Source organism: Notamacropus eugenii, chromosome X, assembly GCF_028372415.1.
Source record: "Notamacropus eugenii isolate mMacEug1 chromosome X, mMacEug1.pri_v2, whole genome shotgun sequence".
Classification (NCBI taxonomy): Eukaryota; Metazoa; Chordata; class Mammalia; order Diprotodontia; family Macropodidae; genus Notamacropus; species Notamacropus eugenii.
The window spans coordinates 34952609-35024697 of NC_092879.1; the positions used below are offsets into that span (position 1 = coordinate 34952609).

Consider the following 72089-nt stretch of genomic DNA (forward strand, 5'->3'; position numbering starts at 1 on the left):
GCCAGTTTCCTGACTTCCTGACCTGAGTCCTGCAAGTTCCTGACCCAAGTTTTGGTCTGCTCACTTGTCCCTGGTTGGGAATTTCAGCAGACAGCTGCTGGACTCAGTCACTATCAGCGTGCTGTGATGCTCTACAGGTTCAGAATGACTGAACTGCTGACTTCCCTTTGCTCTGGCACTCCTGCTCTGATTATTCCACTGAAAGTCTACATGCTGGGCTGAAGGCTAGAATGGAGAGATATGGGATGATATCTCCTGGGGATGGATGGATCAATACAGTTTCTTGAAGACAAGAGAGACATGGCATGTGTGTAGTCAGTGAAAAATGAGGCAGAAGAGAGGGAGAAATTGAAAATAAGTGAGGAAGTAGGTATGATAGAGAGGACAATCTGTGGGAAAAGATGGGATGGAATGGGGATCACTTGTACATGTAGAGTATTTCCTTAGCAAGGAGAAGGGGAATCTCTTCATGTGAGACAGGGGCAAACAAAGGGATAAATGGAAAATGACATCTAAGTGATATGAGATGAGGAGGAGACTAGAGAGAGCTCTTGGCAAATAGACTTGATTTTTTTCGGTAAAATATGCGGTGAGGTTCACAGCTGAGGTGGCTATTTAATAAACATTTATATTAAGCACCTACTATGTGCTAGGCAGCCAGGTGGTGCAGAGCGTGGGTTACAAAAGATGCTCTTCCCTCCTCTCCCACCCCTTCCTTCCCCTCCCACCCTTCCCTCCCTCCCCCTCTCCCCTTTCTCCTTGCCTGGGGTGCTCTACCCAGGGAAAGGTATACTTTCATAGCCAAAAGCTGCCTGTTTTTCTTTGGGTTTACTGGCTAGATTTCTTGCTCAAAGACAAAGCCTTAAGCCCAATTCACTCTGGAGCTCATAGACCAGACAACAAGTCCTCATCCCCTTAGCACAGAGTTAATGTAAATACTAAATAGTAACAGTTCCTCTTTTACCCCGGAATTCTGAGGGTCTTCCTCTCCCAATTTGATTTTTTTTTTATTCATTGAATGGGTGTATCTCACTCAAAGTGAGAATATGATAAAACCTAAGCTGGAAAGGACGAGGGTCTCCCATTGCATCCTGGGCCATCTCCAGTCATCCTGATGAATATCTGGCCACTGGACCCAGATGGCTCAGGAGAAGAAAGTGAGGCTGGTGACCTTGCACAGCCCTCCCTCACTCAAATCAAAGTCAACTGCAAGTCATGTCATCATCTTGATGTTATGGTCCTCTTCAAGAACAAAGGACAAACACAACAACAACAATCTAGGACTAATCTATGTTGATAGTGTTCCTGTTTAATGTCTCATCCTTGACAGCCATAGGCACAGAAATTCTCTTTGGTATGTTGATTAGCCTGATGAGTGAAAATGTTTATATCAACATCCTCAACTGCTTTCTTCACAATCAATTTATTTTTCTGCATTTGCTGCAAGTCAAAAGACTTTCTGGTATGTATGGATCCCTGAATTTCATAAGTCATATATTACATAATTTCTGTAAAAACAAATATCTTAATCAATTTTCACAGTTTTGACCCACAGGCTCTTCTTGGCATTGGTAGAAGAAGGAGAAGACTATGGAAGTGTTGTTCAGAGAGTGGGCAAGGTAATCTACCATTGGCTGTTACTTTCTTCTGTTGAATTAAGACCATCAGTTTCTCAGAAGCAAAGGCTAACAGAGCCAGAATTTTAGCAACGAAAAAGAATCTTTTTAGACACAATCATGTTTAACCCTTAGTTTAAAAATAAGGAAACTGAGGCCCAAATTATTATTATTTTTGTCCAAGACCTTATGACTCTTACATTTTACAATGTTACTTTTTCATGTTCAGAAACTCAGTTCAACTCTTTTCTGTGTTAAACTATGTAACTTACTCTGAAAATTACAATGTACTTACTCCTTGTTCTGGGAATTTTGCTTTGACCTTAGGTCCAAAACAAGAAAGTCTTGATTGAAGAGCATAGATTGCAGTCTGTATCAAACAGTTAGCTTTTATTTGTTTGTATGTTTACATATATAGATCGTACACACATATCTTGTATATGTCTTTATATTTACATATTTAAAATGTTTTATTCTTATTTATATAAAATATATTTTATTTATATTTAGTGTGTTTATGTATACTTAATACATTAAAATATATTATTCTGAATGTCAACAGCAAAAATGAGCATTTCCATAAACATTGCACAAGAAAAAATACAACTTTCAATATATTTTTGCTAGATTTCTTGAACAAAGATTATACCCTTAAGTCCTCTTAAGGATTTAAAAAAATAACTGTCAGTGATGATTAACAGGTACTAAAAGACAGTGTGAACACATTAATACAAACCCATCAACACTATTGGAAAAAAACTGTTTCAAGTTTATCCCTTTACTGAAATTGAGTCATTAATGTCCTGTAGCATACTATTACACTCGGTACATATTATTACATAAAATTGAGTGTTTTGTAGAAGAAAGACCAATAGTCTTGGAGTCAGAATTAAGTCCTTGGCTCTGTCACTTAGTGTGACGTTGGGCAAATAACTTAACCCTCTGTCAGTTTTCTCTTCTTAAAATGAGGATATTATTGTGCGATGTTTCGAAAACCAAATGAGATAAACACATATGGCCCTGAAACTCATAGCCAGCAAAATGAATTCCCTCCTCTTTCAAGCAGGGTTTACTGTCTTTTTCTTACTCTCTAGTCTACTTAAATACTGCTTGATTGATGAGCCAGGGCTAACAGGAAATTGAAGAGCTGCTTTCTGGATTTTAATGGATAATGGTAAGCCTTTGTTGCAAAAGTGAGATTACCACTGAGGAAAAACTCTGGCCTGCCAATCCTGAGTTGAGCAAGGAAAGAGATGGATATATGTAATGGGACTTTCAAACTGCTGGACAAACTTCAAACAGGCAGAAGACCTCTACAGAGAAGGAAGTGCCAATGTTTGAGTGTTACATGTTTGAGGAGCATGAAATGATCCACTGGACAATCACTAAGTGCATGTATAACATAGCCATGAGCAAGGAGGTAAGGGGCTGGGGGAGGAGGAGTGTACAAATATAGATTTCATGCGTAGAGGGCAGTAAGAATGAAAAGGGCATGAGTGTATTCTCCTAATAAGAACAGAAATTTCTGTAGCTTAAGGTTTGCAAAATACTTCTTCCATACCTTTTCTCTTTGGTACTGAAAACACATCTCTGAGGTAGCCACTACAGACCTTCACACGTTTATTTTATAGATAAAAAAAAACAGGTGAAGTGACTGGCCTAAGATAATATATTGCAGCTGTCAGGCAAGTTGTGAATTATCTGATGTTTTCTGACTCCAACGGGAGGACTCTTTCCATTCTATCAAATATGTAAAATGCATATAAAAGACAACGATTCTTTCAGAAAGCAAGCTCTTTTCACTGTTCTAGGATATTCTCTGAAGAATGGGTTATTCTTCATTGACTTTTCTCAGGTTTTTAAATTAAATTATTTTATTTATTTTCAGTGGTCGACAATCACTTCCATATATCTTAGGTTTTTCCTCTCCCTCCCACTCTATCCTTCCTCCCTCCCCACTCCTTCCTTGAGACAGCATACAATCTTATATAGGTTCTATATGTGCATTACTATTAAATACAAGTTGCATAGAAGAATTAAAATGAATGGGAGAAACCATAAAACAAAACATAATAGAAAAGAAAATGGTCTGTTTCTATCTGTGATCCAATTCCATAGTTCTTTCTCTGGATGTGGAAGGCGTTTTGCCTCAAAAGTCCATTGGAAAGTTTTTTAAGTCCATGCATTGCAGTGAAGTACTAAGTCTACCAGAAAAAATCCTTGCAGACTGTGGTTGTTGCTGTGTACAAAGTTCTCCTGGTTCTGCTCCTTTCACTCAGCATCAGTTCATATAAGTCTTTCCAGGCCTCTCTCAAGTCTTTCTGTTCATCATTTCACATAGCTTAATAGTATTCCATTATATTCATATACCACAACTTGTTCACTGATTCCCCAATTGATAGGTATCCCCCTGATTTCCAGTTTTTGGCCACCACAAAGAGAGCTGCTATAATTATTTTTGCACATGTGGGTCCCTTTCCATTTCTACTATCTCTCTGGGATAGAGTCCCAGAAGCGATATTGCTGGGTCAAGGGGTATGCACATTATTGTAGCCATTTGGGCACAGTCCCAAATTGCTCTTCAGAATGGTTGGATCAGCTTACAGCTCCACCAACAATGAATCAGTCTTCCAACTCTCCCATATCTTCTCCAATATTTATCATATTCCTGTTTTGTCATGTTAGCCAATCTGAGAGGTGTGATGTGGTACCTCAGAGTTGGTTTGATTTGCATCTCTCTAAGCAATAGTGATTTAGTGCATTTTTTATAAGATTATATATAGCTTTAATTTCTTGCTCTGAAAATTCCCTATTCATATCCTTTGACCATTTATCAACTGGGCAATGACTTGTATTCTTGTAAATTTGACTCAGTTCTCTATATATTTTAGAAATGAGGCCTTTATCACAGACACTCGTTGCAAAAATTCTTCCCCAGTTTTCTGCTTCCCTCCTAATCTTGGTTGCACTGGGTTTGTGCAAAAACTTCCCAATTTAATGTAATCAAAATTATCCATTTTGTACTTCATAATGTTCTCTATCTCTTGTTTGCTCATTAATTTCTCCATTCTCCACAAACCTGACAAATACACTATTCCTTGCTCCCCTATTTTGTTTATAGAATCAATGTTTATACCTAGATCAAGTAGTCATTTGGACTTTATTCTTGTGTACGGTGTCAGGTATTGGTTTATAGCCAGTTTCTGCCACACTATTATACAGTTTTCCCAGCAATTTTTGTTGACCAATCAGTTCTCATCCCAGATGCTGGGGTCCTTGGGTTTATCAAACAGTAGATTGCTATATTCACTGACTACTGTGTCTTGAGTATCTAACCCATTCCACTGGTCTTCCCCTTGGTTTCTTACCCAGTACCAAGTGGTTTTGATGATCGCTACTTTAAAATACAATTTGAGATCTGGTAGGGTTAAGCCACCTTCCCTGGCATTTCTTTTCATTAGTTCCCTCGAAATTCTGGACCTTTTGTTCTTCCAAATGAATTTTGATATTATTTTTTTCTAGCTCTGGAAAATAATTATCTGATAGTTTGATTGGTATGACACTGAACAAGTAAATAAATTGAGGTAGAATTGTCATTTTTATTATATTAACTCAGCCCACCCACGAGCAACTGATGTTTTTCTGCTTACTTAGATCTGACGTTATTTGTGTGAAAAGTGTTTTGTAATTGTGTTCTTATACTCCCTGGGTTTATTTTGGCAGGTAGAATCCCAAATATTTTATAGTATCTACCCTAGCTTTAAATGGGATTTCCCTTTCTATCTCTTGCTTTTGGGCTTTGTTAGCAATATATAGAAATGCAGATGATTTATCTGCTTTTATTTTGTAACCTGCAATTTTGCCAAAGTTATTATTTCAAGTAGTTTTTTACTTGATTCTCTGGAAATCTCTAAGTATATCATCATATCATCTGCAAATAGTGATAACTATTCTGACCCCTTCAATTGCTTTTTCTTCTTTTACTGCTACAGCTAGCATTTCTGATACCATATTGAATAACATTGGTGAAAATGGACATCCTTGTTTCGCCCCTGATCTCATCGGAAATGCATCTAGCTTGTCCCCATTGAATATAATGTTGCTGAAAGTTTTAGGTAGATATTGCTCATTGTTTTATGGAAAGTTTTCTTTATTCCTATGCCTTCCAGTGTTTTCAATAGGAATGGGTGTTGAATTTTGGCAAAAATTTTCTTTACTTTTGTTGAGATAATCATGTGGTTTCTGTTAGTTTTGTTGTTGATATGATCAATGCTGCTAATAGTTTTCCTAATATTGAACCAGCCCTGCATTCCTGGTATAAATTCTACCTGATCATATTATATTATTCTCGTGACAAGTTCTTGTATTCTTTTTGCTAATATTGTATTTAAAATTTTGCATCTATACTCATTAGAGAAATTGGTCTACAGTTTTCTTTCTGTGTTTTGGCTCTTCCTAACTTAGGTATCAGAACCATATTTGTATTATAAAAAGAATTTGGTGTGACTCCTTCTCTGGCAATTTTCCCAGATAGTCTACATAGTATTGGAACTAACTGTTCTTTAAATGTTTCATAGAATTCACTTGTAAATCCATCTGGCCCTGGAGAAGTTTTCCTAGAGAGTTCATTGGTGGCTTGTTCAATTTCTTTTTTCTGAGATGGGGTTCTTGAAGTATTCAACTTCCTATTCTGTTAATCTGGGCAATTTATATTTTTTTTTTAAATAATCATCCATCTCATTTAGATTGCTGAATTTATGGGCGTACGGTTGGGCAAAGTAATTTCTAATTATTGTTTTAATTCCCTCCTCACTGGAGGTTAGTTCACCTTTCATTTTTTATACTGGTAATTTGATTTTCTTCTTTCGTTTTTAAAAAATCAAATTGACCAAAGGCTTATCAATTTCATTGTTTATTTCATAAAACCAACTCTTAGTTATATTTATTAGTTCAATAGTTTTCTTAATTTCAATTTTATTAATCTCTCCCTTGGTTTTCTGTATTTCTAATTTGTCATTTACTTGGGCATTTTCAATTCGTTCTTTTCCTAACTTTTTCAACTGCATGCCCAATTCATTGATCTCGTCTTTCTCTATTTTATTCATGTAGGCATTCAAAGATATAAAACTTCCCCTAAGAACTTCTTCTGCAGTATCTCGTAAGACATGGTAAGTTGTCTCATTATTGTCATTCTCTTGAATGAAATTACTGATTGTTTCTATAATTTGTTATTTAATCCACTCATTCTTTAGGTTTAGATTGTTTAGTTTCCAATTAATTTTTGGTTTATATACGTATGGCCTTTGATTACATATCGTTTTTAATGCATTATTATCTGAGAAGGACGCATTGACTATCTCTGCCTTTCTGCACTGGATTGTGAGGTTTATATGGCCTAGTACATGCTCAAATTTTGTACATGTGCCATGTAGCACTGAGAAAAAGGTATATTTCTTTCTACCCCGTTCAATTTTCTCCAGAGATCTATCTCATCTACCTTATACAGAGTTTTATTCACCTCCTTAACTTCTTTCTTGTTTATTTTGAGGTTAGATTTATCAAGTTCAGAGAGGGGGAGGTTGAGGTACCCACTAGGATAGTTTTGCTGTTTATTTCTTCCTGTAACTCCCTTAACTTATCCTCTAAAAATCTGGATGTTATACCACTTGGAGCATACATGTTTAGTAATGAAATTGTTTCATTGTCTATGGTGCCTTTTATCAGGACATAATTTCCTTCCTTATCTCTTTTAGTTAGATCCATTTCTGTTTCTGCTTTGCCTGAGATTAGGATTGCTACCCCTGCTTTATTTTTACATCAGCTGAAGCACGATATATTCTGCTCCCTGTGTGTATGCCCGTTTCAGATATGTTTCTTGTAAACAACATATTGTTGGATCACAGTTTTTAATCCATTCTGCTTTCCTTTTCTGTTTTATGGGAGAGTTCATCCCATTCACATTCACAGTTATGACTACTATCTGTGTCTTTCCCTCCATCCCCTTTCCCCCTTTTTATGCTTTTAGTTCTTCCTTCTCCCTTCTCCTCCACAAACAGAGTTCTAATTTTTGATCGCAGCCTTCCTCAGTCTTTCTTCTTTTCTTTCAGCCCTCTGTCCTTTAATCCCCTTTTCCCTTACTACTTCTTCCCTCCTTTTTAGCTTCCCCTCCTACTGCCTATAGAGTTAGTTGTATTTCTATACTTAACTCAGTTTTTCTTCCTTCCTTGAACTCAGTCAGATGAAAGTAACTCTCAAACAATGCTCATCTCCCTCCCCTTTCTCCTCTGCTGCAATATATTTTTTGTGCCTCTTCCTGTGATGTAATTTACCCTTTTCTGACTCCTCTTTTTTCACATCTCCCATTACAATCCCTTCACATTCTTGAATTACATTTTCATCATGACATCATTTTCTTTATACCACTCCCTCTATGTATATCCCTTTCATATATTTTAATACATGTACATTTCTAAACATTAACAAATAACAGTTTACTCACCTTGAACAACAAGTTTTTTCCCCGTTTACTTTTATATGCCTCTCTCAAGACCTATGTTTGAAGAGGTGGAGCCAAGATGGCAGAGTAGAAAGACACACACACAGAGGCTGCCCCCACACAACCCATAAAACACCTGTAGAGAAGGACTCTGAACAAATTTTGGAGCAGCAGAAGTGGGGAACAACAGAGTGGAGGAGATTTCCAGCCCAGGGTGACCTGAAAGACCCACAGGAAACGTCAGTTGCACCAGACATGGAGCAGAGCTCAGAGTGCGGAGACCAGCCCAGCCTTGGCCATGTGCATGGCTTGTGAACAGCCCTCCGGGGTGGAATCTTCAGTCCCAGAAGCACAGGGTCCACAGATCCCTCAACCCACAGGCGCCAAAGGTCAGTGACAGGATTTATTAAGCTGGTCAGGAAGGGAGAAGGGCCTTCACATCTGGCAGGTGGCAGGAGTTGTCAGGGCAGCCCCTACAGCAGCCTGAGACCATAGCCAGATCAAAAAAAACCCTGGGGGCACTGAAGAGCTGAGTCTTACCTCAGCCCGGTGTAGACACCCTGAGGCAGCTGGTCTTTGTCTCCGACTGAATGGAGGCCCCACCCCAGCAGCTTGACTGAATCCCACCCACCCCCCTCCCCAGTGCTAGCTTGGCTGAAATAGAGGTCAGGTGCCTGTGGAGAGGAAACTCTACGAAGATTCTGGGCACAAAAATCATTCCCTGAGCCCAGACAAGTACATGCTTGATTGTGCCACCTTGGAGGAACTGAGATCTTACAGGTCCCAGAGTATACCCTACAAAGGACCCAAAAGTCAAGTAACTTGTTGGGAAAATGCCCAAAAAAGGGAAAAAAATAAGACTATAAAAGGTTACTTTCCTGGTGAACAGATACCTTCTCTCATTCTTTCAGATGAGGAAATACAATGTTTACCATCAGGGAAAGACATAAAAGTCAAGGCCTCTGTATCCCAAACATCCAAAATAAGTATTCATTGGTCTCAGGCCATGGAAGAGCTCAAAAAGGATTTTGAAAATCAAGTTAGAGAGGTGGAGGAAAAATTGGGAAGAGAAATGAGAGCGATGCAAGAAAAGCATGAAAAGTGGGTAAACACCTTACTAAAGGATACCCCAAAAATGCTGAAGAAAATAAAATCTTTAAAAATAGGCTAACTCAATTGGCAAAAGAGGTTCAAAAAGCCAATGAGGAGAAGCATGCTTTCAAAAGCAGAATTAGCCAAATGGAAAAGGAGGTTCAAAAGCTCACTGAAGAAAATAGTTCTTTCAAAATTAGAATGGAACAGATGGAGGCTAATGACTTTATGAGAAACCAAGAAATCACAAAACAAAACCAAAAGAATGGAAAAAATGGAAGATAATGTGAAATATCTCATTGGAAAAACAACTGACATGGAAAATAGATCCAGGAGAGACAATTTAAAAATTATGGGACTGCTTGAAAGCCATGATCAAAAAAAGAGCCTAGACATCATCTTTCATGAAATTATCAAGGAAAACTGCCCTGATATTCTAGAACCAGAGGGTAAAATAAGTATTCAAGGAATCCACCAATCACCACCTGAAAAAGATCCAAAAAGAGAAACTCTTAGTAACTCTGTGGCCAAATTCCAGAGTTCCCAGGTCAAGGAGAAAATACTGCAAGCAACTAGAAAGAAACAATTCAAGTATTGTGGAAATACAATCAGGATAACACAAGATCTAGCAGCTTCTACATTAAGGGATAGAAGAGGGAGGAATATGACATTCCAGAAGTCAAAGGAACTAGAACTAAAACCAAGAATCACCTACCCAGCAAAACTGAGTATAGTACTTCAGGGGAAAAAATGGTCTTTCAATGAAATTGAGGACTTTCAAGCATTCCTGATGAAAAGACCAGAGCTGAAAAGAAAATTTGACCTTCAAACACGAGAATAAAGAGAAGCACTAAAGGGTAAACAGCAAAGAGAATCATAAGGGACTTAGTAAAGTTGAACTGTTTACATTCCTACATGGAAAGAAAATATTTGGAACTCTTGAAACTATTCAGTGTCTGGGTAGCTGGTGGGATTACACACACACACACACACACACACACACAGAGCACAGAGTGAATTGAATATGATAGGATCATATCTTTAAAAAAATGAAATTAAACGGTGAGAGAGAAATATATAGGGAAGAGAAAGGGAGAAATGGAATGGGGCAAATTATCTCTCATAAAAGAGGCAAGCAAAAGACTTTTTAGTGGAGGGAAAAAGAAGGGAGGTGAGAGAAAAACATGAAGTTTACTCTCATCACATTCGATTAAAGGAAGAAATAAAATGCACACTCATTTTGGTATGAAAACCTATCTTACAATACAGGAAAGTGGGGGAGAAGGGGATCAGCAGGGTTGGGAGGATGATGGAAGGGAGGGCAGTGGGAGGAGAGAGCAATTTGAAGTCAACACTCTTGGGGAGGGACAGGATCAAAAGAGAGAATAGAAGCAATGGTGGGCAGGACAGGATGGAGGGAATTATATTTACTCATACACAACACGACTATTATGGAAGTCATTTACAAAACTACCCAGATATGGCCTATATTGAATTGCCTGCCTTCCCAAAGGGAATGGGTGGGGAGGGAGGGATGGGGAGAAGTTGAAACTCAGAGTTTTAGGAACAACTGTTGAGTATTGTTCTTTCAACTAGGAAATAGAAACACAGATAATGGGGTATAGAAAGTTATCTTGCCCTACAGGACAAAAGAGAAGATGGGGAAAAGGGAAGGGAGGGATGTTAGAAGAGAGGGCAGATTGGTGATAGGGGCAATTAGAATGCTCGGCATTTTAGGGGGGAGGGGTGAAATGGGGAGAAAATTTGGAACCCAAAATTTTGTGGAAATGAATAAATAGGTAAATAAATTTAAAAAAATAAAAAATAAATAAAAAATAAAAGACCTATGTTTGAAGATCCAATTTTCTATTGAGCTCTGGCCTTTTCATCAGGAAGGTCTGGAAATCCCTTATTTCACTCAGTGTCCCTGCCTGAAATATTATTTTCATGTGGGTATAGTTAGGACATGATTTGTGCTATCCATCCCTGGAATAGGTATAGTTCTACTATGCTGTATGAGTGAGAAGAACCCACTTTTAGGGGGGCAATCCCACTTCTGTATTTGAAGAACCTTAGGTTCTTTCTCAGGTCTTTTTCCTACACAACACATTGGCTAAAGATCCTACAAGTCTTGCTGTTGAGTCCTAATCTGGACCTGCAGCATCATGGTGCTGTGGTGGTACTGAACATAGTGGAGGCTTCAAGGGAAATCATGGTGAAACTAATGTACAGTGAGATGTTGGAGATCCTCTGTCCTTGTCATGAGTGAATGAAGCTAGATCAGTCATAAGGGAAGCAACTGCTTGCCTTACAAAGGCAGTGGAATATGGGCTTATCAATCCCAGCAAGAAGAAGGAGAGAAGTTGGGTTCACTTCCAGTGCCAGGGCTGGGGCCAAGAGCCCCTTCAGCCCTTGTTTCTTAACTTTCTGCATTGTCCTTAACAGTGCTTAACAGGCACAGTGTCTGTTGCTACACAAGGAACAAATATGTAGAAGCAGCTGTGCCTGGCTGGAAAGGCAGTTGTGTTAGGTAGCAACTGGGAAAAGGGTAAAGAGGGACTAGCTTTCTCCCCATCACAAGACAGCTTTTTGGCTACTGCTGCATGTAGTATTTCCCCCGTCAGCGGTCAATCAAATGTGGGCACTTGGGGGGTGGGGCGGCAAGTGGGCCATCACCAGTCCAGTGGATTCTCTAGCCCCCTAAAAGGCATCTCAACTACTCCTCTGTGAGCATTACCTGCTTCCAACACTATAATAAAATGTGTAAAATACTCCAGTTGTGACTGGTTTATGAAAGTGTCCTGGTAGCTGGAGCTGGCCTGGAGGGATTCATGAGTAATTTGACATAAGAAGTTTTTACATAAGAAAGTTAATAGACAGAGGCTACATAAGACTGGCACAGTTTCTCCCTGCCCTCCTCACTTATTTTTGATATGTTCAATGCACGAGTTAATTATCAAGCAATAGGCCAGGTAGGAAGGGACCAACAAATTCAATTAGCTGGACTGAACTGTCCTGAGTTCATGCTTTCTGCCCAAGCTTCTAAGCTGCTCCATGATATGAATATGGCATGATCTAGCTACCACTGCCATCACATTTATCCTGACTAAGGTATGAAAAAATCCTTTTTCTTTTAATTCATGTAGGACAAGATTTGTACTTTTAAATTACTCCATTCATATTAGTTTTAAATTTCCTTTTCTGTGAACTTCTGAAAGGTAGGGACTTACATTTTGTATTTTCCCCCAATTTTAGCAGACAGCATGTGACTAATCAATTGTAAACACCAAATCTTTAACAGACCTACTGCTCTTTCCTCTCTTCTATGCACTGGCTTCTATATCTCTAGTAATCTTTCTTCTGACTCAATCACCTTAGTCAAAATGTTTTCCAAAAGGTCACCAAAGGTATTTCTTCTCTTGCAGATACTAGAAATTAATTGATCTCATTTTAATAAGTCAAAAGAAAACAGGGTAGAGAATGATACAATATTTTATATTTAATGTATACATTTATGCTTTCAATTATTTACTTAAAGATAAAGCATGTGAAATACATATGTATTATTGTTAAGTAACATAAATAAATATTACAGTTAAATTTCTAGGACCATGTAGGCCTACAAAGGGACCTTTAGATTCAGGAGAGTATTTTTCTTGTGTCCAGCATGAACAAAAAGAATATTTAAAAAAAGAAAAAAAAAACCAAACTAACCGCAACAATCAAACTTGTAGTGAAGTCTAGGAGGTATGAAGCAGTACAAACTGGGAGAGCACTGAAGATTTCAAAGGTGGAAGCCCTCGATGATTTTTACCGCTGGAAGAGAAATAAAAAGCAGATGAGGAAAGTGGGAGGCGGGAAGCACATTCCCAGAAAGAGCCCAAAAATCTGGTACGTCTGAGAAGTTTTCTTCCTTGACACACACCAAGCAGAGCAGCTGTACTGATAGTCCCAGGCATGGTTTAGAAGGGGCAAGCAGAGGGAATGATGCCATGAGGCACATCTAAGTTACCTATACTAGCAAGAGTCATGGAAAAACACAAGGTGAGTTGCTTGGTACAGTAACAAAAAGCTCAGGTGCACAAAGTTATGCCCTAAGACATGCTGAACCATGTCTAGAAGATACTTGGTGAAGAGGTAGTACCCAAGAGGGCAAAAAAGGCTGAAACGTTGACACTTCAACCTTCTCTTACAAGGACAAGACATGTTTATCATTATCTGTGGCTGAGAGTTCTGTTGGGAACTGCTGCCAAGCCAACCTTAGGCTGAAGTGTAATGGCATGAGAGAAGTTGGAAGCAAAATATAAAGACCATCAGAAGAATAAGCTAATGGACATTTAATGAAATCATAATAACTAGAAAGAAACATGGTTTCTCAGGCTGTGAGAACAGTAGCAGCTCCGCAACAGGAAATCCTGTTTCATGCAAGTGCCTGGCTTAAACCTGACCAAAGGAACAGGCATGATGAGAACCCTTTGCTTATCAGTCAATAATAAAAGGACTAATCATAGCAATGGAAAAACTGTTCATCCCTTTGCTAGATGGAATTTTAAGACAGAAGGAATTTATAGATAGAAGGAGCCCCATAGGTCATATAGTTAATGTTCCTTCATTTATTACGCTAGCTTGATGCCTATTCCAGCTTTGAATTTCAATTCTAATTTAGAGAGGCATAAAGCTGGACCTGGAGTCAGGAATATCTGAGTTCAAAACCTGTGTGACCTGGGCAAGTCACTTAAACTCAGTTTCCTCACTTGTAAAATGAGGAGAATAACAATCCTTCCCTCCCAGGTTTAAGGATCAAATGAGATAATATTTGAAAAGTGCCTAGCATAGCACCTATAGTAGGCTCTTGTTTCCTTCCTTCCAAGTTTATAATACAATTCTAGAAAATTCCTATCCTCTTGACTCCATACTCTAAAACCTTAATGCAGTTAAAATAAGATAGACGGCTGAGTGTTCACTAGTTATTGTGGTGGTTAGTGAGGTAGAGGATCTATGAGAAACTGTCCCTGTCCCACTCCCAAAAGAAGGTAAGCAATGATTAGGTAAATGGTGCTGGGCTGTGATACCATTGACTCAACCAACTTGGATTAAACTTTCCAAGCCAGCAGGTTGCCATTTTGGATATTAATCCTGCTATCTTTTTTCCAAATGATTCTTCTCTGACTAGGAGGAAGACTTTTTAGCAAGGCAAAGCTTGATTACCTTGTGGGCTTTGCCCGATGAACTAGGCCGTGGTTCTTGCTTCCTGCAGGGTATTCTGGATCTGCTGCTGCGTAACCCTACTGCTCCTGTATGCTGGCTCTTCTTTAGTTGCTATAGGAATAACAATCGTCAGTGGTAAGGACAACACCAAAGCAAAATGAGGGTAGGAAGGCAGAGCCCCAAAGCTAGTCTACAGCATGCATAAAATGGAAGGCAAGGACATGGACTATATGCTATTACAATCCATAAAACTTAGCAGAAATACAATGCTCAAAGAGCTCACAGCTTCTCTGTTTGCTTACTTACTCGTTCCTCCTTTTCCTTCTCTTTCTTCAAATGAAACGTCTCCCACTGTTTAGTCATATATTCTAGGAAGTTCTGGCCATTCACTACAAAAACCTTGGAATGTTGCTCTTGCCACATTTCAATCTGTGCTTTCAACTTTTCTTCTAGCTAAGGTCATTAAAAAAAGAAAAGCTTACTATCAATAACTTACTAATATCCTATTAAGCTTGCCGTTCTCAAAGGGTTACATCTTCCATTCAGAGGCTCATTGTGCTATTTCACTATGTTTGTGACTCTAAGTAAAACACGAGACAAAGACAGAGAATGTATGTAAAATTGATCATAGGAAACAAAATCCAGGCTTATTTAGAAAACACATGATGGAGGAAAGAGATATAAACCACAGTCATTCTTTTTCAAATTTGTTTGTCTTGACGGCATTTGATGCTATGGTATACAGCAAAGCCCACGTCTCAACGACTGGAGGTCTTCATGAGAATCCTTATTCATGAGGAAGTTCTACCCTGAGAACATCTTCTGTGACCCAATGGACAACTCTAGCAAGGATGGACTTCCTGAAAGAGCTATCATATAGCATTCTATCTGTTCGGAGAAATTAATATAGAGGGACTTGTTTCTTGGGCAGAAAACTTTTTTTAAATTTATTTATTTATATTTAGTTTTCAACATTCACTTCCATAAGATTTTAAGTTCTAAATTTTCTCCCCCTCCCCAAGATGGCTTGCAATCTGATATAGTCTCCACATATACATTAATATTCAATATATTTTCACATTAGCTATGTTGTAAAGAAGAACTAGAATTAATGGGAGGAACCAAGAGAAAGAAGAAACAAACAAAAAAGAAAGCAAGTAGTATGCTTTGATCTGCATTCAGATCCCATAGTTTTCTCTCTGGATGTGGATAGCATTTTCCATCATGAGATTTTGGAGTTGTCTATCAATGTGGGCCATCACACAATGTGGCTGTTACTGAATACAATACTCTCCTGGTTCTGCTCCCCTCACTCAGCATCAGTTCATGTATGTCTTTCTAGGTTGTTCTGAAGCCCACTTGATCATCATTTCTTATGGAATATTAGTATTCCATGATATTCACATACCATAACTTACTTAGTCATTCCCCAATGGATGGGCATTCCCTCGATTTCCAGTTCTTGGCCACCACAAAAAAGAGTTGGTATAAATGTTTTTTGTACGTGTGGGTCTTTTTCCCAGTTTTATGCTCTCTTTGAGATACAGTCCTTGAAGGGGTATTGCTGGGTCAAAGGGTATGCATATTTTTATAGCCCTTTGGGCATAGTTGCAAATTGCTCTCCAGAATGGTTGGATCAGCTGACAGCTCCACCAACAATGAATTAGTGTTCCAACTTTTCCACATCTTCTCTAAAATGTATCACTTTCCTATTTTGTCATGCTAGCCAATCTGATAGCTATAAGGTGGTACCTCAGAATTGTTTTGATTTGCATTTCTCTAATCAATAGTAACAGAGCATTTTTTCATATGACTAGAGAGAGCTTTCATTTCTTCCTCTGAAAATTGCCTGTTCATCTCCTTTGACCGTTTATCAATTGTGGAATGACTTTAATATTTAAAATATTAAATTTTCTAAATTTTAGAAATTAGGCCTTTATCAGAGACACTTGTAAAAATTGTTTCTCATCTTTCTGCTTCCCTTCTAATCTCAGCTGCATTGGCTTTGCTTGTGCAAAAACTGCAATTTAATGTAATCAAAATTATCCATTTTGTATTTCATAATGTTCTCTATCTTTTGTTCGGTCATAAATTCTTCTGTTCTCCATAAGTCTGACAGGTAAACTATTCCTTGCTCTCCTGGTTTGCTTATAGTATCAGCCTTTATATCTAAATCTTGTACCCATTTTGACTTTATCATGGTATATGGTGAAAGACGCTGATCTATGCCTAGTTTCTGCCATACTATTTTCCAATATTCCCAGCAGTTTTTGTTAAATAATGAGTTCTTATCCCAGAAGTTGGAATCTTTGAGTTTATCAAACAGTGGACTACTATAGTCATTGCTGGGCAGAAAACTTAAAGGATAGATTTTAAAAGATATTATTGGTATCTAATTTTTTGTCACCTTTATTCCTGAATTTATCTCTTTCATTCTTTCCTCCTCAGTGTGTCATCCTTTATAACAAAGAACAAAATTGGGTGGAGGTGGGGGCACAAAGCAGTTCAGCGAAACTAACTAAGACATCAATCCAAATTAAAAACTCCACATCTACAAAGAAGAAAGGGATATTAAGGGACATTTTCTTAATTCTTCCAGCTCAAGTTTGGTTATTATCATCAAGTAGCATTCAGTTTCAAAATTTTGTTCCTTCCATTGATGTTGTTATAATCAGTGTGTGTTGTTTTCCTCATTCTGCTTTTTAGATAGATTTGAAATAAGGGACCCTGCATGCAAAACACAAGGAGCACGCCAAAAAGCATTGTCTACCTTAGAGAGTGTTTTTTGGAGCGTGGCTCGTTGCTTTTCTTCTTTCAAGAGATTTCCACCACGGTTCATAAATCTACTTGGATCTGAAGTTTTTCTCTGTGGAGACAATATATTTTGTTTTATTTATTTTTCAAAATTTATTTTATTCTGAACTTAAGAAATAAAACAGACATTTCCATGACACATTAAAATAGGAAAAAAAGAGGACTGCACATGAAACTGCAAATCTATTATCTACAACTTGTTATTTATATAAAATATATATTAAACCTATTGCACAAGTTCTTTTTTTCTTTTTTTCTTCCCTCTCCACTCTGGCCATAGAGATGGCCACCATTAGACACAGATATGTATTTATATGTGAAATCATTCTATACATACTTCTATTTATCAGTTCTTTTTCTGGATTCAGGTTGCATCTCCCTCCATAGGTCATGTGTAGTTAATTGGGGTATTTATAATAGTCAAAATGACTTAGTTGCTTCAAGTTTTTCTTAAAACAACATTGCTTTTATCGTATAAAATATTCTCTTTGTTCTGTCCATTTTGCTCTTCATAATTTTGTGCAAATTTATCCATGTTTTTCCAAGGTCACTGAGCTCATCATTTCAGATAGCATAAAAGTATTCCATCATAATGATAAGACACAACTTGTTCAGCCAATTCCCAACTGACAGGCATCCCTGAAATTTCCAGTTTTGCCACCAGAAGGAGAGCTGCTATATTTTAAAACATATAGGCTCTTTTTGTTTTTCCGTAATCATCTCTGCACATACAACTAGTAGTGATATTGCTGGGTCAAAGGGTATAGACAGTTTAATAATTCGTCCAGATTGCTCTCCAGAATGGTTGGATCAGTTCACAGTTCCACCAACAATGAATTAGTGTCCCAATTGTTCCACCTCCCCTCCAAAATTTGCTACTTTCCTCTTCCTTTATTTGAGAAATAATGTATAAGATTGTTTCCCAATTTTCTGCTTTGCTTCTGAATTTGGCTATGTTTGCTTTGTTTGTACAAAACATTTTTAATTTAATGTAATTGAAATTATGCATTTTACACCTCATGCTGCTCTCTCTCTTGTTATTCAAAAATTGTTAACCTCTAAGTCTGATAAGTAATATGTCCCATGTTCTTCAAATTTTCTTGTAATATCTCTCTTTCTATCTCAGTCATGTCTCCATTTTGACCTTATCTTGGTAAATGGTATAAGATAATGGTCTATTCTCAATTTCTGCCAAACTGCTTTCCAGTTTTTTCAACATTTTTTTTTTACTAAAAAATGAATTCTTATCCCCAAAATGTAAGTCTTTACACACTTGTAAAACACAAGGTTACTATAGTCATCTGCTGCTGTAAATTGAGACAACATAATTTAATGAGAGCTACTATTTAACTAATAAATCCAAACATAGAACGAAGATTTAGTTCCTGAAAGTCCTTTAATTCCATAAAACCATACCTTCCAGGAGGCAAAAAGATATTCCTTCCCTGCACTAACAACTAAGCTGCTAGAAAAGGAATCCAAAATATTCCCAACTAGAACTGATCTTTAAGTAGGTTCATGAGAAGTCAACAAGACATGACCTGTGGTAAAGAGGAGACTTAGGAGGCAAAACCAGCTTTCAGATATCTCATTGCAGCAAGGGAATAGGGTTTAAGCAATTGTGTTCAGGGTAATTTATTTCTTCTGTTCTTACCTTTCCTTCCTTCCCTCCCTCTGAAAAAATACCTCAAGCTCCAAGAAAAGACTCCAGCTCTTTTCCCACTTCAGAACACCTTCAAAGAGTTCTTTGTGGGAGTCATAATATTGTTTCAACTTCACAAGTTCTTCATCATGTAGCTGTAGCAAGATTTCTGTGTAGTTCTCTGTGTAAGGGTAATGATGGAGTCAAATTTTGAAATTCCTCTAAACTTAAATAACCTAGTATCACTTGTATTTCCTGTTTCCAGTACAGTAAAATACCCCAATTTTCCAAGTATAACGAGACACTTACACTCTTTCTTATCCCAGCTTCTTGATCACTTGAGCCTCACTCGATCCATTTCATCCTATCCTTTTCCATCAAATTGCTCTTCTCTTCCCTACCTTCTCCAATATCTTTCATTTCTCCCTGTCTACTACAGGTTTCCCTGACATCTACAAACATGCCCCTATCTCGTCCACCCTTAAATTCTCACTTGATCCATCTCTCTGTCCTGGTTATTAACCTACAGAGCTCTCCTCTCTTTTGTAGCTGACCTCCTTAAGGAAGATATCTACAGTCTATGCCTTCACTTCTTTTCCTCTTAGCTTTGTCCAATCTGGCTTCTGACCTCATCATTCAATTGTCTCTAAAGCTATCTACAATCTCTTTATTGATTTGATTTTAATATTTTCCCCTATTACATGTAAAAACAATTTTTAACCTTTACTTTTTATAACTTTGAGTTCCAAAGACCCTCCTCCTTTCAACTCTAGGGATTTGTAAAGGCTCTCTATCCCTCTTTATCTCTGCCTCTTGGTTTCTCTGGTTGCCTTCAAGTCTCAACTAAAATCTCACCTTCTCAACTAAAATCTCACCCTTCTGCAAGAAGCCTTCTCCCTTAATGATACTGCATTCCCTCATTTTACTTCCAATTTGCATTGGATGTTGCTTGTACATAATTGTTTGCATGTTGTTTCTTCCATCAGTTGTGAACTTTTTGAGGGTAAAGACTTTTTTGTCATTCTTTGTATCCCCAATGCACAAAGCACATGACCAATCTCTCTCTAAACTAACCTTAATAAAATATAATAACCACCCTTTGGCTCAAAAGCTTTTGATGGCTCTCCACCCAAAGAATAAAGACCATATTCTTTTATTCATCCTTCTAGGGCCAGGAAAAAATACATATATACATACACATATATGAATACATGCATGCATATTCTCTCTCTGTGTCTCTGCTGTCTCTCTCTGGATACACACACACACACACACACACACACACAACTAAATATAATCGGTTTCTTTTGTAATTCTTTGTGTTTTATTTTAGGCAGTTAAAAACATTCTTTTGATTAAGGGTCCAGAGCCTTCAGACTGCCCAAGAGGTCTATGTCACAAAGGTTAAGAATGCATGTTCTAATACCCCTAATGGCACAACCTTACTTTTCACACTCCTCCCCCAAATAGATAATACTATGTTCATTCTAACCTCCATGCTTTCATTCATACTATATCTATTCTACACTTTTTATCAAAATACTATCTATCCTGATTTCAAGCCCAGGTCAAATTTTACCTCCTACTTCCAGTTTTTCCCTGCCATTTCATCTCAGTTACTGTTTGTCTAGTATTTAATTGTACTATTTCTTTTCATATAATCACATACTGCCTTCTATTGTCTATGGTTATTTCATGATATTTATCATGTTTGTGTTAGCCATCTCTCTCCAATGAAAATATAAGCTCCTTAAGGGTAGGACCCAAGTTTTCTAAACTTCTTTTGCATCCTCTGCATCAGGATTAAGCATGGTCAGAATTCACATACTTGATAAGCATAGATGTATCTCATCCAAGGTGGCCAGCTAAAATTAAAAGATTCAAGAAGGAAAAGTTTCGTATTCCTTTCTTACTCTGTCATATCATTTCTAGAAAAAATGCTTCAAATGAGAGAAGCTGCAGATTACTTCTAACAGCCTTACAAACAGTATCTGTACAAGAATTACATTGATAACCAGAAAAAATAATCTAGCTTGAATTCCTTTTCAAATGTATTTTCTTCTTGTCAGGAGACCTGGCTTATAGAAATACAGTAGTAAGCAGGCAAGTCTATCCATACTAACCATCACAGTAATGGGTGAAGGCTTCTTTCTGCTGTTGACTGTAAAAGCATCTTTCCCAATATAGCACCAGCTCCACCCTGATTGCTGTAATCATTTTCTTCAAGTTCTGAAGTCTCAGATCCTCCAACCGATCCGCTTCTAATTGTAGCTGCAAAGGGGAGAAAAGTGCCAAAAATGCCTCTCCTTTTTCTCTAGAACAGGTTTAATATTAGTTTTATGCCAAGCTTCTTCTGTTTAGTCAAGCAACAGTTTAGACTTTGATTTCACCTAATCATCTGCCAAGTTTTCAGAGTTCCAAATAACAGGCAAGAGTACCGGCCATAAAGGGTTAATTCATAATATAAGATATTCAGTGACTTAAAAGTATGTTCCAAGATGGTTTCCAAGAATGAATCTATAAAAGAGGGTCATTAGTTTCCTAAGTTTTCCACAAAGTTCTAAAATAGCTTTCAGAGGACAGTAACCAAAACCCAGAAGGCCTGGAGACATATTTAAGGTCTCCTTGCCAAAACTAGTGGAAAAACATAACTTTTGTTATAAGAGTTGGCAATCTATGGTATACACACCAAAGATAATGCACCCCATTTCCATGCTGCAAAAAATGTTTCACAGGTCAGAGGCTGGACAGCAGTCATCAATCCTTTCTTCCCACCATGTCTGGCACACTTAACAAAAAGAATCAGAACCTTGACATACCAGGTTAGAAAGGTTGCCCATCTCTAGCATATGATATTTTCTTACCATTTTTCTGATTTTGGACTTTGACCCAGTCAGGGATGCGGCCAGAGCTTCTCTCTCCTCCATAGGTATTTGTAACCAGAGCCAGAGTTCCATGATTCGAGAGCGTAGGCCTTTACATACAGCTTCATTCTCAATTTTCTCCATTTCTAGCTGCAACAAAGAAAATGAGTTCTTATTCAAAGCAAAGTACCTCCCTCTAAAGACAAATAGCTGCAGATGCTGACACAACAAGGTAGAGGAACAGACTGGATGTCTGAAATCTGATCAGCCTAAAAAAGAGTGAATTAATGAAAAAACATTAAGGGCTTACTCTAATTACTGCTCTCAAGGAGCTTTTGTTCTAACGTGGGAAGATAACACATGAAAGGGAGGTAGACATGACTGGCAACCTGGCTTGGAATTGGCTGGTAGTGCTGTGGCGCTCTGATAATTCCATGGCAAAAGTTCACTCATGGGAGGCCAGAATCCTAGGGACAGAAACCACATTCCAGTGGAAATGAGTTGAAGCAACATGGTTTAGAAATAGCCAGGAAGTGAAAACTGGCTAGGTGTTGGGTTTCTATTTAAAGCCTTTCAGATAATAGTTCAGTGCTGCTTCTGTTTGTATTAGGGCTTTGACAGAAATATTAACTAGGATTAAGGCAGCTGAACAAGCTGGTGAAAAGGACTAGGAAGTTTACTATAAATAAAGGTCTTTCAGAAACCCAGAGGTGGTGAATTGGTAGGAACAAGCAACTATTCACCAAGCCTACCACTTCCCACAAGTTGGAAGAACATGGGCAATTTTGTAACAATTTGGAGAAAATACATTATGTTTATCTATCAGTGAAGAATAATTCAAAACCAAAGAATGAAACAATTCTGATTCTCAAGTTTATACTGCAAGGTGTCACGGCAAATGAAATGAGCATGTAAAGAATGAAAAGAAGTATTTCAAAAGAATAAAAACAGGAAGAGGCATAAGGGAATCCAAACCTGTGTGGGGAGGCAGAAGGATGGAAAAAAATGTGATGGGGGTGGAGAAGGAAGATTTCATCATTTTGAGCTCTGCAACTGATACAAGGCTCTTTCCACAGAGCAAGGAAGTGGGCCCTCTCAGGAGGAAACAGCTCCTTGTGTTCTGCTCTGAAGGAAGGACAATGTGAAACTGGTATGTTGCCAAGAGCAGGGTTCTTTAGTACTAGTCAGATGAAGAAGAAATAGAGGTGACTTCCTGCTGAGGGGTACATCAACCATGTATAATTCAGAGGTAGACTGAATATATAAAACATTGTGATAATGGCTAAAGTCTTAGATTTAGATTCCAATTCTACCTCAGACACTTACTAGCAGTGTGATTCTGGGAAAGTCACTTAGTCTCTGCCTTGGTTTCCTCATGAGATTGTAAAATACTCTGTAAATTTTAAGGAACTGTATAAATGTAACCTATTAACATTACCACTGCCCTCTCCTAGCAGTTCGCAAAAGGATAAATCATATCGAGAAGAGTAGCAGTGATTATGAAACACTGTACAAGAAAACAAAGGCCTTAGGATATTTTCCCCATTGCTACTAATTGAAGAAAAGGCTATGAGGAGAGGTGGATGTTGGAAGTGAACTGATTAAGAAGGCTAAAAAGAGAATTTGGATTTCTGGACCAAAGCTTAAATGAAAGGACTGATGAGCACTTACCCAAAGCTTCAGTACACCTAACAAGAGCCAGCAAAAATATATTTGCCTGCAGTCTTTTCATCTGATATATAGTCTATACTGTCTATACTGAAAATGTGGGGGGGGGGGGGGCGGGGAAGGGAGAAAATTATTCACAGATATTTGCCAAGCCAGATACTACAGGGAGTAGCAGGTTCAACATAGAAAGAATAATACCCCCAAAGTCGACAAATCAATACACAGAAAACAGTCTCCAAGCTTGCAATATGACGTGCAGCCTCAAATGTCAATGCACAAATACATAAAATATGGATAATAAGATGAACTAGCTATCTCAGTGCAAGGGGATAAATATGATATCACAGCTATAACTGAGAATTGTAGGATGGGATACATAGTTGGAATATGGCTTTAAAGGGCAGACTCTACTTAAAGGGAAGAGAAAAGATTATAGGGATGGTAGAGTACTGTTGCATATGAAGAATGCCTCCTGAGGAAATTCACCTCTCTAGTTTGGGAATGATGTGTAAAACATTTGGGTAAGGATACATGAAGGGAGAAACAGATGCCAATATTACCACACTACAGCTGACCTAAGCAGAAAGAGAATATAGAATGCATAATATTTGAGAAACAGAGATAGACCTGACCTTCAAATATCTAGACATGCTAGGATTTTCTGTCAAATTATTGACTTCTCAATGATAATTTTACTCCCCAAAATTAAAAAAAGCTGCAGAAAGTACTCGTCTGGCTTTGGATTCTGACTAAAATAAGGAACTGGCTGCAAATTTAAAGGAATGGGTACCCTGTGAGGAAGTGACCATGCTATTTTAACATTTCTGATAGAAAAAAGGGAAATTGAGCATCCCAGAATACATTTTGGATTTTAGGAGGGCAATCCAATTTCAGAAGATTCAAAGAAAGAGCAGGTACTATCCCATGGCCTAAAATTCTACAGAGGGAGCTAGGCCAAGAAAGACAGGAAATTCTGAAGAACTCTGAAGGAACAAATAAAAGAATCTGATAAAACAGAAAAAGGAAGAAATGTTTGTAGAAATGGACCAATATGGAGAAAACAGTCACCAATTTAGATGCTTAAAATATGTGTGTGTGTGTGTGTGTGTGTGTGTGTGTGTGTGTGTATACACACACACACACACACACACATATATATATATATATATACACACACACATACACATACACACACATATACCTGTAGAAGTAAAGAAAGATTAACAGTCGATGGGTATAAAATAGCGTTATGGTTTAAATATAAGTAGAATCTGAAACTCAGAATGAGCTGAGGCTACTGATGAATCCTAAGGAAAACAAAGGGGTCTTTTTTAGGTATGGAGGGGCAAGACAAAGAACAAAGAGACAGGACTGCTGTTTGGGATGGCCTGGACAATAAGAAAGGATAAAAAGGAGAATGCAGAACTATGCAACTCTTGTTTTGCTTCTCTTTGCTTTACACCAAGAAGAATGATTTTCATCTCAGGAAGGACAAAAAAAACATGGTTGACAGGAAGTTGAAACTGAAGATAAGTGAGGTGATGGTAAGAGAATCTCTAGTTGCCTTCAATGAGTTAAAGTCACTAGACTCAAACACACAACTGTCTGAAATAACTGGTGAATATGACAGCTAATCCATCATTAGTGATCTCTGAAAATCCCTCCACTGGAGAGATGCTACAAACTTGGAAATCAGCACATTTCCACTCACCTTTGATACCTTTCAAATGTATCTGGGGAAAAAAAAGGTTTCTTTTTTATCATGACCTCGACAAACATGGATATTTCCATTACATGAGGAACAGAAAAAAAGGATTGTGTAGGAAATTGTCTATCTCTATTAGACACAGATTATTTTTTCAAGTATATATCGAATTTAAACTGATAGGACAGGATGGCCGATTGTCTGTATTCACTACTGAATTTCTCCAACATCTGTCACTTTCCATTTTTGTCAACTTTACCAATTGGATGGGTGTGAGGGAGAACCTAAGTTGCTTTAATTTGTATTTCCTTAATTATTAGTATAGGAAAGTTAAGTAATGCAAGGATAGATCACTGGGTTGGTGTGATGGTATTTTAATATGGGGAGATTTTTCTCATTCATTAATAGACCCATGTGACTGCATGGGTCAAATGAGTTTGAGTCACATGGAACCTGTAGTGAGAGGAGTTTGCTGAATGGGTGGAAAAGGAAGAGGTAGAGGTAGAGCAGAGCTGAGAATTTAGTTTGGAGAGCAGTGAGAACTAGGAAGGATGCAGGCAGCTGGCTAGGGTGAGTGAGAAAGCTTGTTTGTAATTTGTTTAATGGAGCTGGTTTGTGGGAAGCCTAGCAGCGAGAAGGCTTGGGGATGGTATTGTCCTCTGCATTGTTGTTGTGTATAGATTTTTGTTACTGTGATGGATTTGGCTTTCTGGTGTCTGAATAAATGTTTTGGTTCTGCCTTCTATGTGGACAGTCTGTGGTATTTCACAATTCAGAATTTCACTGGGATATTCATGGCCGCTGTAGGTGCTGTGAACAGCATATTGGTGTTACATTTGGGAATCAGGAAGATTCATCTTCAGGAGTTCAAATCTGGTCTCAGACACTTAGGAGCTGATGACCCTAAGCAGGTCACTTAACCCAGTTTGAAATGGTTCATCATCTATAAAAATGACCTGGAGAAGGAATGGCAAACCGCTCTAGTATCTTTGCTAAGAAAACTCCAAAATAGTCCTGAAGAGTTAAACATGATGGAAATGATTGAACAACACCACAATAATTAGTGATTTGGAGCATTTTTTCATGTGGTTATATAGAAATAGCTTCAGTTTCTTCCTTTAAGAATTGTGTATTCATATATAACCATTTGGCATCCTGTCTCATTTTAACTGTATTTTGTTAAAATTTTATGGAATCAAAACTGTCCATTTCTGTGGACCTTCTAAGATTCTCTCTATCCCTTTTCTGGTCTTGAACTTTCTACCCAGTGTTGCAAAAGATCTTTTCTTCATTTCTCCTCTAACTGGTTTTTGATGGAATCTTGTACATCTAGGTCTACCCATTTGAAGCTTGTTGAAGTACATGGTGTGAGATCTTGGTCTAAACCTGCTTTCTGCTAGACTGTTTTCTATTCTTCCCAGTAGTTTTTATCAAATAATGAGACCTTATCCCAAAAATTGATGTCTTTGACTGAATACCCCTCTTTTATCCTCTACCCAGAGAGCCATTTTCTGTAAAATGCTGAATCTGAAGGGAGAGGACTGAAATCCCAACTCTGCTACTTACTGCCTGTGTGACTCTGGGTATGGGCCCAGCCCAGTATCTTATCTATAAAATGAAGGGCTTGAACTAAATGACCTTTCACTTCTAGATCTATGCTGCTATGATCCCATCAACAGTCTGGCCGTATATGTAATATTCCATATCCATAGTTCCTTACCTCTGCAAAGGTAAGGAAGTCCATTTTCTCCTTTCTCTGAGAACAAACTTCATACAATACTTACATAGCATTCATTCAGTATTTTATTTTTGTTTCTCTCACTTACATGATTGTAGTCACTGTGGATGGTTTTCCTGGTTCTGCTTATTTCACTCTGCATCAACTTTCATGTAAGTCTTCCCATGATTCTTTAAATTCTTCTTATTAAATTCTTCATATACATCATGTCTTACAAGGTAGTAACATTCATTATGGTTTTGTACCACAAAACCAAACAATGGTTATCTATTCTATTTCTACTTCTTTACCACCAGAGAAAGCTCTGTAAAAATGGCTAATATGAAAATATGTTTCACATGATTTTACATGTATAACTGATAGATTGCTTGCTTTCTCAATGGGTGGGGGATGGAGAGAATTTGGAACTCAAAACTTTTTTTAATGAATGCTAAAAATAAAAAAAAAACAATTAAAATTTAAAAGAAAAAAAAAGTTCTACTCTGTATAAATTAGTTGATATGGAGCCTTTAAAAAATCATTGACTTCCTTGCCCATGCCAACAGCAAGATCTCTGGATTAAAGGGTACGAGTATTTTAGTCACTTATTATTTTTCAAAATAGACCAATTTTATTGTGTCCATCTTTCTGCAGCTTCTCCAACAGTGACTATTCCCTATATTCTGTCACCTCTGCCAGTCTGCTGGGTTTTCACAGTTTTTGTGAGCAAACCTTAAAGCCCTAGAGCAATAGGCATCATTATGGTACTACCTTGGTTACCAGCTTGCCAATTTTCCATAAAGCAAGAAAAGAAAGAAAAATACTGCATGTTTCTAAAGTTAACATAAAACTGCTGGGCCATACCTAGTAAACCCAAATCTAGAAATAAATCAAATATTGTAAAGGCTCTAACCACAGCCTCCTTCCAAAGTTCTACACTCAAGGTACTGATATCTTGAATTTGCAGCAGCATACCTTGACAAGCAGACTCTTTAGGGCTGCTATGTTCTCCAATGACAGACAAAAGGTCTCTGCATCCTTATGTACCACATCTCTCTCAAAATCTGTTTCTGGACTGTGATCCAGATCCTTCATACGGAGTAGGATCTGCTTCTTTGTGCTGACAAATTCCTTCCATCGGCTCTCCTATAAAAGCAAAGAAGTTATAGGGCACTCCATTAGTGAGTGAAACACAGACAGGAAAAGTGTCAAAAAGCAATTGTACCTTTGTTTCCAGTAGAACTGCCAGGTGATTTCTGAACTGGTTCAGCTCCTCTATGCTGAGCACTGAGTCACTGTGAAAGCTGTATGGGAGCACACAAAGAATCTTACACAATTTTTGGTCTTGTTCTTGAAGTAGTTTTTGTTCTTTCATCCTTTCTTCTTTCTGTTTTTTCAACTCTCTTATCTTTGTTTGAAGATCCTTCTCTAGCTTCAAGATGGTAGTCTCCTCTCCTTCCTGTGCCAAACAACAAAGAATCAGAGTAAAAACACTAAAAGTAACCTTGTCAGAAGTAAAGGAAGGACAAGTGAGAGAAATTCTCAGTTCAACTTATGAATTATCTCATAGCAACAAGGGTTTTTCAGAGTTTTTTTTTAGTTTCAGAGTTTTTTCAGGGGTTTTTCAGAGAGCATACTACAGAAGAAATTAGCAATATAGATATATTAAAGCATCAAAGACTGTTTTCGTCACATCTATAATTCTAGTTTGTTTTTTCAGAGGGAGGAAAGCAAGGCAATTGTCTTGAGGTCAGATTTGAACTCAGGCCCTCCTGACGCCAAGGCCAGTGTTCTATTCACTGCACCACCTAGCTGCCCTGTATAATTCTTGTTTAAAGGGAAACTGAAAAGAAGCTTGGTTTTGGTTAAGTATAGCTATAATGATCCATTTAACTTATATCTGATCTCCTTTAGGTAGGATAGCAATTTAAAACCTCTGGTTTTTCTGGCTTACTCTTGTTTCATCCACAAGCTATTTACAGCTTTGTCATATCCCTTTCTTCTGCCTGGTTATTTGTCTCTTTCTACTTTCCTCCTTTTTGTTTTTAAACAGTGCCATCCACTCCCCAGTTGGGATCTATGCCTGGAAAATTTCAGACTAATATCTTCATGTTTTCCAGTTGATTGGCACATTCTGCTTCTGATATCAGAAATATGAAACAATTGATAAATCAATGATCATATATTCAAAATTTACTTTGTTCCAGACATTATGCTAATCACTGAGAATACAAAGAAAAAGCGAAAACAGATTCTACTCTCAAGAAGCTTACATTCGAATGGGGGAGGCAACATGTATATAAATGCATAGGGCAAGAGAAATATCAAGTACATGGAAAATGATCTTAGAGGGGAAGGCTCGAACAGTTGGGGGGTGGGGGACAGGGGAACCAGGAAAAGTCTCCTGCAGAAGGTAGCTGGGGTAGGAACAGTATCCTAACCTCTGCTTCCACACATTAGTCTAGTTTTTTTCTGTGCTCCTTGGTTGGCTTAGGGGACCAAAGAGTCATCACTTCCCAGTTACCTAAGTACAGAGCAGCAAGGATGAGCTCCTGAAGCTATCTGAGCAAGTTTCTGTCAGCTGACTCAAACCTGAGATGACCTCAAGCCTTGTTGACACATCATTCTCCTGCTATGTTAAGCACATTTCCTTTGGCTACCTGTAGAATGTGTACAAGTGCTTCATGTTGTTCTAGTGTTGAACCTAAAATTACCAGGGGTCTGGCCTTAGGCAGACCAAGCCAAGAATAAATGGCATAGTCATTCAGGATTGGAACATAAAGAGCTTATTGAAATGAGGGTATGAGCAGTGAATACAGATGGAGGTGAACTCACACTGGCAAGATTTCTAGTGATACTTTTGGTGATAATAATAACAGCTAATATTTATACAACATTTTACAGATTGCAAAATACTTTACAAATGTCTCATTTTACCCTCACAACAACCCTGTCAGGTAGATGTTATTATTATCCCCATTTTACAGATGAGGAACCTGAGTTAGAGATTAAGTCTCCTGCCCAGGGTAACACAGCTAGGACTTGAGGCAGGATGTGAATTCATGTCTTCCTGACCCCAGCTACAGTGTACACATTTACTGTTTACACTTTTATGACCTCACAGAAAAAATGTTAACTACCATGAGTCAACATAAACAGCAAAAGAAGTCACAACTATCAACGTGGGAAAACTTGCTCGTGACCTCAGGCCATCCTGGCACCACACCTTCCTTATTCTGTTTCTGATACCTTGGGGCAGCTAGGTGGTGCAGTGGATAGAGCACCAGTGCAGGAGTCAGGAGGACCTGAGTTCAAATCTCACTTCAGACACTTGACACCCACTAACTGTGTGACCTTGGGCAAGTCACTTAATCCCATCTGCCTCATCCTGGACCATCTCCAGTCATCCTGATGAATATCTGGTCACTAGATTCAGGCAGTTCTGGAGGAGAAGTGAGGCTGGTGATCTGCACAGCCCTCCCTCACTCAAAACAAAGTCAAGTGCAAGTCATGCCATTATTTCTCTGGTGGCATGGTCCTCTTCAGCAACAAAGGACAAACACACACATATGGTACCTGTCCTGGGGTTGATGGGATCGTGGGATTCATGGTATTGCTTTGTCCTGCTACCACCTAGGACTGTTGGCCTCTTGTGAGTAAACTCCTGTAATTAACCTAATTAATCTTATTAATAATAAGCTGGTATGAACCCTTTTTTCTTTGGTATCTCAATATTCTCGTAGAGGGTATGCCACTCTACTATTGTCATAATTAGAGTAGGTAACACAGATGCTCCAATTGCATCATAAGAGAAGAACTTCATAGATGGAAGGACTACCAGACACCTAGTCCCATCTCCATATTCTAACTATGATAAAACTAAGGCCTAGATAAGTGAGTGACTTGCACAACCTCACACAGACAATAAATGACAGAGGTGGAATTTGAATCCCTGTCCCCCAACTCCAGATGAATTATGCTGTCTACCATACCATTCCATTATTTTCATATTTTTATGATGCTATTCAACCACTGAATTTTTGTGCTTATCTTCCCCCTCTCTAAGTCAGTTTCTTTCTGATTATATGAGAAAACTGAACTTGGCCCTGTGAATGCATGAATAACTCAATGTAAAACAATAATTAAATGTTTGTTATGTTCCAAGCACTATGCTAAGTCTAGACATTAGAGATAGTTAACCAGGATAATCCTTGTTCTCATGAAGTTAATATTTTACTGGTAAATCCAGAAGACAAAACAGACAGGGGCTTTCAGTTACAGGGTCAGAATAAAATCCTAGTAGTTCTTACAGCGCTTCACCAAGGCCTGCGTGTCTATGCTGAAAAGGCTATCAAACTGCACAAACCCTTTGATCCAGCAATACCATTGCTAGGTCTATATTCCAAAGACACAAAAAAAGAGAGTGGTGGAAGAAAAGAATCTATATGTTCAAAACTATTTATAACAGCTCTTTTTGTGGTGCCTAAGAATTAGAAATCAAAGGGATGCCTGTCAATTGGGGAATGACTAAAGAAGATGTGGTATATGATTGTGATGGAATATTATTGTTCTATAAAAGTGATAAGCAGGATGAGTTCAGAAACATCTGGAAAGGTTTACATGAACTGACGCAAAGTAAAGTGAGCAGAGCCAAGAGAACATTGCACACAGTAATAGCAACATTGTGCGATGAAGAACTATGAATGGCTTAGCTGTTCTGAGCAATACAATGATCCAGGACAATCCCAAAGGACTAATGATGAAAAATTCTATCCAACTTGAGAGAAAGAACAGATAGTGCTGGAACACAAACTGAAGCATGAAATTTTTTCATTTTTTCCCTTTCATTCTTTTTTTTTGAGTCTTCTTGGAAAAAATATAATAAGGACATGTTTTACATGATTTCACATGTATAACCTATATATGATTGCTTAACATCTAAGGGAGGGGGGATAGGGGGGAGAGAAGGAGGGATAGAAGTTAGAACTCAAAACTTTTTGCGAAATGTTAAAAATAGGGGGGGCAGAATCAAGATGACAGAGTAACAGCACACACTTTCTAGAGTGCTGTCCCCAACCCCAGTAAAATACCTGTAAAAATGGCTATAAACAAATTCTGGTGCTGCAGAACCCACAAAATGTCAGAGTGAAGCAAATCGCCAGCCCAAGACAGCCTGGAAGGTCACGAGGAAGTATCTATCATGCCATGCAGGGGGCAGGGTCAGTCCAGCTTTGGCTGTGTCAGCACAGACAGGACCTGAGCAGGCCTTGGGGAGACTCAATCTCCAGCACCTGTGCAAGTTTAAAGACTTCAAGACCCCAAAACTCAGAGGACAAGTTGGAAAGTCACTAGAAAAAGCCTGTGGGACCAGTATGAGAGAGCAGAGTGGTCTGGCTCTAGTCCCAGGGTAGCAGAGGAGGAAGGGAGTGGAGGAAACTGCAGCAGCCATAGCAGCAGCAGAGGCAGAGGCAGCAACTGTTTCTGGACCTTGTGGGATAATCACGTAGTTGACAGTACACCCCTCACCCCAACTGGAAGCAGAGATGTACCTTGACAAAGAGCTCAAAAGTCAAGTAAATGGTTGGGGAAATGAGCAAAAAGCGAAAAAGGAACTGGACTATAGAATCTTACTTGGATGATGAGGAAGACCAAAACATGAAAACAGAAGAAAACAAAGTCAAAGCTCCTCCATCAAAAGTCTCCAAGAAAAATTTGAATTGGTCTCAGGCCACGGAGGAGCTCAAAAAGGATTTTGAAAATCAAGAGAAAAAGAACAAAAATTGGGAAGAGAAATGAGAGTGATGCAAGAAAGTAATGAAAAATGAGTCAACTTCTTTCTAAAGGAGACCCAAAAAAATGCTGAAGAAAAAAACACTGTAAAAAATAGACTAATCCAAATGAGAAAAGAGATCCAAAAAATCGATGAGGAGAAGAATGCACTAAAAAGCAAAATTGGTCATATGGAAAAGGAGATCCAAAAGCTCAGTGGAGAAAATCATTCCTTAAAGATTAGAATGGAGAAGATGGAAGCTAATGACTTTATGAAAAATTAAGAAATTATAAAACAAAACCAAAGGAATGAAAAAATAGCAGACAATGTGAAATATCTCACTGGAAAAACAACTGACCTGGAAAATATATGCAGGAGAGACAATTTTAAAATTATGGGACTACCTGGAAGCTATGATAAAAAAAGAGTATAGACATCATCTTTCAAGAAATTATCTAGGAAAAATGCCCTGACATTCTAGAATCAGAAGGTAAAATAAATATTGAAAGAATCCACCGATCGCCTCCAGAAAGAGATCCCAAAAGGAATTTAGGAATATTGTAGTCAAATTTCAGAGCTCTCAGGTCAAGGAGAAAATACTGCAAGCAGCCAGAAAGAAAAAAAAAATTCTAGTATTGTGGAAATACAATCAGGATAACACAAGATCAAGCAGCTTCTACATTAAGGGATCACAGGGCTTGGAATATGTACTTCAGAAATCAAAGGAACTCGGATTAAAACCAAGAATCTCCTACCCAACAAAACTGAGTATAATACTTCAGGGAAAAAATGGTTATTCAATGAAATAAAGAACTTGCAAGCATTCTTGATGAAAAGACCAGAGCTGAATAGAACGTTTGATTTTCAAACACAACAATCAAGAGAAGTATGAAAAGGTAAAGATGAAAGAGAAATCATAGGGGACTTTACCAAAGTTGAACTGTTTACATTCCTACATGGAAAGATAATATTTATAACTCTTAAGACTTTTCTCAGTACTAGGGTAGTTGAAGGGATTATATGCATATAGACAGAGGGCACAGGGTAAGTTGAATAGGAAGGGATGATACCTAAAAAACAGAATTAAGGGGTGAGAGAGAAATACATTGGGAGGAGAAAGGGAGAAACAGAATGGTGCAAATTATCTCTCCTATAAAAGAGGCAAGAAAAGGCTTTTTCAAGGGTAGTGAAGAGAGGGGAGGTGAGAGGGAAAAAAATGAACCTTACTCTCATTGCATCTGGTTTAAGGAGAGAATAACATGCATCCTCAACTTGCTATGTAACTCTACCTTACACTACAGGAAAGTAGGGGAGAAGGGGATAAGTGGGGGTGGAGGGATGATAGAATGGAGGGAAAATGGGAGGAGGGCATAATTAGAAGTAAATACTTTTGAGGAAGGATTGGGTCAAAAAAGAGAATAGAGTAAATGAGGGGCCCAAAAGGATGAAGAGAAATATAGTTAGTCTTTCACAATATGCCTTGTATGGAAGTCTTTTGCATAACTACACATGTATAACATATATTGAATTGTTTGCCTTCTCAGTGGGGATGAATAGGGAGGGAGGAAGGAAGAGAAGTTAAAACCCAAAGTTTCATAAATGAATGTTGAAAATTTTTTTACATGCAACTGGCAAATCAGATATACAGGCAATGGGGTATTGAAATCTGTCTTGCCCTCCAAGAAAATAGAGGAGATGGGGATAAGAGAAGAGATGGGTGTGATAGAGGGGAGGGCAAATGGGGGAAGGGATAATCAGAATGCATGCTGTCTTGGGGTAGGCGTAGGAGAGAAATGGGGATAAAATTTGGAACTCAAAATCTTGTTGAAATGAATGTTGAAACCTAAAAATAAATAAATAAATTAGAATAAAATAAAAGCTAAAAATTGTTTTAACATGCAATTGGGGGAGAGGGGAATAAAGTAAAAAAATGTCCAAGTGTCTAGAGAATATACAGACAAAACAGATAGCAAGGTCCAGTCATGGCCATCTAACTAAAAGAACTGGAATTCATGATTTCTGTTCAGTGAAGTGGTGTGAAATCTGCCCCACAGTTGGGAAGGGGATGGGGATAAAAACACTCAGGTTCACAATCACCGTGAATAGCAGGCCCAAAGGTCAGGCCTGGTTGGTGTGGTGATTGAGGAAGGAGGGAAACTGATCAGAAAGGAGGTTAAAAGGGGAGAGAGCACTGACAGGAAGGCTGAAGAGGAGATCATCCTGGGATACCCAGAGAGCACTGACTAGAGCAAGGGAATGATTCTCAGAACCTACTCTGCACTACCCTGAAACACTCGGAGGGAACACAACCTTGTACCGTGCAAAATTTTTATTAATAATCTTGAGAAAAACATAGGAGGTATGCTTGTCAAAATTGCAGATCTCATGAAGGAAAGGAGAGAAAATACATTGGATGATAAAATCAGAATTCAAAAAGAGCTTAACAAATACAATAGGATGACATTGAAAAAAATAACTACAATATTTTTCACTTAGATTTGAACGTCTTCTTTACAAGTCCAAGATAAAAGTGAGACATGGAAAGATAATGGGACAGGCAGCTAGATGGCTCAGTGGACAGAGCATTGGGCCTGGAGTCGGAAAGACCTGAGCTCAAATCTGACCTCAGATATATATTAGATATTACCCTGGGAAAGTCACTTCATCTCTATTTGTTTTAATCCACTGAACAAGGAAAGAGCCAACCATTCTAGTATCTTTCCCAAGAAAGTCCCATGGTTGGTATGATCCACAGGATCACAGAGAGTTAGACACAACTGGTCAACAACAACAAATTCGAGTGACCAACAGGAATTGTTCCTCGTGGACTTTGGGAGTCTTTAGCACAAGCCATTGGGGGAAGCACTTGAAAGGATACCCTGAGACATTTCTGGAATTGCTTATGTGTACACATCATATGCCAGTTGTACTCCTGTCAACTCACGGCAAGTCAACTTGTAGTAGTTTAAAAAAAATTCTCTGTCTCTCTCCCCCCTCCCTCCTTCCTCTTCCTTCTCTTCCCTTGCCCCTCCCCTCCCTTCCAAAAAAGGGCCCCTGCTACCCAGTGTTGTAGTCCCCAACCTCATCGATTAGCTAGGAGAAGCAGACTGGCACACAATATCTAACTTAATGTAAGATAGCAAAGAGACCCCAGGAACAGTAGCCACAGAATCTGTTGTGCTTCAGCTGAGCAGAAAAGAAGAGGAGACTCACAAAAACTCTACATAGGAGTCAACCTGTCCAGTCAGGTCCCAGCAGCGCAAAGCCTGGAGCAATACTTTGTCCCAGCATGGGGCAGAAGAACTCAGGCCGTCATCGCAGTAGCTGCCCTGTCTTAGCACAGAACACAGCAGCTGACTCTGACTGAGTAGCAATAGATGCAGGCCCAGCCCTTGAGCAAGGACAGCCCGATGCCACAAGATGGGATAGTGGCATGTGCCACTGGAAGCAGGCCCCCTGGAGCTCCCTATTTACTGGAATATAAAACCGACTTCATTACTCCAGTACAATACCTAATGAGCATTCTTCCCCAAGGAGGGCTTAAAGACCAAAGGCGGGTGTTGTTGGGAGGTGAAACTATTTAACCAACCAGGCCAAAAGAAGAGGAGCCATTTCTCAGAGGCCTCTCATGGGTTGAAGATTTTGTATCTTCCTCCTACCTCCCCAGTAGTGCTTCCAGGGGTAGAGAGACTACTACAGTTGGGTCATGGAACACTAAGTGGGTGATGGTGTAAGGTAATTCTGTGATGAAAATGAATGACTGTAAAAATATCTTTGCTGTAGTACTGAACTTTCTGGTTTTACCCCTGATTACAGTCACCAATTTACAATGGTATCACCTATCACATGGACTTGATTGTTTAGTCCCCAGATTCTCCTGGGACACTCCAAAATCCAGTCACTCCTTCAGGTACCAGATACATTGTTTGATTTGGTGGTTTTTTCTTTTCCTTCTTTAGTGCCACCTCTCTCAGGATTGTTGAATATCAAATGTCAGGGTTTTAACCAGTAAAACTCTTAGTCTGGTGGTAGAAGGTCCTAAAGAAGACCTTAAAAACCTTTCCACCAAGGAGTGGAAATCAGAGCAATGTCCCAACCCCTACCCCTTCTTTAAAAAGGGTTGAGACAATCCTCAAGACTTGGTTGGCTTAGGGAAATAAAGGGTCAGGGTGTTAACATAATTTCCTGGTTTGTTGTTGTTTAGTCAGGTCCAACTCTTCATGGCCCCATATGGGATTTTCTAGCCAAAGATACTGTTGTGGTTTGCCATTTCCTTTTCCAGATCATTTTATAGATGAGGAACTGAGGTAAATTAGAGGTTAAGTGAGTTGCCCAGGGACACACAGCTAGTGAGTGTCTGAGGCCAGATTTGAACTCAAATCTTCTTAACTCCAGGTCCAGTGCTCTATCCACTGAGACACCTAGCTGCCTAAATTACTGGTCACCTATGTACAAAGCAACCACTAAGAGTTATAAGAGCTCTGTTGTTTGGTGGACCCTGAAAAACACCTCAGATAAGACAGCTTCTCTCTGCCCAATCAATTTGAGGTGTGTTCAATGCCCATCCTTCTCTTGCTATGACAAAGTAAATCTTCATATTTTAACTGTTGAATTATATACAATTGGCTCCTTTTGTTCCAATATTAAACCTAAACTACCAGGGGACTTGTCTGATGCAGGTCTAGCCAAGAATTGTTGAGTTTGAGCTGAGTCTTGAAGGAAGTCATGAAGGCAAACATGAGGAGGGAGAGCATTCTAGACATGGAGTGCAAAGGAGATAGAGCGCAAGATGTTATGATTAGCAAGTAAGCCAGTATGTCTAGCCCAAAGGATATGTAGAGGAGAGTAATATGTAAGATTTTAAAGTGAGGAAACAACAAGTTTATGAAGAAATTTAAATGCCAAACAGAACAGCTTACATATGATCCTAGAGCTAATAGGGAGCCACTGGAATTTACTGAGTGGGGGAAGGGTTCAGATCTATGCTTTAGAAAAAATGCTTTGGTAACTGTGTGAAGGATGAACTAGAACAGGGAAAGCCTTGAGGAAGAAAGATCAACTAGAATTCCAATTCTGAGGTACCACTTCACACCTATCACACTGGATTACATGACAAAACAAGAAGATGACAAATGCTCGAGAAGATGTGGGAGAGTTGGAACACTAATTCATTGTTGGTGGAGCTGTGAGCTGATCAACCATTCTGGAGAGCAATTTGTAACTATGCACAAAGAGCTCTAAAAATGGGCATACCCTTTGATTCAGGAATACCACTTCTGGGGCTGTATCCCAAAGAGATCATAAAAATGGGAAAAGGACCCACATGTACAAAAATATTTATAGCAGTTCTTTTTATGGTGGTCAAGAACTGGAAATTGAGGGAATGCCCATAAATGAGGGAATGGCTGAACAAGTTGTGAATGTAATGAAATACTACTGTACTATAAGAAAGGATGAACAGAAAGACTTCAGAAAAACCTGGAAAGACTTATATGAACTGATGCTGAGTGAAGTGAGCAGAACCAGGAGAACATTGAACACAGTAGTAGCCACAGTGCGAAAGAACTGTTTTTGATAGAATTAGTCCTTCAGAGCAAGGCAAGGACCTAAAACGTTTCCAAAGGACTCATGAGACAAAATTTCATCCACATCCAGAGAAAGAACTATGGAGTCTGAATGTAGATCGAAACATACTACTTGCTCTCGTTTTTGTTTGTTTGTTCTTTTCGTGGTTCCTCCCATTGGTTCTAATTCTTCTTTACAACATGAAATATGTGAACATATGTTTAATATGAATGTATATGTAGAGCCCATATCAGATTGCATGCTCTATTGGGAAATGGGGAGACGAAAGAGGGGGAGAAAATTTAGAACTCAAAATCTTATGGAAGTGAATGCTGAAAACTTAAAATAAATAAATAAATTTTAAAAAGAAGGCTGTTGCAGTTTTTTAAGTAAAAAGTGATGGGGTTTAAAGCAGGAAGGTGATTTTGTGAGTGAAAAGGGGCATAATGGAGTCATACATAAGAGATATTGTGGGAACTGACGTGACATTTGGCAACTGATGACACCAAAGTTGCATGACTGAGTGACTGGGAGAATGCTGGTACCCTTGACAGCAATGGGGAAGTGTAAAAGAGGAATAAGTTTGGAAAGAAAAATGATGAGTTCTGTTTTAGATATATTGAGTTTAAGATGTTCAATAGGCAGATGATGATGCAAGACTGGAGAGATCAAGAGGGATGTTAAAATTAGACAATTAGATGTTATGGATGGTAATTGAACCCATTAGAGCTGCTGAGATGACCAAGTGAGACAGTGTAGAGAGAAGAGATGAGAGAGCCAAGGACAGATCTTGGAGGACACCCAATTAATAGGTAAGACACAACGCAATGTTCAGCAGAGTGAGAAGGAACAGCCAGATAGGTAAGAGAAAACTCTTACTGTCAGGAAAATGCAGAGAGGAAAGAGTATCCAGGAAGTGACTGACAATGTTAAAGGCTGCAGAGATGTCAAGAAGGATGAGGATTGAGAAAAGGCCATTTGACAATTAAGAGTTCATTGGTAACTCTAGGCAGAGTAGTTCCAACTGAATGATGAGGTCAGGAGTAAGAATGCATCAGGTTTAGAAGAGAATGAGAAGAAAGCAAATCTAGGTCCTATACGCTATAGATGGCTTTTTCAGGTTTAGCTGAGAAGGGGAGGAGTGACACCAGATGACAGCTGACAGGGATAATAGACTCCAATGTCCATACAATCAGAGTCATGATTTCCTCCCAGCCTGATGTAGTTATTTTCCTTTGCCTCATTAAAGGGGTCATCCCCTGATTACTACTTAAACAGGCCTATTCACTGAATGGGGTTACCTCATCCTAAGTGAGTACCCGAATAGACCTTGGCCCCTTTAGGCCAAGGTCTCCCATTACATCCTGGGCCATCTCCAGTCACTCTGATAAATGTCTGGTCACCAGATTCAGATGGCTCTGGAGGAGAAGTGAGGCTGGTGACCTGCACAGCCCTCCCTCCCTCAAAACAAAGTCAAGTGCAAGTGACATCATCATTTCTCTGCTGGCATGGTCTTCTTCAGCAACGAAGGACAAACACAAGAACAGCAATCTGAGTCAGCCTTTTCCACAATTATACCACTTCTAACACTTAAGAAAACAAGAAAAAACAGGGATCCAAGTCAAGGATATTAATTAATTGCCTCTAGGTCAGGCAATAGTAATCAGGATCTGGTGCTAACTTCCAGGTGAAACTCACGTATGTACCCTGACATAACTTAACTCCTCCTAGTGAGAAGGGCAGGGAGCATTTCAAGTACATGATCAGACTTCCTTATCCCTTTGTGTTATTTAATCTGTACTTTTCATTATTCTAGCTCCACCTCATTTTAGTTTTATGTTTGGATTCTAATCTGTAGAGGGAACATGACAAAGAGTTGGGTCTGAAGTCAGGAAGCCTCAAGTTCAACCTCAGACACTAGCTTTGGGGACCTGGGCAAGTCACTAAAACCTCTGAGTGCCTCAGTTTCCTCAACTGTAAAATGTGTATAATAATGGCACTCACCTCCCAAGCTTCTTGTGAGGATCAAATATTTCATATATTTGATATATACATACATCATATTATATATTATGTATATTATGATATATATAATATATATTGTATATTATATATACATATATATATTATATAGCACTTAGCACAGTGCCTCAAACATAGCAGGCCCTTAATAAATGCTTATTTCCTTCCTTCCTAGTGGACAGAGTGATGGAATTAAAAAGTCAAGAAGACCTGAGTTCAAATCCTATCTCAAACACTCAATAACTATGTAATCTTGGCAAGTCGCTTGTTATGTTCTCGGAACAATATAGAACAATCTGTCAATACAAGGAGTTTCCTCGTTGGTTGCTCCTTACACCAATGAAATCACATGACTAGACCCCATCCCCCCAAAATTTAACTTCTTGTCTCCTGGTACTGGTCTTTGTTGTGTTCTTCAACCAATTGATACCTGATCTGGGCTGCTTTGGAACTGGATACAGCAAAGCCTCAGGTTCTCAACTTGAGATTTTGTATACTGGTGGTACCTAGCTTAATCTAATTTATTTGTATTATCATAGGATCTGTATTATTTATGCTTGTATTACCATAGTATATCCATATCATATATATATTATAGCATCTTCATAGTATAATAACGTAATTGTTTTAGTTCTCTGACAATCCTGCATCACTCCCAATTGGAGGTTTTCAGCATATCATGAACCATAAAAAAACTGTGAAGCAGACTTTTTTCTAGTGTCCTGTCATATCAAAGGGAAGCATCACCCTTCACCAGCCAAAGAATCATCTTCCCCAAGGAGCTCTGACTCTGTCTTTCACCTCAATAGTCATTCACTCAGCTGCAATCCTAGAGGGATACAAAGGGCCCTTCCCTAGCTTCTAATGAAATTGGAATGATAAGACATGTTCAAAAAATACTCATTTATCATGTTTTGTCTTAGTTGTTAACTAAGTTCAAACCAAATGCTATAGGAACAAAAAAGAGAGATGGGGGGCAAAAATCAGGAAGAGCTTTCTAGCAGAGGGCATTGAATGACAAGGAGAGGAAGTAGACAGATATGAGGACATTATAGATGGAAAAAGAGCCTGAGCAAAGAAACAGAGTGGGGAAAAGAATACAAAATATGAAAAGGCAAGTAACTTTGATTGAAATATAGGGTGCGTGAAGTGGAATGGTAAGATACATGATTGGAAAGGGGCATATCAGCTGAAAGCTTTGAACGCCACACTAAAAAACTTAGACTTTAGGTAAAAGGTTGAAAAAGTTTTTTTAAGCAGGGGAGTGACATGTTTAGAGCTGTGTGCGTGCGTGTGTGTGTGTGTGTGTGTGTGTTCGTCCTTCGTCGCCAAAAAAGACCATGCCATCAGAGAGATAATGACATGACTTGCACTTGACTTTGTTTTGAGTGAGTGAGGGCTGTGCAGGTCACCAGCCTCACTTCTCCTCCAGAGCCATCTGAATCCAGTGACCAGATATTCATCAGGATGACTGGAGATGACCCAGGATGAGGCAATTGGGGTTAAGTGACATGGTCACACAGCTAATGAGTGTCAAGTGTCTGAGGTGAGACTTGAACTCAGGTCCTCCTGACTCCTGCACTGGTGCTTTATCCACTGCACCACCTAGCTGCCCCTATGTCTAGAGCTATGCTTTGGGAAGAGGACTAAAACTGGTGTGTAGTATTGAATAGAAAAGGGAAGCATTGGAAACTAAGAGAAATACAACAAGTCCAGACCCTGAACCAGCATGATGGAGGTAGGAAGGAAAGGAAAAGGATGGGAGAGATGGTAGAGTGCTTTGTTATATGATTATATGTGAGGCACAAGAGAATAAACAAAGGCAGACAAGGTTTTGACATTGAGCAGGAGAGAGGTGATAGTGGTCTTGTTACCAGATTAAAAAGGAATAAGTTTAGGAGGGAAAACTTCAGTTCTTCACATACTGAATTTCAAGTAATGGCCAGATTTCTGAAATGGCTATGTCTTGCAAGCAGATGGAAAAGTGGACCTGAAGTTCAGAAGGTCAGATAGAGCCACAGTTTTAGATTCAGGGATGGCCTAGTCTTGATCCTCAGCATCAACCATTGATAACTAAATCTTTAGATACTGTATTTAGTATAAGGGGTATCTAGGTGGTACGGTGGATAGAGCACAGGCCCTGGAGTCAGGAGGACCCGAGCTAAAATCCAACCTTAGATGCTTGACGCTTACTAGCTGTGTGACCCTGGGCAAGTCACTTAACCCTGACTGCTTTGCCAAAAAAAAAAAAAAAAAAAACTTACCAGAAATGGTTCCAGTTTTAGTTCTTTGATCAGAGTGTCCTGCTCTTTTCGAAAATAATCAATTCTTCTTAGGTGCCATTCCTTCATGCTTTTTTCCTCTGCAACCATCACATCCAGCATTTTCTATAGCAAAAGAGAATCGGTCAATAGAACAGTAAAAAGTGATCAGTGGTTTGAGGGAAATAAGGGGGAAAAAATAACTCCATAGTATTTCAAGAAGAGACGATCCTTAAGCACAGACAAAGTCTATGATGTCAATGCTAACAACTTCACAAAAGTCAAAATGGCAGTATACATCCGGTGTCAGCAGATGTGAAGTCAAAGCCCTGAGGCCACAAAGGAGATCACAGTTGCACTCACTTGGACACGCTTAAGCCGTTGATCCTCTGGAACCCCGACTGAATCCCAGATTTCTTGAAGTTGGCCGAAAGCTTTATGGAAACAGGTTGTTGAGTCCTCTATCAATACTTCACTAAATAGAAAAAAGATTAAAATAAATGAACCTGTCAGATCAACCAGTGTTGTCAAGACTGGAGGCAATATTTATAACGCCAAAAAAATAAAAAGCATCACATCAACTCATGGAAATCAAGTCATTCTGATCACAGGAGTAATTTACTTCTCCACCTACAATCCAGCCTCCAAGATGTTCTTATGGTAATAATGACTCGATAAAAGAAGAAAAGGAAATGTCCATCCAAATGATAGCTGCCCTTGAGGGGGTCTTTAAACTTTTCAAAGCACTTAATATGCAAATTTCTCATCAGATCCTCACAATGACCCTATGAAGCGGCATGACAGACATTATTTTCCTCTTTTTATAGATGAGGTAACTGAGGCTTGGAGAAGGTATATGACTTGCCCACCAAGTCATAGTCCTAAAGAGATTAAGTGGTCAAAGGATGTAAACTAACAGTTCTCAAAAGAAGCACAAATACTAATAGCCATTTGAAAGATTGTTCCACATCACTAAAAAGAGACATGTACATCAAGAAAACTCTGAGGTTTCACTTTACGCCCAGCAAAGTGGCAAAGATGACAAAAGCTGGAAATACAAACGAAAGGCACTTTAATACACTGTTGCTGTCTTTGTTGCTATTGGAGCTCTGATTTCGCCCAACAGTTTTGGAAAGCAATTTGGAATTGTTACTTCAAAAAAGCAAACAATATATACAATGACAGTAATGTGAGCCCAAAAAAACACAAAAAGAATGTTGTATAACTTTAATGACAGCTTGGCCCCAGAAGAGACTTCATCTTTTTTGTTTTTGTTTTCTTTTGAAAAAGTATTAAATGACTATTAAGGAAAAGTGCACCTACCATCAGATACCATTGCTCTATTAATTGATTTTCTTGAGCTGATTTTCCTTTTTAAAAAAACCAATTCTTTGTTATAGGTTCCTCCAGGTAATCTCCCTATGCCATCCTTCTCCACCCCTTCCACCCAACAGTAAATCAGAACAGTTTCTGAAGCACTCTATAATCTTTTCTATGGATTCTCATTTGTGTTATAATCAGCTTTTGTATAGTTATCTAACAATCTGGATGTTATTAGGAAGATCATAAAACTATCTATACCCTGCGGCCTAGGGATACCATTAATGGACGTCTACCCCAATGAGAGGGAAATGTTCTGTCTGTCTATCTATACTGCTGCTACAAATATTTTATGTGTGTATGTATATAAACATTGATAGCAGCATTTTTTTATGATGGGAAAAAAAACTGGAAACAAAGTGGATACCCAGCAGTTGGGGAATGATTACACAAATTGCAGTATGTGAATGGAATGAAATATTATTATGCCATAAGAAATGTCAGAAGAATACACAGAGACTAAAGAATGTTAAAGAAGACAACCACACTCATGTGCATGGCACATACCTTAGCCTACCACTTAACACATTCCCACATTTAATTTTATCCTACAAAATTCTAAAGAAATACAGGTATATGACTAGATTTTTTCTAATTAATAAACTGCAAGCCCTTTCTCATTAATCAGGTAACTCAAATCACTAGTTCATTAAACTAGAGCAATTTCTTTTCCAGAGAGTAGTCATTCATACCTCTCTCTATATTAAGCGTCTTAATCTCCATCACTTAACATGGTAAATATTAAAATTACTGAACATATAACTTATTACAAACTAAATCACTAATAAAACAAAGACTTAGTATTTATAATATTTTCATTGTCACAGCTATAGTCTCCTCAAATCATCACTATTATAACAAATCACTTCTAAAAACATAATTTCACCCTTCAGTTCACTCCAGATACTGAAAGTCTCTCAAAGATCTTGTTCATATTTCTCCTCAAGATTAGAGTTAAACTCAGTCTCTCTTGAAAATAAACTATGTTAATCTTTTTTTTCAATTCTCTTTTAGGCCTAACAGGAAATATTATTTGTAGACTGCACCATCAGCAGCCAATTTCTCAGTCTCTTCAAAGAATTCTACTTATCTTTCTTTATAATCTAACAGTTGAGATGGTTCTGAAGAAAGTTTCTCATGTTCTTTCTCTCTGTCTTCTCCAGTTTCTATCATAAATCAATGAGGAAACATATTTTCTCACTAACTCAATCAGTAAGAACCTCTGAATGACATAACTGTAATTTTCCAACTTTCAACACAAATTTGCCTTCTCTCACCTGTTATTATTCCATTTGGCCCTTAAAGATACAGTATCGATTTATACCCTTCATGGAAGACCTTGGTGAAACAGGTGTTATACTTGTATTAAGTGATAGAAAGCAAAATAAGCAGAACTAAAAGAATAACCCCCACTAAAACTACAAAAGTGTAAAGGAAAAAAAAAACACCAAAAGACTTAAGAACTCTGACTAATATGGTGTCCATTTCTGACCCCAGAAGATCAATCATAAAATATGTCTCCCCTTCTCAGCAGAAAAGTTATAGACTATAAGTACAGAAAGAACATGTTGCCAGACAGCAAATGTATTGGCTTATTTTGCTTAACTGTACTTCTCTATTACAATAAAGGTCTCTGCTGGGTGAGGGTGCAAGATTTCCTAGGATAGTGATAGAATGTAAGGGGGGTAGGGAAACTTCAAAACCCAAAGAAACTAAGAAATGTGGTGATAGTTATACTGTGCGATTTGAAAAAAAATACATATGTCCTAAATTTTAAAAATATGTATGCTAAAAGGCAGAGGTAGAATTTTGTTCTCTCCTGAGGGTCTTCTTGTTTGGGAAAAAAACCAACGTCATTAATTTCCCCCCTTTGGCTTAGAGAAGAGCTCAGAAAACACTTGTACTTTTCCCCACTTCCCCCTGCACTCCCTCCCCCCAGGCTCTCTCACTTTTTCTGAGGGCTGAGAAATCCAGAAATTGCCTCTCTTTTTCTCTCTAACCAGGGGCTCTAATGCACCTCAGCAAGAAGAGTCCCACCAAACTTTGGAAAGGTACCCTATCTTATCTTCCGTGAAGGTACTTTCACTATAAGTAGCAGGCTCAATTTCTGTCCTGCTCAGGTGTATTTTTTTTGCACTCATAAATTTCAGACCTATTCATATCCTTTCTGCGCATGTGTCTTCTTTGCCTGACTAGGTAATGCATGTTTTATTAGGAACTGTTAAAGCCAAGTTGCTAAAGGAAGGTAGTTAATTGACTGAACTAATTATTTTGGTGAAAAATGACATGCATGCTTGTTTGTGAGTAAAAATATCCCCAATATGATCAATGCATATTTTAATTATGTATACTTAATATATTTGCACATTTGCATTCTAAAGAAAGATTTCTGAGAATATGAGTCACTAGGTACAATCTGCCAACATACACAATTTTCAAAGTTAAAAAAAATCCCAACTTCAAGAGACCTTTTGGCATGTGCATAAAGAAGCATGTAACTGGAAGAGTATCATCAATGACAACTTATCCAGAGCTCAGTATCCTCATCCAAAAAAATGAGGTCACCATGAGGTGGCTCTGAAGGTTCTTTCTAGCACCATCACTCTGATTTCAAGCAAGTTGGGCACCCAACTTTGACCCAAAAAAAGGCCTTCATATAGTTTGTAAAATGACAAGAATTGATCTATGGACCCTTCTGAAAGTCACTGGAATAGGGTAGGGTAGGAAAGATAACAAATAGCATGCTATATCAGATTTGACAGTCTTTAGCACAGAAGTGCTATGTTACTACTCTCTCTGGAAGTTTACTAGCAAAGCTACTCGAGTTTTCATTTCTCATTTTTGTTCTTATATACTCAGTAAAGTTTGCATGAATTTTTATTCCTATATAATGACATAGATGATCTCTACTTGAAATCAAGGTCATCTAAGCTGAATCCCTCAACTATCCTCCTCAGAACTCATCAGTATCTTTGTACATTCTCTCTTATCTTAGAGAAGTGGCTTCCCCTTCCACCTATACCTTTGATAGTTTCTTCATTCACCTCCCCTAATACCCTCTTCAATTTATGACAATTTTTCTTGCATCTTTAGTCTCTCCCAGTTATAAACATTCTCATGTCTCCTTGGCATTAAAAAAAAAACTCCTTTGACACTAATTCAAAGTCCAATGACTTCTGGAGAAGGACTGAGATAATTCACCTCTTTCCTTTGGAGACCATGGGTATAGGAATATTGTATACGCTACTATCAGACTTGGTTGGTTTAGCTGAACATTTTTTTTCTTTTTTATTCTCTGTTACAATGTATATCTTGGCTGGCTGAGGGCTGAGATGAGGAGAGGACGTTTTGGAAACAACAAAAATGAACTCTTTTTAAAAAATCCAGTGGCCTTGTCTCAGGACCGCATCCTTCTGACTCTAATGTGTGGCATTACTGACAGCTCCAATCTTCTTAATATTTTCTTCTACTTTCTTTTACCTGCCACTAAATTATCCCAACTCTTCATTCCTCGTGCTCTTATCCCCCTTAACATTGTAGACATTGATCAAGTCTACATGCATAGCCTCTTCTATTTTTTGATATAATCCACTCTCACTATAATTTCTCACTAAGACCTCATCCCCAAACTCCAGATCCACATTTCTTCAAAGTATTACAACATTTTAATTGGAAGGAACTTCCTTCTATCTGAAGGATTAATTCCACCTGCAAGATTCTCAGCAAACAGCTATCCAGGGGAGAGATAGTAAGCACTTAAATTTGGTATTTCTTACCTGCATATCCCACAAGCATTTCAAAAATCTATGTATCTAAAATCTAACTAATCATCTTACTCCAAAATCTGGTTCTTTCTCCTGACTTCCCCACTCTCAGTCACCTAAGACAGAAAGACCATATGATTGCCTGCCATAGCACAATATACAGGATGTCTCAAGTCTAAGTGCAGTTTTAAGATAAACTGCACTAAAATTTGGTGGACCTACTTAAATGTGAATTTCCATTCACTTCCTTATTCCCTACATTCAAGCAATCAAACACCATAAGCTGTTAATCTGAACTCTAAAATATTTCCTGAGGCTGTGCTTTCCTTTTCATTCTGACAGTTAAGACCATCTTACATGAACTATCATAACAGCTTCTTAAATCTCCTTATCCTCATCTGTCTTACACACTGCTACTAGATTAATTGCAAGGCATCTGAAAGATGGGGTTGAAATGATTATATGACAAAAAAAAAAAGACCACTATGCAGAGGTTGGAAGAACATGATCTAGTAAACATATCCTTTTCAGATTATAATTCAATAAAATTACATTCAATAATAGGCAATGGAAAGAGATTAAAAATTAATTGGAAACTAAATGATCTAATCTTAAAAAAAATTGGTCAAAGAACAAATTATAGTACAATCAATAGTTTCATTAAAGAAAATGACAACAATGAGACAACATATCAAAATTTATAGAATGCAGTCAAAGCAGTACTTAAGGGAAAATTCATATCTCTAATTACTTACATCAATAAGATAGAGAAAGTGTAGATCAATGAATCTGGCATGCAACTAAAATAAACTAGAAAAAGAATAAATTGAAAATCTCCAATTAAACACTAAACTGGAAATCCTGAAAATCAAAGGAGAATTTAATAAAATTGAAAGTAAGGAAGAACAGGATCCAGAGAAACAACTCTGGATGCATATTAAAAACCTCCCTTTCAGTTTCTCTAAAATATTAAGAAATATTTCCAGATTTGCCATTTTGGGGCAGGTAAAGTCAAGAATAAAAGGTCTGTCTTAAGGCCTACTATTTCCTGTTTCAGGTATGATGCAGCCTATTCATATGTACCATGGATCTCTCCATTTTCCTTATACAGTATTGATAATAATTTTCATTTCTTCAGAAACTAGTGTACCATGCTCCATAGCTAATAAAAACCCTGGGAGATGACTTGTACATATTAAAAAGATAGGTCTTAGTTTCAGGGATAATTTTGGGTCATTCAAAGAACTCTGAAATTTCTCAAAGGCATTCTTATACTGTTCAACTCTAGGCCCAACTCAGTGTCCATTTGTCATTTTTTTTTTTCAAGATCTATAAACTGATGAACAGTTCTACAATTTGTCCAGTTATCATACTCCGGGCAATCAACATTTTTCATCGATTTCATTTTTCCTGTGTTCATGATTAGGCCAAAAATTTTTGGGGTTATGATGGATCTCGATCAGCAGACTGAACACCTGCAGTGTTCAGAGGCTTAATGCAACCAGCACGTCATCAGCAAACAGGAGCATCTGGACCTCATCATCTCTAGGAAATCCTCCTTTTTAGATGAAATCTATCTGCAGTTGGATCACCTCCACAACAATGTTGAACACCTGTGGTGAGCACACATCTTCCTGACACTAATGATCCTCTGATCATTAATATAAGGTCATTGCAACTACAGTGCAATAGACAAGGTTTGGGTTGCCACCCTTCATGTTTGTTGAACCCAAGCATCTGAAATTCTTGACTTACATTGAGAATTTCACCTCTCAGAAGAGAAGGCAATAAAGAGAACCCCTCAAGTTTTAACATGATTGGTAAAGTCGGATTGGAAGGTGGCAAGACAAAATTTGATGTTTGAGAATATCCTCACGTGTCAAAGAAGTCAAGTCTCCACTACCACAAACAGAAGCAGAAACACAATTTCAGACAAATACGCCTATATAAGCAATTAGCCTAGCACACAGTAAGCACTTAACAAATGTTTGTTGACTTAACTCCTGATGACAGGAAGGGAAAAAAAAAAACGTGGGGGTCTGGGAGCACTACATTAGGTTCCAAAACAAGGAAAGCAACAGATGCATTGTATTTAATCAACAAGAATTTATCAGTTGACTAATATGAGCTAAACATTGGTCAAATCACACCACAGTACTGACTGATCCATCCTAAAAATGTATTGTCTTTCTGGATATGCATGTATTAACTTATCAGTCAAAAAGGGAATGGGGCTTCAATCAATGACATATGAGAGATTAGAAAAAAAACACAAAAAACTAGAGATATTGGCCTGGATAATATTCATAGACCATTACACTCAAATATCTTAAGGGCTGTCAGAGAGATTAATCTGCTTTACTTAGCCTCACAGAGAAGCTACAGAAAAACTGAGTCTAGTTCACAATTAAATTTATACAATGATGGGACGGGCTAATTCAGGAAACAGCAGTGAGCTCTCTGCCAGTAGGGATCTTCAAGGAGAAGTCTAATCATCTCTTTTCAGGAACATGATAGCGGAGTTTTGCTTTAGAATAGACAGAAGTCTCTGGGACCCCTTCCAAGCACAGGCCTCATTCCATTATTTCTCTTCTCCAAAGTCATTCTTAGTACCCCATAGCTAAGTAATCACAGACCATGTGGTTCCAGCGTACGACCTTCTTCACAAACCACGTTCAGTTAACGAACACTTATGAAGCACCACCTTTGTGCCAAGCACTGTGCTAAACTCTAGGGACAGAAAGGGAAGACTACTCTCAAGGAGGTCATTATCTCCCAATTCCCTCACTCTCCCTCCTTCAAAATTCCCCGATTAGAAAACCCTCCTCCTTCATGCCTACTGAAGTCCTGCCTGTTCCCCAAAAGCCAAGGGGTACCCTCTTCCATGAAGCTCTGGCACCCTCGTGCTCACCGGCCCGCCACCGCTCTGCACCTTTCCCCCTCACACAACGTAGAAATCTGTTCCCGAAAGCCAAGGATGGAGCAGATGGAACTGAAGAGAAGCAAGTCCCCTTCATTCAACCGACAAGCATTTCCTAAGTGCTTACCAGGAGCCAGGCCCTGTGCTAAAGGCTAGCTTATTTCAGGTTTCTCTCAAAGCCCCTCTCCATCAGAGCTCCTCGCGCCCTCCCCAGGCCCTTGGGCCAAGATGGCGCCATTCCGGGACGCCGCCCCTAAGGCTCCACTTTGGACCTCACCTGCTTTTCCTCATGGCTGCTGTTTAGGGCCCAGGCTCTACTCCAGCGAAGCTAAGCACGTGTCCCCGCCAGTTCCAGTCCAGCTCCGTCTGGTCCTGGATATCTCGCTTCACGCCCGTCTGGTCAACGCCAGCTCCCGACAAAGTTTCCTGAAGCCCCGCTGGCCTAGTCCCTAACGCAGCCTCGATTCCTGGCAAAGCTTCCACGAAAGCCCATCCACTCCCTGAACGGGCCCTAATTCTCGGCAAAATTCCCTAAAAAGTTTGTCCGGCCCTAACTGACAAAGTTTCCTGAAAACCGACCATGACAGCGCGAGCCTCCAGTCACGACGCTCTCGCTGAAGCCGTTAGGGAAGAGCCACGCTCTGGTTCAAAGTTCAAACCTCCCAGCGGGGCGGAGCCTCCCTGAAACTGGCGCGCCCCGCCCCTTCCGCAGAGGGCGTGGCGAGAGGCTTCGGGAATTTGGGGGCGGGCTCTAAGGGGAAAGACCAAATCGAGAAAAATCACTCAGAGGAAGCGTCACTCAGAGGAAGCGTCACCCAAAGAACGCTGAGAATCTACGTGAAAGGAAAGCGGTTGTCCAGCTGAAGAAGTAACCCACCCCAAGAAACGCAGGTCTGATGGAAACGGAAGCAAAATTAAGTATTCTTACCAAAGCACTCTTTCCAGAAGTGCTTTACCTGAGAGAGGTCAGGGAGGCTACGGATGCGGAACGGGTGAATGAAGGAACGAAGGAATGAGTCTTTTTGAAGGCTTACTGTGTTCCAAGCACTGGGAATTCAGCTCAATCTATTAAAAATCACCTAGGTAGAAAGCGGCAGAGTTGGGTTTTCTGGTCAGGGTACCACTTTTTAGGAAGGACGTTGATAAACTGAAAAAATAGGCTAAGATTTCTGTGCCTCAGAGAAATTCATGCTATAGATAAAGAAATTTGAAGACAGATCAGGAAAATAACCACAAGATGGACCTCACACAGCTTCAGGGGCATTTTAACCATCAGTAAATAAGGAAGATTTATAGAAGTGAATAATCATTTACAATCAAGGTAGTCAGATGCATTTGCACTTATCAAAGGAAATCAAAATAACACTAATGTTTTTTAAAGAGAACAGAATGGAATGGACAGATACTGACCTTTGAGGTCAGAGAGAAATCATAGAATGTATTATGGCAAAATACTTCCCTCAAGATCCATATCTTGAGACAGCTAGGTAGCAAGTGGATAGAGCTCTGGGCCTGGAGTCAGGAAGATCTGGGTTCAAATAAGGCCATACTCATTTCAAAGCTATGTGACGTGGCTGTCTCAGTTTCATCTGTAAAATGGGGATAATCATATTACCTATCTCCCAGGGTTGATGTGAGAATTAAATGAGTTCATGCTTATTCAACATTTTGTAATCTTCAAAGTGCTATGTAAATATTCACTCCCTCACCACATCATCCCACTTCATACCCCAACTCCCACAACCTCAAACCAAGAGAGAACTGGGAAATGACTCTGAAAGGGTCTTTCATTTCAGATTTTGCAAAAACTCCTGACTTTCGCATGATTCTTTCAATCTTCCTTAATTTTACTGCTTTCTTTCTGAAATTACTTATAATTGATCCTGTATGATATATACAATGTGTGTGTGTATACAGACATACATACATGCATACATACATACATACATACATGTCTTGTTTCTACTTATTTGTGTTTGCAAATTGTCTCCCCCACTAAAATGTGAGTTAGTTCCTTGATAACAAGGACTGGATCCCCCTCCTTTTCTTTGTTTTGCCAGAGCTTACCACAGTGTCTGGCATATAGCAGATGCTTTTTTTTTGATTATTATTTTTAGCATTCTTTTCTTTTTAATTTCTGAGTTCCATATTCTCTCCCTCCCACCCTTTCCCAACTCACTGACAAAGCAAATAATATATCAAATGTTAAATCATGCTAAACATATTTCCACATTGGCCATATCATAGAAGGAAGGAAGGAAGGAAGGAAGAAAGGAAGGAAGGAAGGAAGGAAGGAAGGAAGGAAGGAAGGAAGGAAGGAAGGAAGGAAGGAAGGAAGGAAGGAAGGAAAAAAATTATGCCCCATTTAGCAGAGTCTATGCGTTCTCTCTCTGGAAATGGATAGAATTTTTTTTTTTATCATAAGTCCTTTGGAATTTATCTTGAGTCCCTTGGATCATCGTATTGAACACATAGCCAAGTCTTTCATAGATGATCATCATTGCAACATTACTGCTACTGCGCACAATGATCTCCCAATTCTTCTCACCTCACTTCGTATCAGTTCATATGGGTTTTGCCATGTTTTTGTTTTTGTTTTTTTTCTGAAACCATCCTCTCATCATTTCTTAGAAAACAATAGAACTCCATCACAATCATATGCCACAACTTGCTCAGCCATTCCCCAATAAATGATCATCTCTTCAATGTTAAATTATTTGCCAACACAAAAAGAATTTACATAGTTTTTGTACATATAGGTCCTTTTCCTTTTTCTTTGATATCTTTGGGATACAGACCTAGAAGTGGTGTTGCTGGATCAAAGGGTATGCACAGTTTCTTGGCCCTTTGGATATAGTTCCAAATTGTTCTCCAAAATGGTTGGATCAGTTCACTATTCCACCAGCAATTCATTAATATACCTATTTTCCTTCAATCCCTCCAGCTCTTGTTGTTTCTGACAGGTGGGAGGTGGTACTTCAAAGGCGTTTTAATTTTCATTTCTCTAATCAATAGTGATTCAGAGCACCTTTTCACATGACTGTAGATAACTTTGATTTCTTCTTCTGAAAACTACCTGTTCATATCCAATTTATCAATTGGAGAGTGGCTCTTAGTTTTATAAATCTGACTCAGTTCCCTATACATTTGGGAAATAAAGCCTTTATCGGAGAGATCTGCCCTTAAAAATTTTGACATTACCTCATTGTCTATGGTATCTTTTAGAAAAAATATAGTTACCCCACTTATCTCTTTTAATTAGTTCCGTTTTTGCTTTGTCTGAGATCATGATTGCTACTCCTGCCTCTTAAAGTTACTTCAGCTCAAGTAAAATAAATTCTGCTCAAGCCCTTTTTTTTTTTTTTAGGAAACCAGTTTTTACTTTATTATAAGGGTGTACCTAGTGAATAAGTCAGAATATTCATGTTTGGTTATATAGAATACTCCACTTCTGGTATCAGTATATTTAGAAATTAAATGAATTAACAGGAAGTTGCTTGCTGAACATGGAGTCAGAGAGGATAATGACTGATTTTTAATAGATATTTGTCCAGCTCATGATTACTATTGATTCATCCTTCCCTTCCCCCAAGATTCATCTTTCTGATAATCTATACTTGTATATTTCCAAACTGGATATCCCTCACTTTTGTATGGCACTAAGTATACACTGAAAAATTCTTCTCACTTTCAATTCTCTGATTTTTTTTTTGAGAAGTGAATTTATTTCATATAAGAAAATACTGACTTGGCAAACAAGTCAGTGAGGAAAAGAATCTAATAATCATTATACTATCTCAAGCCACAATCAAAAAAGAACCTGGATAACTTATTTCAGCATCACCCAAAATTTGGCAGCTATGTCTATATCACTACATCTCCAAAAGGACAACTTGGAATAGGCTATTTGAAAAGATATAAGTTGTTTTAAAATTTATTTAACTTTTAACATTCATTTTCACAAAATTTTGGGTTCCAAATTTTCTCCCCTTTTGTCCCCTCCCCCCCCAAAACACCGAGCATTCTAATTGCCCCTATCACCAATCTGCTCTCTCTTCTATCATCCCTCTCTGCCCTTGTCCCCTTCTTCTCTTTTGTCCTGTAGGGCCAGATAACTTTCTATACCCCTTTACCTGTATTTCTTATTTCCTAGTGGCAAGAATATTACTCGACAGTTGTTCCTAACACTTTGAGTTCCAGCTTCTCTTCCTCCCTTCCTCCCCACCCCTTCCCTTTGGAAGGCAAGCAATTCAATATAGGCCAAATCTGTGTAGTTTTGCAAATGACTTCCATAATAGTTGTGTTGTATAAGACTGACTATATTTCCCTCCATCCTATCTTGTCCCCCATTACTTCTATTCTCTTCTGATCCTGTCCCTCCCCATGAGTGTCGACCTCAAATTGCTCCCTCCTCCCCATGCCCTCCCTTCCATCATCCCCCCCACCCTGCTTATCCCCTTATCCCCCACTTTCCTGTATTGTAAGATAGGTTTTCATACCAAAATCAGCGTGCATTTTATTCCCTCCTTTAGTGGGATGTGATGAGAGTAAACTTCATGTTTTTCTCTCACCTCCCCTCTTTATCCTTCCACTAATAAGTCTTTTCCTTGCCTCTTTTATGAGAGATAATTTGCCCCATTCCATTTCTCCCTTTCTCCTCCCAATATATTTCTCTCTCACTGCTTGATTTCATTTTTTTAAGATATGATCCCATCCTCTTCAATTCACTCTGTGCACTCTGTCTCTATGTGTGTGTGTGTGTGTGTGTGTGTGCATGTGTGTGTATGTAATCCCACCCAGTACCCAGATACTGAAAAGTTTCAAGAGTTACAAATATTGTCTTTCCATGTAGGAATGTAAACAGTTCAACTTTAGTAAGTCCTTTATGACTTCTCTTTGCTGTTTACCTTTCAATGCTTCTCTTCATTCTTGTGCTTGAAAGTCAAATTTTCTTTTCAGCTCTGGTCTTTTCATCAAGAATGCTTGAAAGTCCTCAATTTCATTGAAAGACCATTTTTTCCCCTGAAATATTATACTCAGTTTTGCTGGGTAGGTGATTCTTGATTTTAGACTTAGTTCCTTTGACTTCTGGAATATCATATTCCATGCCCTTCGATCCCTTAATGTAGGAGCTGCTAGATCTTGTGTTATCCTGATTGTATTTCCACAATACTTGAATTGTTTCTTTCTAGCTGCTTGCAATATTTTCTCCTTGACCTGGGAACTCTGGAATTTGGCCACATTGTTCCTACGAGTTTCCCTTTTTGGATCTCTTTCAGGCGGTGTTCTGTGGATTCCTTCAATATTTATTTTGCCCTCTGGTTCTAGAATCTCAGGGCAGTTTTCCTTGATAATTTCATGAAATATGATGTCTAGGCTCTTTTTTTGATCAAGGCTTTCAGGTAGGCCCATAATTTTTAAATTGTCTCTCCTGGATCTATTTTCCAGGTCAGTTGTTTTTCCAATGAGATATTTCACATTATCTTCCATTTTTTCATTCCTTTGGTTTTTTTTGTGATTTCTTGGTTTCTCATAAAGTCATTAGCCTCCATATGTTCCATTCTCATTTTGAAAGAACTATTTTCTTCAGTGAGCTTTTGAATCTCCTTTTCCATTTGGCTAATTCTGCTTTTGAAAGCATTCTTCTCCTCATTGGCCTTTTGAACCTCTTTTGCCAATTGAGTTAGCCTGTTTTTCAAGGTGTTATTTTCTCCAGCATTTTTTTGGGTCTCCTTTAGCAGGGAGCTGATCTGCTGTTCATGCTTTGACTGCATGTCTCATTTCTCTTCCCAGCTTTTCTTCCACCTCTCTAACTTGATTTTCTATCAGCCCTTCTATGTCCTGAGCCCATTGAGTGGGCTGGGATATAGAGGCCTTGACTTCTGTGTCTTTGCCTGATGGTGATCATTGTTCTTCCTCATCAGAAGGGAAGGGAGGAGATGCCTGTTCACCAAGAAAGTAACCCTCTATAGTCTTATTTCTTTTCCCTTTCCTGGGCATTTTCCCAGCCAGTGACTTGACCTCTGAATATTCTCCTCACACCCACCTCGCCTCCTGATCCTCCCAGCCAGTGCTTGGGGTCTGAGATTCAAATGCTGCTTCCCAGTCTCAGGGCTTCCCCAGGGGCGGGGCTGCTATTCAGTGTGAGATTAAGTTCAGGTGCTCAGGTCAGGGCATAGCCGCCTCTCAGGCTCAGTTCCCTCAGGGCGTTTATGCAGAGACCTTCAACAGTGGATCCAAGCCCCCGCCTGCTTGGGGAGCCCTGGTCTGCCACAGCATCAGCTACTGCCTCCTGAGGGGGCCCCAGTCATGGGGGCACCCCACTCCCCTCTCGACCCGCCAAAGAGACCCTCTCACCGACCCCTGTCACCTGTGGGTGGATGGACCCACGTGGCCGCTGGAGATTCCATCCCTGAAGCCCTCTCAGATCTGTTCCTCTCCGTGCTGCCACCGTGGCAGGGCTGGGCTGGGCTCTGCGTCCGCAGCGTGACGGACCTTTTGCGAGAGGTTTGCAAGTTCTTCTGGAACAGAAATCTCCTTTGCTCCACTGTGCTGTGGCCTCTACTATTCCAGAATTTGCCGTGAGTTCCTTTTTACCGATGTTCTATGGGTTGTGGGTTCGGAGCTATGTGTGTATGCGTCTTTCTACTCCGCCATCTTCCAAGCCCTTTATTTTAACTCTGCATGTGTCTTTCTGTTCCAAATGTGTCTCTTTTACACAGCATATTATTGTATTCTGGCTTCTAATCCATTCTGCTATCCATTTCCATTTTATGGGTCAAGTCATCCTATTCATATCCACAGTTTTAATGACTGTGCGTTTCCCTCCATCCTATTTTCTTCTGTTTATCCTTCTCTCTTCTTTTTGTCCTGTCACTCCTCAAAGATCTATTTCGCTTCTGACCACTGTTTCTCTTAATCTGCCTTCTCTTTTATCATTCCTCTCCCCTCAACCCCTCCCCCTTCTCTTCTTCTCCTATTTCCATGTTGAATAAGAAAGATTTCTCTACCCAAATGAGTATGTGTATGTGTGTGTATATCTATATATTCTGCCTTCTTTGAACCAATTGCCCACCACCCCCCATCCCCCCCACCATAACAGCTCTTCCTTGCACGCCTTTTTATTTGAGAAATATTCCCCATTCTACCTCTCCCTTCCTCCCCCTTCTCCTAGTGCATCCTTCTTTCTCATCTCTACATTTTTGGAGGGAGATTATCCCAATATAATCAACTCACACCCATGCTCTCTGTCTGTACAGACTTATTCTAACTTCCCTAATGATGACAAAGTTCTTAGGAGTTACATGTATCATCTTCCCATATGGGAATATAAACAGGTTAACTTAATTGAGTCTCTTACGATTAGTTTTGGATGGTTACCTTTTTATGCTTCTCTTCTATTTTGCTTTAAGGTCAAATTTTCTGTTGAACTCTGGTCTTTTAATCAGGAATGGTTGGAAGGCCTCTATTTCTTTAAATATCTCTTTCCCCCTAACGGATTGTATTCAGTTTTGTGGGGCATAGTATTCTTGGTTGTACTCCTAGCTCCTTTGCCTTCCAGAATAGCATATACTAAGTCCTGCACTCCTTTAGTGTGGAAGCTGTTAAATCTTCAGTGATCCTGCCTCTGTCTCCACGATGTTTGAATTATTTCTTTCTCTGTAATTAGACTGTAATATCCCTCGGAGTTTTAGTTTTGGGATCTCTTTCAGTCAATGATTAGTAGATTCTTTCCATTTCTATTTTGCTTTCTGGATCTGAGATATCAAGGTAGTTTTCTTTTATAACTCCTTGAAATGTGATGTCTAGGCTCTTTTTTATTGTAGATTTCAGACAGTCTAATAATTTTTAAATTATCTCTTTTTGATCTATTTTTCGGGTCAGTTGTTTTCCCAATGATGTATTTCACATCTTACTTTTTTTCATTCTTTTGACTCTGTTTTAATGTTTCTTGAAGTCTCAAGAAGTCATTTGTTCCCCTTGCCCAATTCTAACTTTTAGAGAATTATTTCCTTCAATGAGCTGTTGCACCTCATTTTTTTCATTTGGCAAATCCTGCTATTAAAGAAGTTCTTTTCTTCATTGATTTTTTGTGCCTCTTTTACCACTAGGCCAATTCTGTTCTTTAAGGTGCTTTTATCTTCAATATTTTTGTTTCTCTTTTACCAAGTTGTTGATCCTTTTTGCATAATTTTCTTGCATTACTCTCATTTATTCTCCCAATTTTTCCTCTACCACTCATCTCTTTCTTTGACTCTTCCAGAAATCCTTGCTGGCCTTAGGTCTGATTAATATTTTTTTCTTTGACGCTGTGTTTATGCTTTTTTCATAGTGTTGTCTTCCTCTGGTTTTACATCTTGGTCTTCCCCAACACTGTAGTAGTTTTTCATGGTCAAATTCTTTATTGCCGTTTTCTCATATTTCCAGCCTATTTCATCACTTTGTTTTCTTTCTTATTTAATATATATATATATATGTATATGTATATATGTATGTGTGCGTGTGTGTGTGTATATATATATATATATATATATATATATATATATGTATATATGATTTATTTATTTTTCAGTTTTCAACATTGACTTCCACAGGAATTTGAATTCCAAATTTTCCCTTCATCTCTCCCCATCCCCAACCCTAGGACAGTATACACTCCATCCACCCCTTCCTCCAGTCTGTCCTCCATTGTATCACTTGTCCAACTTTTTCCATTCCCCTCCCCTCTTTTTTTTCTTTTGGGAATAAAAAGATCTCTATGCCCCATTGACTGTACATCTTGTTTCCTGGTTGCATGCAAAAACAATTTTTAACATTCATTCTTTTAAGTTTTGAGTTCCATATTCTCTCCCTTCCTCCCTCCCCACTCACCATCATTGAGAAAACAAGTAATTCAAAATAGGTCATACATGTGTCGCCATGCAAAATAATTCCATAATAGTTGTGCTGCGAAAGACTAACCACATTTCCCTCTGTCCTGTCCTGCCCTCCATTGATTCCTCTCTCTCCCTTGACCTGTCCCCCCACAATAGTGTTTGCTTTTGATTATCCCTTTCCCAAATTTGCCATTCCTTCTATCATCTTCCCTCTCCTATCTCTTTCCCTCTTCCTTCTTGCACGGTAAAATTCATTTTCATACCCAATTGAGTGTGTCATTCCTCTCTTTTTAAATATTTATTTATGTATCTTTATTTTTCAACATTCATTTCCACAAAATTTTGAGTTCCAAATTTTTTACCCATCTCTCCTCTATCGCCACCCCATAACACATTGCATTCTGATTACCTCTTCCCTCAATATGCCCTTCATTCTATCACACCTCTCCCTTCTCTTCTCCCCGTCTTCTCTCTTTTCTTGTATGGTGAGACTGATTTGTATACTCCCTTACTTGTATTTCTTATTTCCCAGGTGTATACAAAAACAATTCTCAACATTTGTTCCTAAAACTTTGAGTTCCAACTTCTCTCCCTTCCTCCCTCCCCACCCATCTCTACTGAGAAGGCAAGCAATTCAATATAGGCTATATATGTGTAGTTTTGCTAAAGACTTCCATAATGGTCGTGTTGTGTAAGAATAACTATATTTCCCTCCATCCTATCCTACTCCCCATTTATTCTATTCTCTCTTTTGACCTTGTCCCTCCCCAAAAGGATTTACTTCTACTTACTCCCTCCTCCCATATGCCCTCCCTTCCTATCATCTCCTACACCACTTGTCCCCTTCTCCCCTACTTTCCTGTAGTGCAAGATAGATTTTCATTCCAAATTGAGTGTGTGTGTTATTCCCTCCTTAAGCCAAATGTGAAGAGAGTAAGCTTCACTTTTTCTCTCTCACCTCCTCTCTTTTCTCCTCCATTGAAAAAGCTCTTTCTTTTTCTTGCCTCTTTTATAAGACATAATTTGCCCCATTCCAATTCTCCCAATATATTCCTCTCTCACCCCTTAATTTTATTTTTTTAGATATCATACCTTCCTATTCAACTCACCCTGTTCTCTCTCTCTCTCTCTCTCTCTCTCTCTCTCTCTCTCTCTCTCTCTCTCTCTCTCCACACACACACACACACACGTATATATATATATGTATATATATATACATATATATATGTATATATATGTATATATATATATATATATATATATAATACATGTGTGTATAATCCCTCTCACTACCAAATACTGAGCAAAGTCTCAAGAGTTGCAAATATTATCTTTCCATGTAGGAATTTAAACTGTTTGTCCCTTTTGATTTCTCTTTCTTGGTTATCTTTTCATGCTTCTCTTGATTATTGTGTTTGAAAGTCAAATTTTCTATTCAGTTCTAGTCTTTTCATCAAGAATGATTGAAAGTCCTCTATATCATTAAATGACCATTTTCCCCCTGAAGAATTATACATGGTTTTGCTGAATAGGTGATTCTTGGTTTTAATCCTAGTTCCTTTGACTTCTGGAATATCATATTCCAAGTCCTTCAGTCCTTTAAAGTAGAAGCTGCCGGATCCTGTGTTATCCTGATTCTACTTCCACAATACTCAAATCGTTTCTTCGTAGCTGCTTGCAATATTTTCTCCTTGACCTGAGAACTCTGGAATTTGGCTATGATATTCCTAGGAGTTTCTCTTTTTGGATTTCTTTCAGGATGTGATTGGTGGATTCTTTCAATATTTATTTTGCCCTCTGCTTCTAGAATATCGGGGCAGTTTTCCTTGATAATTTCATGAAAGATCATGTCTAGGCTCTTTTTTTGATCATGACTTTCAAGAAGTCTCATAATTTTTAAATTGTCTCTCCTGGAACTATTATCCAGGTCAGTTAACTTGTGTGTCTCTGTTTCCATCTGTTCAATTGTTCCTTTTAAGGGGTTACTTTCACCAGTTAGGTTTTGTACTTCCTTTTCCATTTGTCCAATTTCACTTTTAAAGGAGCTGTTCTCTTCAGTGAATTCTTTTTTTCATATTTTTAAAATCATTGGTCAGTTTTTCTTCAATTTCTTTAATTTGGGTTCTAAAATTCTTCCAGAGTTCTTCCAAGAATGCTCTTTGTTCTTCTGACAAGTTCATATTCCCTTCTGAAGTTTCAGATGAGAGTACAGTCTCAGTGCTGACATCTTTGGTATTCGTGTTTTGGTCCTTGTCCCCATCGGGTCTTGTCTTTTCTTTTCTGCTTTGCTTTTTACTCACATAATAACCTTTTTCCTGGATTTTAAGGTAGATCTCTGCGTCTGTGGTACAGGGAGCTCTGTCCCACAGTTCTTGTGCCTAAAACTTGAGGCTTTGTGTGTTGTGGCCTCTGGTTCTTTCAGCTAGAAATTAAATGCTGCAGTTTACCTGGTGCTGACCTGGCTGGTGTTTGAAAGCAGAAGCCAGTTAGGTCTTTTTGGGTTTCCCTGTAATTACCCTGGAGGTAGCTCGTTAAGTGTGGGGGAGGGGTGGTCTGGACATTTATTTTCAAACCTTATCTACATTTCATATTTTCCATCAGAACTTCATTCATCTTTCCAAATCGTTCAATACTATTCTTCAGATTATCCTGCTTTCCTTTCCACCTCAACCATAAGACAGAAGTTGCATTTATCCTTTGTGCGTGACCCTGGGTCATCCTAGCACTGTGCTACCTTTTTTCTGTTTCTATGTAATAGCTGACCTGGCCTAGAGTTGGTGTGGTGATCTAGGATGTTACTTTTTCCTCCTGCCACCCAGGATGACTGCTCTCCTCTGATTAAATTCTCCAAATTAACTTAATTAAAGCTTATAAAACCTAGTAATAACCAAGCTGGTATGAGTACCTCATTCGTTGGTAACTCTTTATTGTCTCAGAAGTTATGCCACCCAAAAAATGACATATTTAGGGGAGAGCTATTCTGGCCTCTCACATTTTGTGTGCTCAGAGTACCCCAAAAAAGGGGAGTGAGAATTCTGTAGGTAAAATCCTGGGCATCCTCATCCCTGAGGGAGAGGTGTCATGTTGGCTGGCCACATTTAATTGGGTGTGGGAGGGATGGCCTGTGTGGCATCTGTGTAGCACAAGTACCTGGGTATACATGGATAGTGTGCATAGCCTTGTGACTTGATGGCATTCTGTAAAGGGAATCCCATATGGTACTCACTATTTGATTTCCTTAATGGGAAACGTATAGGCAAGGTAAAGATGAGAACTCTGAGTACTGTTAAGAGAGACCTTGAAATTGCTATCGCCCTCTGAATCATAGTATAAAGAACAGAGAAAGTTTCTCTGTCTCTGTCTCTCTGTCTCTCTGTCTGTCTCTGTCTCTGTCTCTGTCTCTCTCTCTCCCTCCCTCCCTCCCTCTCACAGCCCCCCTCTCTCTCCCTCTCTCCCCCATCTCCCTATCTCCCTCCCCTTCTCTCTTTCTGACTGTGTGCATCAGAGGGACAGGAGAGAGGCAAAGAGGTATGATGAGTCTTCTTAGACTGTGTGTGTGTGTGGGGGGTGTGGGTGTGTGAGAGAGAGACAGAGACAGAGAGACAGAGAGCAACAGAGACAGAGAAACAGAGACAGAGAGAGGGGAGAGAGAACTCTCTGCCTATAGCCTAGAAATATCTAGTAAGGCAATCAAGGAAAAGGAGCTTGATATCAGAGTGACTGTCTCACAGTTGTTGGTGTGTTTGTGTTTCTCTGTGCTTGTATTTGTGTGTGTCTCAGGCTGTAATTATGCACAAAGCACTTAGAAGGAAAAACTTTGGTGGCAAATCTATCTCTCGATGTGTTGTTAAATAGTTTGTCTAATGATAAGTTTTCAGAAAAAAATCCTGAACTGTCTCCAGATTCTAAAACATAGAAAGACAGATAAGAAATAAGAGGGGGGGAATCTTTTCTCTTCCAAACTATATTGCGCTTTGAATGTCTTTATAAATGTTGAATATATACACCAGTAAGTAATTGGAATAATATTCTTTAGAATTTGTTTTAGGGAATCAAGAACATTTCTCAGTCCCTAGAATGAAAATATTATTTACAGCTAGAGAACAAGGTCATGTTACTAATTACCGAGAGAATGGTTTGAAAGGGGTGAGGGAGAATGTGGTGTTAGTAAAGTTTCAGAGAAAGAAATATTAGACCTGGCAATTAGAAACTGCCTGTCTATATTATTATTAATTTGCTTCTGGTTCATGAAAAGAGAAAAGGATTGTGTGAATCAGGAAATAATCAAGAAGTATTTGAGTTTGACTGGAACCTGTAATTAGATACTAAGGGAGTCTTACAAACTGAAGTCAAGAAGTAGTCTATAAAAAAATTAAGCTTTTCAATGTGTGTGTGTTTGCTTTTGTGTGTGTGTGTGTGTGTGTGTGTGTGTGTGTGTGTGTGTGTGTGTGTGTAAATTAGAAACTTTGTTGTAAGTGACAGGAGACTCCTATCCATTTTTTGTAGCAAATTATATTCAATCTGACTTTTAAGAAGTATACTGTTTCCTGCCTTATGAAAAGAGAAACTTAGTTGAGGGAGGAGGAGAGGCAAACCTTGAGAACCGTTAGATAGACAAGCTGCAATAGCTTGGGAAACGTCCTTCCAGTTAGATCCATTACTGAGTGATGAGACCTAATAAGTAGTGGGAAAATTATAGGAAAAAAGGAAAAGGAAGATTGGTGGTTTCCACATAAGGAAAAGGTACAAACAAAAGACCTTGTCAAATCCCCTTTATCTATAAACTGAAGTCATATGTTTGGGTAAGGTCATCAGCCCTGGGAAAAGAGCTTGTTATTGGTTATTGAGTTCTTAAGCAACGAAATTGGCTTACTGACAAGTGATAAATTTGTTTATAATGTAGAAGTGATTTCCAATGATTGCTCTTTACATCCGGATGAGTCTAATCTTAAAAACTAGAAGCAGAAAACAAGTAAAGGATGTCAAGTGAAATCTTTTTTGTGTGTTTGAATCCTGGTAAAATTTCTGCGTATTTCAAATCCTTGAGAATAAAAAAATAATAAATAAATAAATAATAAAAAAATAAAATAATAATAAATAAATAGTAAAAAATAAGCCGTGAGATGTGATTAGTCAAACTTTCCAATTGACGTAAAATCTCTTGGGACTGTAACAGTTTATTTGAGCTTTGAATTAAGGTTCAGTAATCTGATGGTTCATTAAATCAGGAATTCCAATTTGAGAGATGCCACAAACTACTCAGAGGGAATGTGATCCTGTATCAGGAAGAAAGCCTTGAGTGTGAGCTTGGCATAGCCAAAGGTAGGATCCCTTTTGGTCGGTTTCCCCACTGAGTGACTTCCTTTTGAATTGAAGTGTATCCCACTTGGCCATTCCTCAGTCTGGCTATGAGTGGCATTTTTACTCCATGATTTGGTTATCAACTGGGACTCTTGCCTGAAGTCAAACACAACTAAAGATGCTTTAGTCTGCTATATATGTGTTGAGTCATTCTGTACCCTTAGACCTAGGTCTAAAGGACCAATTCTGATGCTGTTATAACTGCAATGCCACTTTTTCCGTTTGCATCAAATTTCAATAATCAAAGCAAATCATCAGTAGAAGATATGAGCACAATGCAAGTATGTAAGGTCTTACTGTTTTCAATTTCAATATGTAGTGATTCCATATCCAAAACAACAAAGTAAATTTGTGTTTGGGCTTGCCATCTGCTTACTAATACTTACATAGTCATGTAAAAGATCAATGCCCTTAAATATCTCATTCTTTTAGAACATCATGGGAATAACTGGACAAACATATGAATGCATTAATTTATGAGGTTAAAGTCTCTTTTATTTTATGGAATATCATTTTGGTGCCATCCATCATTTTAGTGGAAAATAATATCTGTGTATTATTCCATTTATGGTTCACAACATAACATGTTTAACTACATTCAACTCATTTGATATACACTGTTCTCCTATGCCCAAAGAGCTATAAAAATGTGCATATATTTTGACCCAGCAATACCACTTCTAGGACTATATGCCAAAGAGATACTACAAGTGAGAAAGGGATACACATGTACAAAAATATTTATAGCAGCTCTTTTTGTGGTGGCAAAGAACTGGAAATTGAGGAGATGCCCATCAAATGGGGAATGGATGAACAGTTTGTGGCATATGAATGTAATGGAATACTATTGTGCTCTAAGAAATGATGAGCAGGGGGACTTGAGAGAAGCCTGGAAAGACTTGTATGAACTGATGCTGAGTCAGGGGAGCAGAACCAGGAGAACTTTGTTGACAGTTACAACCACATTGTGCAATACTGACTTTGATAGACTTGGCTCTTCTCAGCAACGTAAGGTTCTAAGACAACTTCAAAAGGTTCATGATGGAAAATGCCATCCACATCCAGAGAAAGAATTACTGAGTCTGAATGCAGATCAAAGCATACTACTAGTTCTCTCTCTTTTTTGTTTTGTTTTGTTTCTTCTTTCTCATGGTTCATTCCATTGGTTATCATTTTTCTTTGCAAAATTACTAATGTGAAAATATGGTTAATATGAATGTGTATGTAGACCCTATATCAGATTGCATACCATCTTGGGGAGGGGGGTGAAGGAGGGAGAGAAAATTTGGAACTCAAAAGCTTGTGGAACTGAATCTTGTAAACTAAAAATAAATAATTTTTTTAAATAATATAATTTTTAAAAATCGAGAAAAAATATACACTGTTCTTGGTACTCAATTGAGAATTCACTACATAAATGCACCTATATATCATTTCACTGTTCTTGTGTTACAATTAAAGTAAAGCCAGCCTTTTGTAAGTAAATTAATTTGTGTAATTATTGCAAAGCCACTACCGGCAAAGTGTGTTGTTGCTTATGTTTTCATATATGGGATTAGATCATTAATAGTATGTGATCTTCCTAAAGGAATTTGGATTAATAGGAGTGGAAAACTTTTGAGAAAGCAACAATATCAGATGATTGTCTATGACAAATATAATTCTAATGGGGTATGAAAGAATCTAATTTCTCTCAAGTTTCAGGTTCCTAATTTGTTGCTCTATTGTGAAATAGAACAGAACCGTAATCTTTCAACTACTTTCCACAACATGAACTAATTCTAGGAGAAGTAAAATTTGAGAGGTTCTACTAACTTTCATTGATACCTATTTTGTAAAAGACTTCAGCGGGAATATTTAAGCAGTCTACTTGGAATCATAGAAGCAAATCTACTGAAAAGGAGACCTGTAACACAATATCCAAGAAAAGATGTTTCATGAATGCAGACAGATAAATGGGACATTTAATATCCAAGGTAAAATTTCCTGATTAAATGAACATTAAAAGTGGGTCTCTAAAGTACAAAAGCACTTGATATTACCTAATGCTGTTGGTCATATAGTCATTATTATACTACTTTAACGTTTTGTTTCAATGTATCTGTATACTGAGTTTTCTCAGCTATCTTGGTGTCATGTAACCTTCCTTTCTAAAATTAATTCATGACTTTAGAAATTGATGTTATGGCTTGTTCTGTTATTGTTCATTCTTGTTCACAAATTAAATTGTCAGAAAAAAAATTGAGACTAGTATCTCATTGACAAGAAGGGGAAAATGAGAAAATCAAATGGTTCTGATCCTATTTTGTAATTGAAGTTATTCTGTAAATCCCTAACCAATGTGTTGTAAAATTGCTGAAGTTATGTTGTCTCTAAAATTAGTTCAGAAATTCAACTGGGTTGTATGAAGTTATCTTTAGAAATTGAATTCTCTCACTAATCATCAAATGTCATGCATTCTTCCTTCACCTCCTTGGGGTTGCAATGGAATGAAATTGTCATAAGTGTGATAACCTGAAAAGTGGAGGTCAATATCATTATGCTGCAAAAATGCTGGCAGATACAGAGATTTCCAAGTGGCCTGGCAGGCAGTAATTAGGATGAGAAAATCAAATTTCAATCTCACTTTCAGTTCTTCAGAGTTCTCTCATCACATTCACATTCACATCGTTTTTTACTGGAAAACTTATCTTTAAAGCGTAGCTTATATTGAAGCTTACCTGAGTGGTCTAGGATTTGGGATGGCAAATAAAAAAATAACAGAAAAGGCATGCAGGATCATCATCATCATCATCATCATCATCATCATCATCATCATCATCATCATCATCACCACTGCCGCCGCCACCACCACCACCACCACCACTGCCATCACCTCCACCACCACAAAAGCAAAATCCTTACTCTCAGAACCATAAGAAAGGCTAGCATTGAACAATTACAAAAAGACATATAAACTCCAAAAGCATAGTGTAAACTGACCATCTAGAGATACCGTTCCTTTGTTAGCAGGCACAAATACTTCTCAAAAAATAAACCAAAAGAACTGTGTCTGAAATGAAGATAGTATATAGAAAAAATATGTTAACATATCACTTTATCAATAGCATGTGCAATTGCTTCACAGAAAAGCCAATTCTGCCATGCTGCCATACTGAACAGTTTTAGTAATTACAGATGCCTAAGTCCATACAAACAGTGCAGTAATTCATTGCCAGTACTATGCTAGATGGCATCAGCTCTGTTAATATGTTTGTCTTTTGCAAGGAACTTTGCACCACAGATAATTCAATAGACTTGAGCATGAGAGATCTGACAAGGCTTGAAAAGAAGCCAAAAAAAAGGCGTGAGCGCTCAAAAAGTCAGAGTCTGACAGCTCAGGACTGTGTTTGAAGATAAGGACTTTCCATTAATGTCTCTGAGCTTGTGTCTTTGTTTTTCTGCAGAAAGTCCTTCTAGCCTCATTTCTCCCCATGGACTCATCAATGGCACTGAAAGTTGCCATCTCTCTTGTTGTGTGGACCTTGAAGGTAATGGAATGGCCAGACCTGAAGTGATAAAGGGAAATGGCATAGATGAGCTAAAATCATTTCAATTTGGTATGTGTGCCAGTGGTACAAGTTCATCTGCACTTGGATACTGGAAATTTTGACTTTAAATTTCACTTCTGCTTTCTTTTATCTGTAACAACCTGACCCACTCACATTTAGGAAAATTATTATTTTATTTTCCATCACTTACATGTAAAACAAATTCTCTCTCCTCCTCCCGCCTTACTGCCCCTCCCTTGAGAAGGCAACAAATTCGACATAGGTTTATATGTGTAGTCATGCAAACAAAACAGAGACCAAACAAAAAAAACTCAAGAAAAACAAAGTAAAAGATATAAAGTATATTTTGATTTGTATTTAGATGCCATCAGTGCTTTCTCTGGGGATGTATAGCATTTTTCATTATAGTTACTTCAGAGTTGTCTTGGATATTTATATTGCTGAGAATAGCTAAGTCATTCATACCTGATCATCTTACAATATGGCTGTTACATTGCACATAGTACATTTCTCTTTGAATCAGCTCATGTAATTTTTTCTAGATTTCTTTGAGAGCATTCTCCTCGTCCTTTCTTATAGCACAATATTATTCCATCATAATCACATATCACAATTTGTTCATCCATTCCCCATTTGATGGGCATCCCTTCAGTTCCCAATTCTTTGCCACCAAAACAAAGAGCTGCTTTAAATGTTTTTGAACATAAAGGCTGCTTTCTTTTTTAAAAAATTTCTCTTTTGGGATACAGACCTAGTAGTGTTATTGCTAGGTCAAAGGGTATGCATGCATGGTTTTATAGCCCTTTGGGCATAGTTCCAAATTGCTCTACAGAATTTGAATCAGTTCAAACCTCCACCAGCGGTGCATTAATGTCTCATTTTTTTTCCCCACATCCCCTTAAACCTTTGTTATTTTCCTTTCCTGTCCTTTAAGCTAATCTAATAGTTACCAATAGGTACCTCAGAATTGTTTTAATTTGAATTTCTCCAATCAATAGTGATCTAGAGAATTTTTATATGGCTATATATAGCTTTGATTTTCTCATGTGAAAACTGTTCATAAGTTGAGGAATAACTCTACTTTCATAAAATTTACTCAGTTCTCTCTATGTTTGAGAAATGAGACCTTTATCAGAGAAATGTGCCTCAAATTTTTTCAGTTACTATTTATAGCTATATTTCTCTCCATCCTATCCCCCTTCCTATTTATTCTTTTCTCTCTGTGTCTTTTCACCCTGTTTCTTCTCAAAAGTATTTTGCTTCTGACTACCCCTTCCCCCAATCTTGCCTCCCTTCTAACACCTCCACATCCATTCTCTTATCCCCTTGCCCTCCTAATTTCCTGTAGGATAAGATAGATTTCTATACCTAACGTATAGCCAATTGAGCCAATATAGCTAAATGAGTCAATTCTGATGAGAGTAAAATTAACTCACTCCCCCACCTTCTTTTTCTTGCCTCTTTTATGTGAGATAATTTGCCCCATTCTGCATCTCCTATTCCCTTTCTCCCTGTACATTCCTTCCTCGCCATTTAATTTTATTTATTTTTATTTTTTAGTTACCATCGCTTCATATTCTGTCTATTTATATTCCTTCTAACTTCCCTAATTATGAAAAGGTACCTATGAGTTCATCTTCCTGCTAGGAATGCAAACTGTTCATATCCCTTATGATTTCCCTTTCATACTTACGTTTTAATGCTTCTCTTCAGTCTTGTATACAAAAGTCAAATTTTCTGTTCACCTGTGGTCTTTTCATCAAGAATGCTTAAAAGTCCTCTATTTCATTGCATGTCCATTTTCTACCAGAGGATTATACTCAGTTTTTCTGGGTAGGTGATTTTTTTTGCTGTCACATTCCAAGCCCTCAAATACTTTGATGTAAAAGCTGATAAATCAAGGTTATCCTGACTGTGGCCCCATGATACTTGAAATGTTTCTTCTTGATTAAGTGCAATATTTTCTCCTTGACCTGGGAGCTATGGAATTTGGCTACACTGTTCTTAGGAGTTTTCATTTTGGGAATTCCTTCAGGAAGTGATCAGTGGATTTCTTTCTATAATACCCTCTAATTCTAAAATATCAGAGTAGATTTTCTTGAGAATTTCTTGAAAAATTATGTCAAGGTTCTTTTTATGCTCATGGACCTCAGGTAGCCTGACAATTTTAAAATTACCTCTCCTAGATCTATTTTTCTAGATCAGTTGTTTTTCCAGTCAGGTAGTTCATATTGTCTTCTTTATTACATTCTTTTGGTTTTGTTTAAGTGTTTTTTGATTGATCGTAAAGTCGTTAGCTTCCATTTGCTCAATTTTAATTTTTAAGGAATTATTTTCTTCAGTGAGCTTTTGTGCCTCCTGTTCCGTTGGTCTAGTCTGTTTGTAAGGGATTATTTTCTTCAGTGTTTTTTGTGTCTCCTTTTCCAAGTTCTTGATTCATTTTTCATGATTTTCTTTCCTCACACTTATTTTTCTTCCCAATTTTCCCTCTACCTCTCTTACTTGATTTTCAAAATCTTCTTTTGAGATCTTCTATGGTCTGAGACATAATTTTCTTGGAGGCTTTGGATGTAGGAGCTTTGACTTTGTTATCTTCTGAGCATATGGTTTGATCATCTTTGTCACCATAGTAATTTACTATAGTCAGATTTTCGCCCCATTCTTTGTTTTTTTTCACAGGCTATTATTTGACATTTTAGTCTTTGTTTATGTAGGACTCGGCTTCCAGGGTGGAGAGAATACTGTCCCAAAGCTTCAGCAGTTTTTTTCAGCTGTTTTCATAAATACTTCTAGGGACTTTTAATTTTTCTGTTCATCCAAGTTGATATGATCTAAGGAGAGGTGTTTATGACTCTTCTGGCCTATTCTCTGGTCTGTAAGTGACCATAAGCACTCTTTTCTGTCCTGGAACTGTCATGAGGGTCCCTGCTCCAATCTGACTAAAAGCTCTGGTGTGCTAATGCTCCTCCTCACGTAACGACTGCCATCTAGGATTGTTACCCATATATAAGTTTGGGCAAAGCAAGATACGCTTAAAAAGAGACCACTTTAATCTCCTTCTGACCAATTATTTTGCTTCTGTGGCCTGAGAGCTCTAGAAGCAGCTGCTACTTTTGCTGATTCAGTAGATCCTAAGCTCTGCTTCTGGTTTGCTTGGGCTGACACTGTGCTGGCCTGGCCTATGTTGCACTACGATCTACTCTCTCTCAGGTGAAACAGACCTATCCTGCTAACTTTCTGAATTGTCTTTGTCTTCTGTGGGCTGAGAGGTCTTAAAACTACTACTGCTGTCGTTGATTCAGTTGCCCAGAGGCCTGCTCCTGCTATACAGGAGCCAGTTCTGCACTGGTGCTTCCTCCACTGGAATGTGCTCTTCTCTCATCCTGGTGTAACAGACTTTTCTTGCTAGATTGTTTTCAGCTGGAGAGTTGTTTCACTCTGTTTTTTTGTGGGTTATGTCACTCTTGGATTTGATTAGAATCAATACTTAAAGGTATTTGGAGAAGTTTGGGGGAGAGCTCAGGTGAGTCTGTGCCTTTACACCACTGTCTTACCTCCACCCCCTGGCTCACTCACTTTGACAAACTAAGCCTCACATAACTATAACTCCTTTGCTAAACATGGGAAGGACTGACTCTTAGCTCACTCACTAGCCAGGGCAATGCAACATCAAAGGAAGTTCAAAAATCACAAGACGCTGACACAATCACATCCTCATAATTGCCACCATCATTGTTATGCCTATGATTGGAACTATGCTTCTATTATGCATATCCACTTCAAAAAAGATCCCTCAG

The 72089-nt window shown here is 38.4% G+C and overlaps 1 protein-coding gene across 1 annotated transcript; it reads right to left on the reverse strand.

Annotated features, from left to right (window-relative positions):
* Positions 1-12685: 12685 nt before the first annotated feature.
* On the reverse strand, positions 12686-51185 carry LOC140515151 (protein regulator of cytokinesis 1-like). Its single transcript, XM_072625699.1, has 12 exons — positions 50782-51185; positions 42804-42915; positions 42444-42566; positions 28048-28281; positions 27798-27968; positions 21733-21882; positions 20992-21139; positions 18913-19049; positions 17183-17278; positions 14719-14865; positions 14413-14523; positions 12686-13020 (listed from the first exon to the last, which is right to left on the reverse strand). The coding sequence occupies exons 1-12, from the start codon at positions 50793-50795 to the stop codon at positions 13015-13017; spliced, it is 1449 nt and encodes a 482-aa protein (XP_072481800.1). The 5' UTR covers positions 50796-51185; the 3' UTR covers positions 12686-13014.
* Positions 51186-72089: the final 20904 nt, after the last annotated feature.

What these genes read in the sequence shown, in the direction of transcription:
- LOC140515151 (XM_072625699.1), bottom strand. An exon ending in AACGGCTTAAGCGTGTCCAA is followed by an intron (nt 42,567 to 42,803) that starts GTGAGTGCAACT and finishes CTTTTGCTATAG; the next exon opens with AAAATGCTGGATGTGATGGT. An exon ending in AGTCCAAAATCAGAAAAATG is followed by an intron (nt 21,140 to 21,732) that starts GTAAGAAAATAT and finishes TCCCCTTTGCAG; the next exon opens with CTACAATTAGAAGCGGATCG.